This window comes from Triticum aestivum, chromosome 7D, assembly GCF_018294505.1.
Source record: "Triticum aestivum cultivar Chinese Spring chromosome 7D, IWGSC CS RefSeq v2.1, whole genome shotgun sequence".
Lineage (NCBI taxonomy): Eukaryota > Viridiplantae > Streptophyta > Magnoliopsida > Poales > Poaceae > Triticum > Triticum aestivum.
Window position 1 is genome coordinate 6,454,429 of NC_057814.1, and position 72,089 is coordinate 6,526,517.

The window sequence follows — 72,089 nt, forward strand, 5'->3', positions numbered from 1 at the left end:
TGGTCAGACCTGGACGAGATTAAGTAATGGACCCTAGCATTTTGAAACATTCCGGAGATGCTACCCCTCTGTCAAGCCTTGCGTTAATGTTGTCATATCCGAACTGCTTATTGTCGTATGTCCAATCTCTAGGACTGTGATTTGCAAATATGTTGGTTGTTATTATATTCCGAAGTCAACTATCTCTGTTTTCTAGCAGCTCAAAGATTTTGTAATAAGAACTTGAAAGGAAATCTGAGTTTAGCAGTTTTGGCTCCTAATCTTGGTCTGGTTTTTTTTTCCACTCATTGGTGGGTTGATCAGGGAGGTTCTCCACCTGAAGATGCTGCTCGGAAGATTGTGCTTGAGAACGCTGCCACGCTTGAGCGCCTGGAGAAGAGTTATGAAATGTTCAAGTAAGAATTATTCGTTTCATTTAAGTTTTCTTATTTCTGTTATAATAATGTCATACAGATCAACTAATATTGTTTTTTTTCCTTTTTTTTTCTTTTGAAGGGCACGTGTTCGATTACTAGAGAAGGGAAGCAATATTCTGAAGTGGTCGTTGGCTTGCATTATCCCTGTGCCTTTGGTTTACAGCATTGTGGAGTATCATTATGATAAGGAGGAACTGGCCATTGTGATTTGAACCTGGTTATTTAATTTCTATGGTCTTTATCATCAGTTGTATCACACTACTTAAATGTGTCATCGTTCTGCTAAGTGCATCATAGAAAATGCCACTCTAAATCGTTACTGTACCATGTTGACAGATTTGCCTGATACGTATGCCCGTGCACCTACCTGTTATCAACTGTTCTCTACTTCTATTCTTTATGACAGGGGGACCCACAACGTCAAATTATGTTCAACGCGCACTTATTCCCTTGACGCAGCACAAAATATATTACTTGCTTGCACTGGTAAGTGTGCAAATGATTCCTAAAGCTCGCAGTTTCAATCTGCATATATCTAAAAACATGCATGTGCAATGATTTTGGAGTACATCCATGCATCCTTCGAGTTTAAATCTTGATGGGATCTAATACTTCGCAAACTTGACTAAAGCATAAGATTTATCCTTTGGTCATGCAATAAAATATGTATTTAACTTGTGATGTTTATGTGCTCGTTTTTTCTACTTTTGTAACTTGAGATGCTTATGTGCTCGTTTTTTCTGTTTTTGACTCTCATGGTCTAGAATCAACAAAATTTACATTTGAAAAATTAAATAGCTTTTTTTGACAATTATCTATTGTTGATAGGTTTGGAATTGCTTATCACGCTTACCACCTGATAAAATTAAATAGCTTGTATCCATAGAACATCTGGTGTAACATAGATAAATGAAAAACACAAAATAAAATAAAAATAAAAAGGCAACAAGAAAGGGAAACAGAAAATCTGGAAAATAAATAATGTTGAAAAGAAGTAAAAACCTAAATAAAAATAAAATCAGACATAAAACTACGCCAAAAAAATGGGCACGAAAAAGGCCTGACGCACTAGCCGAACGAACAAACAGTTTATGATCTTCTTTTTAAGAGTCTAACCGTTTATGAACTGCTTCGCCCGTCCTGTGCTACTGGTCCAGCCCACTTCCCAAGCAATGAACGGGCGCCCCTATGTCGCACTTATAGCGAGACCTAGGAAACCTCCCATCAATGCAGGTCAAATGGACCAGCCCTGTCCTGGAGGCTTCTCATTTTGTTTCCTGTTTTTTCACGTTCTTTTAATTTCTTTTTAACTTATTTTACGCTCACAAAAACTATAAGCATATCCGTTACAAAAATATACTTCACTTAATGATTTAAAAAATATTAATAATGCATTCGAAGAATGTTAAATGTGTACAAAAAATGTTCCATCTATACAAAAATATAGAACATGTCAAAAAGTCGATCATGTATTTAAAATTTCCCATCAAGCATTTGGAAAGAATGTTAAACAAATATTTAAAAAATGTTAATCAAGCGTATGAAAATGTTAAATGTGTATAAAAAAATGTCGACCATGTATTAAAAAATGTTAAACCTGCACTTAAAAAATGGTAAATGTATATAATGTTTTCACCATGTATTAAAAAAATGTTAAACTTGTATTTGAAAAATGATAAATGTGTATAGCAAAAATGTTGACCAGCTATTAAAAAAATGTCGTGCTTGTATTTGAGAAATGTTAAATGTGTATAGAGAAAATTTTGATCATATATTACAAAAATGTTTAACTTGTAATGATAAACGTTAACAAAGCATTTTAGAAATTTTTAAATGTGTTTAGAAAAATCTTGACCAGGTATTAAAAAAACGTTAATCTGGTATTTAAAAAATCTTTATCAGGCATTCATAAAATATTATACATGCATTAAAGTGTATTGGATATATACAAAAAAAATTGTGTATATGAAACCCAAGAGTAAACAACGAAAACTGATGACAAACGAGAAAGAAAACAAAACAAACAAAGAAAAACATTGAAAATAGAAATCCCAATGAAAATCAAGAAAACTTAGAAAAACAACTGAAAATAAAGAAAATAAAAAACCGCAGTGGAAACAGAGAAAATAATGGAGTAAAACCCATGAAAATAAATAAAAGAAAAGTCAGAAAACCTATGGAAACTGGCTCGTTTCGCCTCAAGTAGGTCGGGCCCTGCTACTTACCACAACAGGACGAGGGCGTAGTTGCTAGCAGCGATGGTCGACATCCAGAAGACCAGGTATAGATCCCTGTGTGCTCTCCTTTTCTTCTCTATTTCTTTTAGGTGTGTGCGAATGGGCTGACCCGTTAGTGTAGACGCTTAAGGCGAGAGCTTATGCCCTCTTGCTACAAGCGTGATATAGTCACTGCGAGCACGAATCTATCTCGCGATAGGGTGTTTCCCATTGTGCGCGTGGGTCAGGGGATAGTGCTAAGCATATGTTCTTAGATGTGATGAGACATATATGGGCTGGCCCATTTTGGCATTTTACAATGTTTTGGTTCCACTGGTAAGGTTCTAGGAGCTTCCCTGACTAGTTTTTTTCCTTTTGGTTTTCTTGTGTTCTTTTTTATTTTATTTTATTTTCTCCATTTTAACATCGGAATCATTTATGAAATTCAAAAGAAATTAATTTGTGAACAATTGAAAAAATTGGATATATTTTTTAACTCTAAAAATATTTTAAAATTCATGATTTTTTTTCAAATTCCTATGTAAACTGTACCAAATTCAAGTTCGAGCCGCGTTTGGGGGAAAATGGGACTTATTTGGGTATTGTCTCCTACATGTACCACCCGGCCGACAAAAAGCCCATCGGCTAATATATCAGGGGACAGGGATGGCCACGGGTTAGTAGCTTTCAGAGACATCGCCGCATTTTAGAAATAGTCTACTCTATAAGTTGTTAGGAAACTAGATAAAGGGTTTTACTACACTAAGAACTAGAAGGTGAAATAGGAATAAAATATACTATATTAGTGGTGAAGGTGATTGAGTAGTACAGTGTTCTCTAGGATTCCGAAGTCGTTACCACAAATATAACCTGCGATCAAGTGCGGAGCAAATGCTCTCTATTGTACCCTATATCCACTGTCCATATGCATAAGTGGGTGGTTCCGGTACAGAACATGTTCTACTCTAACGTATACTTCATGCCACATACGCCATCAACCGTAGGTTCCCCACGCCAGTTATCACATATGGTCAATTGAGGGTTTCCCCTTGGATGCTGCCAGATATACTTGAACTCCCCTATTAACTTGCAAAGACTAGGGATTGAGGTTTTACTATCACCTCAAATTCCCTCAAGATCCTAATCCGTACAGTGACAGTAGCTCCTCCACGGCCAATCATGGCAATAGTGCAAGCGAGGCCTTGCTACTTCTTGAGCTTGCGTTGATTTTTCCCTTGAAGAGAAAAGGGTGATGCAGCAAAGTAGAGATAAGTATTTCCCTCAGTTAAGAACCAATGTATCAATCCAGTAGGAGGCACAAGCAAGTCCCCAATATACGCACCTGCACAAACTAACAAACACTTTCACTCAACGCGAAAAAGAAGTTGTCAATCCCTTCATGATCACTTGCAAGAGTGAGATCTAATAGAGATAGATATAAAAGATAAGTAAAAATGAAAAATAAAGTAAATATAAATAAATTGCAGCAAGGTATTTTTAGGTTTTTGGTTTTATAGATCTGAAAATATATGATGGAAAATAGACCCGGGGGCCATAGGTTTCACTAGAGGCTTCTCTCTTGAATAAATCATACGGTGGGTAAACAAATTACTGTTGAGCAATTGATAGAAAAGCGCAGAGTTATGACGATATCTAAGGCAATGATCATGAATATAGGCATCATATCTGTGACAAGTAGACCGACTCCTGCCTGCATCTACTACTATTACTCCACACATCGACCGACTCCTGCCTGCATCTAGAGTATTAAGTTGATAAGAACAGAGTAACACCTTAAGCAAGATGACATGATGCAGAGGCATAAACTCAAGCAATATGATATAAACCCCATCTTTTTTATCTTTAATGGCGACAATACAATACGTGTCAATGTCCCCTTCTGTCACTGGGATTGAGCACCGTAAGATTGAACCATCACAAAGCACCTCTCCCATTGCAAGAAAAACTAATCTAGTTGGCCAAACCAAATTGATAGATCAGAGAGAATTACTAAGCTATCTCAATCATGCATAAAAGAGTTCAGAAAAGACTCAAATAATTTTCACAGATAATCTGATCATAAATCGACAATTCATCGGATCTCAACAAATTCACTGCAAAAGAAGATTACATCGAATAGATCTCCAAGAACATCGAGGAGAACATTTTATTGAAGATCAAAGAGAGAGAGAAGAAGACATCTAGCTACTAGCTATGGACCCTTAGGTTCATGGTAAACTACTCACGCTTCATCGGAAGGGCAGCAAGGTTGGTGTAGAGGCCCTCCGTGATCGAATCCCCCTCCGACGGAGTGCCGGAAAAGGCCCCAAGATGGGATCTCATGGGAACAGAAGCTTGCGGCGGCAGAAAAGTATTTTTGGTGTGGCCCCTGATGTAAGGGGAATATTTGAGGATTTATAGTGCGAAGATTAGGGTTAGAAGGGCTAGGAGGGGCGCACAAGTCAGGGGGCGCGCGACTTGTGGTTTCTGGCCTCCTCTCTAAGTCTCGTGGGTTTCTTTTGGTCCAAGAAAAATCACCGTAAAGTTTTATTCCGTTCAGACTCCGTTTGATATTCTTTTTTTGTAAAAGTAAAAAACAAGGAAAAAAACAGAAACTGGCACTTGGCACTAGGTTAATAAGTTGGTCCCAAAAATAATATAAAATAGCATATTAATGCATGTAAAACATCCAAAACAGATAATATAATAGCATGGAACAATCAAAAATTATAGATACGTTGGAGACGTATCAAGCATCCCCAAGCTTAATTCATGCTCGTCCTCGAGTAGGTAAATGATAAAACAGATTTTTTGATGTGAAATGCTACCTAACATATTTATCAATGCAATTCTTCTTATTGTGTCATGAATATTCAGATCCATAAGATTCAAAACAAAAGTTTAATATTGACATAAAAACAATAATACTTCAAGCATACTAGTAAAGCAATCATGTCTTCTCAAAATACTATGGCTAAAAGAAAGTTATCCCTACAAAATCATATAGTCTGGCTATGCTTTATCTTCATCACAAAAAGTATTTCATCATGCACAACCCCGATGACAAACCAAGCAATTGTTTCATACTTTTAGTGCTCTCAAGACTTTTCAACTTTCACACAATACATGAGCGTGAGTCATGGATATAGCACTATAGGTGGAATAGAAGGTGGTTGTGAGGAGAAGACAAAAAGGAGAAAGTATCACATCAACTAGGCAAATTAGTGGGCTATGGAGATGCCCACCAATCGATATCGATGCAAGTGAGTAGGGATTGCCATGCGACGGATGTACTAGAGCTATAAGTGTATGTAAGCTCAAAAGAAAACTAATTGGGTGTGCATCCAGTTTGCTTGCTCATGAAGACCTAGGGCAATTTGAGGAAGCCCATCATTGGAATATACCAGCCAAGTTCTATAATGAAAAATTCCCACTAGTATATGAAAGTGATCAAATAGGAGACTCTCTATCATGAAGAACATGGTACTATTTTTGAAGCACAAGTGTGGAAAAGGATAATAACATTGTCCCTTCTCTCTTTTTCTCTCATTTTTTATTCCTCTTTTTTTCTTTTGGGCTCTTTGGCCTTTTTTTATTTGGGCTCTTTGGGCTCTTTTGTTTTTTCAAGTCCGGAGCCTCATCTCCACTTGTGGGAGAATCATAGCCTCCATCATCATTTTCCCACATGGGACAATGCTCTAATAATGATGATCATCACACTTTTATTTACTTACAACTCAAGAATTACAACTCGATACTAGAAAACGGAACGATGGAAGTTGCATGGTAATATATCTCGGAATGGCTATGGAAATGCCATAATAGGTATGTATGGTGGCTGTTTTTAGGAAGGGTATATGGTGGGTTTAATGCACCAGCGAAAGTTGCGCGGTACTAGAGAGACTAGCAATGGTGGAAGGGTGAGAGTGCGTATCATCCATGGACTCAACATTAGTCATAAAGAACTCACATACTTATTGCAAAAATTTATTAGCCATCGAAGCAAAGTACTAATACGCATGCTCCTAGGGGGATAGATTGGTGGGAAAAGACCATCGCTCGTCCCCGACCGCCACTCATAAGGAAGACAATCAAAAATAAATCATGCTCCGACTTCATCACATAACGGTTCACCATACGTGCATGCTTTGGGAATCACAAACTTTAACACAAGTATTTCTACCAATCCACAATTACTCTCTAGCATGAATCTTATATCACCATCTTTATATCTCAAAACAAATGTAAGGAATCAAACTTCTCATATATTCAATGCTCTTTATAAGAAAGTTTTTATTATATCCCTCTTGGATGCCCATCATATCATGACCAAATTCATAACCTAAGCAAATTACCATGTTGTTTTAAGACTCTCAAAAGAATATAAGTGAAGCATGAGAGTTCATTAATTTCTACAAAATAAAACCATCGTCGTGCTCTAAAAAGATATAAGTGAAGCACTAGAGCAACTACCTAGCTCAAAAGATATAAGTGAAGCACATAGAGTATTCTAATAAATTCATGATTAAAGCGTGTTCCTCTCAAAAGGTGTGTACAACAAGGATGATTGTGGAAAACTAAAAAGAAAAGACTCATATCATACAAGATGCTCCAAGAAAAACACATATCATGTGGTGAATAAAAATATAGCCTCAAGTAAATTTATCGATTGATTGAAGACGAAAGAGGGGATGCCATCCGGGGCATCCCCAAGCTAAGATGCTTGGTTGTCCTTGAATATTACCTTGGGGTGCCTTGGGCATCCCCAAGCTTAGGCTCTTGCCACTCCTTATTCCATAGTACATCAAATCTTTACCCAAAACTTGAAAACTTCACAACACAAAACTTAACAGAAAACTCGTGAGATCCGTTAGTATAATAAAATAAATCACCACTTTAGGTATTGTTGTGAACTCATTCTAAATTTATATTGATGTTATATCTACTATATTCCAACTTCTCCATGGTTCATACCCCTCGATACTACCCATAGATTCATCAAAATAAGCAAACAACACAAAGAAAATAGAATATGTCAAAAACAGGACAATCTATAGTAATCTGGAAATTACGTATACTTCTGTAACTCCAAAAATTCTGAAAAATTAGGCCAATCTAGGAAATTTGTATATCAATAAAGTGAAAAAATTCAGAATTTTTCGTCACTCCAGAGGACAGGTCAATTATGTTACTAGGCGCAAAAGTTTCTGTTTTTCAGCAGAATCAAATCAGCTATCACCATGACCATCCCAAAGGTCTTGCTTGGCACAAACACCATTGAAAACACTAAAACACAATTACTACAGAAGTAATAATGTGTATTTATTGGAAAACAGAAGCAAAAACAAAAAAACAAAAAATAAAAAATTGGGTTGCCTCCCAACAAGCGCTATTGTTTTACGCCCCTAGCTAGGCATATTGCATAGATCTAGGTATTTTCATCTTTGGTATTAAATCCATAAGTAGCCCTCATAATAGATTCATATGGTAACCTAATTTTCTTTCTTAGAAAGTGTTCCATGCCTTTCCTTAACGGAAATTGAAATCTAATGTTTCCTTCTTTCATATCAGTAATTGCACCAATCGTTCTTAGGAAAGGTCTACCAAGTATAATAGGGCATGCAGGATTGCAATCTATATCAAGCACAATAAAATCTACGGGCACATAATTCCTATTTGCAACAATAAGAACATCATTAATCCTTCCCATAGGTTTCTTAATAGTGGAATCCGCTAGATGCAAATTCAAAGAGCAATCATTAATTTTTTTGAAACCTAGCACATCGCATAAATTTTTGGGAATAGTGGAAACTCAGACTGGGCATTCGGTTAAACCGAACCGTTCGGGCCGGTTCTTTGGGTTTTGAAAAAAATCGGTTTTGGAGAAATAGTGACCGATCGGTCATGTGAAAAACAGCTAACCGAGCATTCGGTGGACTGAGATTTTGGGTCGGTCCTGGGTTAAGGCCGAACTGACCGATATATCAGAGAACGAGAACAAAGGCAGGCACACTTCTGAATTTAATCAACAAACAAACCTTGTGTACAAACAAGAAGTAGATCCTGTGAGTAGAAAAATCAGATCATACTAGCAAAACCATCACGTGAACTCATCAGCATCTCATGAGCTTATCAAGAAGATCCAAAATCAAAGAAAGAGGAGGCAGAAGATCAGAGGGAAAAGATATGCGTAGGCCAGAGGGCACCGCCGCCGCCCGCTGGGTACAGTCATGCAGATCGAGAAGAGGGAGAGGCGGGGCACTGGCGGCTAGGGTTAGGAGTTGTGTGGGAAACCGATTGGGAGTGGAGCCAGAAGCGTAGCGGTTAGTACAATGGACCACTGGAGGCTGCATAGTGCGTACAGGAGCAAGAATTGAGATGTTGGGCTGTGGGCTGGGCTGAGCTTTTACATAGACATCAGTGTTGGAGATCGTTGCAGAAATTAAAATTTTCTACGCATCACCAAGAGCAATCTATGGAGTCTTCTAGCAACGAGAGGGAAAAGAGTGCATCTACATACCCTTGTAGATCGCGAGCGGAAGCGTTCAAGTGAACGGGGTTGATGGAGTCGTACTCGTCGTGATCCAAATCACCGATGACCGAGCGCCGAACGGACGGCACCTCCACGTTCAACACACGTACGGTTGGGGAAGACGTCTCCTCCTTCTTGATCCAGCAAGGGGGAGGGAGAGGTTGATGGAGATCCAGCAGCACGACGGCGTGGTGGTGGAAGTAGCGGGGATCTCGGCAGGGCTTCGCTAAGCTCAGCGAGAGGGAGAGGTGTCACGGGAGGGAGAGGGAGGCACCAGGGGCTTGGGTGCTGCTGCCCTCCCTCCCCCTTCTTTATATAGGGGTCCAGGGGGGCGCCGGCCCCCAGAGATCCCATCTCAAGGGGGGGGGGGGCGCCGGCCAAGGGGGGGGGACTTGCCCCCCAAGTCAAGTGGGGCGCCCCCCACCCCTAGGGTTTCCAACCCTAGGCGCAGGGGAGGCCCAAGGGGGGCGCACCAGCCCACCAAGGGCTGGTTCCCTTCCCCACTTCAGCCCATGGGGCCCTCCAGGATAGGTGGCCCCACGCGATGGACCCCCGGGACCCTTCCGGTGGTCCCGATACAATACCGGTGACCCCCGAAACTTTCCCGGTGGCCGAAACTGGACTTCCTATATATAATTCTTCACCTCCGGGCCATTCCGGAACTCCTCGTGATGTCCGGGATCTCATCCGGGACTCCGAACAACTTTCGGGTTACCGCATACTAGTATCTCTACAACCCTAGCGTCACCGAACCTTAAGTGTGTAGACCCTACGGGTTCGGGAGACATGCAGACATGACCGAGACGACTCTCCGGTCAATAACCAACAGCGGGATCTGGATACCCATGTTGGCTCCCACATGTTCCACGATGATCTCATCGGATGAACCACGATGTCGAGGATTCAATCAATCCCGTATACAATTCCCTTTGTCAATCGGTACGTTACTTGCCCGAGATTCGATCGTCGGTATCCCAATACATTGTTCAATCTCGTTACCGGCAAGTCACTTTACTCGTACCGTAATGCATGATCCCTCGACCAAACACTTGGTCACATTGAGCTCATTATGATGATGCATTACCGAGTGGGCCCAGAGATACCTCTCCGTCATACGGAGTGACAAATCCCAGTCTCGATTTGTGCCAACCCAACAGACACTTTCGGAGATACCCGTAGTGCACCTTTATAGCCACCCAGTTACGTTGTGACGTTTGGCACACCCAAAGCACTCCTATGGTATCCGGGAGTTGCACAATCTCATGGTCTAAGGAAATGATACTTGACATTTGAAAAAGCTCTAGCAAACGAACTACACGATCTTGTGCTATGCTTAGGATTGGGTCTTGTCCATCACATCGTTCTCCTAATGATGTGATCCCGTTATCAATGACATCCAATGTCCATAGTCAGGAAACCATGACTATCTGTTGATCAACGAGCTAGTCAATTAGAGGCTCACTAGGGACATGTTGTGGTCTATGTATTCACACATGTATTACGATTTCCGGATAACACAATTATAGCATGAACAATAGACAATTATCATGAACAAGGAAATATAATAATAACCATTTTATTATTGCCTCTGGGGCATATTTCCAACAGTTAGTCCATGTGCTCATCTGATCGGTCTGACCGGTTATTTCGGTTAACCAAAGTAGAAGATCGAAATTCCCAAATTAATTTCGGTTTTTATGAAGTGTATACTGAATTAAAGATTGGAATTCTCGGTTTCGGTGTATCCGGCTTCGGCCCCGGTTGTTTCGGTTCGGTTGTTCGGTGCTTGGTTAATATGCACACCTCTAGTGGAAATGCTAGCACCCAAATCACACAAAGCATTACACTCATAATATTTTAATCTTAATCTCAATAGTAGGTTCCCATTCATCATAAAGCTTTTTAGGGATTGAAACTTCCAACTCAAGTTTTCTTCAAATGATTTCATCATAGCATCCACGATATGTTTAGTAAAAGCCTTATTTTGATTGTAAGCATGAGGTGAATTTAGCATGGATTGCCACAAGGAAATACAATCTATGAAAGAACAATTATCATAATTAAAGTCCTTGAAATCCAAAAGAGTGGGTTCATCGCTACCTAAAGTTTTGACCCCGCCAATCCCACTTTTATCAATTTTTTCATTGAGATCTTCACCCTCCAAATTATTTGGATGCCTTCTAGCTAAAGTTGACTCATCTCTAGTCCCATCTTTATCAAGTTTTATATTACCAAACAAAGATTCAATAGGAGTCACACCAATCACTTTAAGATCTTCATCATTATTAAAAGCTTTAGGTTTAGCAGCCATCTTATTTACTAAGGTGGTTTGCTTATCGGAAATTTGTCCTACTAGATTTTCAATATGAGCAAATTGAGATTTAAGACCAAATATTTCCTTAGTATCATCATCTAGTTCTTTATTGATATATTCCATCATAGTTTTTTGTTCCTTAAGTTCGTTCCTAAAGAAACTATTATGCTCAAATTGTAAATACATAAAGCTTTTTGTATTGTTTTCAACTTCTTCCAACTTCCTAAAGTAAAAAAATCAAGATTCTTGGGTTGAGACATAGTGACAAGCAACCAATCTAGCATACAAGCACACAAAAAAGCAAACGAAAAGACGAACGGAAAGAAGGCAAATATTTTTGTGTTTTCCTGAAAACGTTTTAGAAGTGGGGGAGAGGAAAACGAGAGGCAAATGGCAAATAATGTAAATGCAAGATATGAGAGTTTATGATAGGTACTTGGTAGGCTTGATGTAGAACCTCCCCGGCAACGGCGCCAGAAATTATTCCTGCTACTTCTTGAGCTTGCATTGATTTTTCCCTTGAAGAGGAAAGGGTGATGCAACAAAGTAGAGATAAGAATTTTCCTCAGTTAATAACCAAGGTATCAATCCAGTAGGAGGCACAAGCAAGTCCCCAATATACGCACCTGCACAAACTAACAAACACTTGCACTCAACGCAAAAAAAGGGGTTGTCAATCCCTTCACGGTCACTTGCAAAAGTGAGATCTAATAGAGATAGATATAAAATATAAGTAAAAAGGCAATATAAAGTAAATATAAATAAATTGCAGCAAGGTATTTTTGGTTTTTTATGTTACAGATCAGAAAATATATGATGGAAAATAGACCCGGGGCCATAGTTTTCACTAGAGGCTTCTCTCTTGAATAAAGCATACGGTGGGTAAACAAATTACTGTGGGGTAATTGATAGAAAAGCGCAAAGTTATGACGATATCTAAGGCAATGGTCGTGAATATAGGCATCATGTCCGTGACAAGTAGACCGACTCCTACCTGCATCTACTACTGTTACTCCACACATCGACCGACTCATGCCTGCATCTAGAGAATTAAGTTCATAAGAACATAGGAACACCTTAAGCAAGATGACATGATGTAGAGGGATAAACTCAAGCAATATGATATAAACCCCATCTTTTTTATCCTTAATGGCAATAATACAATACGTGTCATGTCCCCTTCTGTCACTTGGATTGAGCACCGCAAGATTGAACCCATCACAAAGCATCTCTCCCATTGCAAAAAAAACCCAATCTAGTTGGCCAAACCAAATAGATAGATGGGAGAGAATTACTAAGCTATCTCAGTCATGCATAAAAGAGTTCAGAAAAGACTCAAATAATATTCATAGATAATCTGATCATAAATCAACAATTCATCGGATCTCAGCAAATGCACCGCAAAAGAAGATTGCATCAAATAGATCTTCAAGAACATCGAGGAGAACATTTTATTGAAGATCAAAAGAGAGAGAAGAAGCCATCTAGATACTAGCTATGGACCCTTAGGTCCATGGTAACTACTCACGCTTCATCGGAAGGGCAGCAAGGTTGGTGTAGAGGCCCTCCGTGATCGAATCCCCCTCCGGCGGAGTGCCGGAAAAGGCCCCAAGATGGGATCTCACGGGAATAGAAGCTTGCAGCGGCGGAAAAATGTTTGGTGTGCCCCCTGATGTAAGGGAAATATTTGAGGATTTATAGTCCGAATATTAGGGTTGGAAGGGCTACGAGGTGTCCACAAGCCAGGGGGCGCGCCCCCACGGCTTGTGGCCACCTCCTAGGTCTTCTGGCCTCCTCACTGATACATCTCCGTCGTATCTATAATTTTTGATTGTTCCATGCCAATATTCTACAACTTTTACATACTTTTGGCAACTTTTTATACTATTTTTGGGACTAACATATTGATCCAGTGCCCAGTGCCAGTTCCTGTTTGTTGCATGTTTTTTGTTTTGCAAAAAATCCATATCAAACGGAGTCCAAACGGGATAAAAACTGACGGAATTTTTTTTGGAATATATGTGAATTTTGGGAAGTGGAATCAATGCGAGACGATGCCCGAGGGGGCCACGAGGCAAGGGGGCACGCCCCTGACCCTCGTGGACACCCCGTAAGGCGGTTGGAGCCCTTCTTTCGCCACAAGAAAGCTAATATCCGGATAAAAATCGTGTTCAAATTTCAATCCAATTGGAGTTACGAATCTCCGGGAATATAAGAAACCGTGAAAGGCCATAATCAGGGAACACAGTAATAGAGAGAGACAGAGAGACAAATACAATCTCGGAGGGGCTCTCGCCCCTCCCATGCCATGGAGACTAAGGACCAGAGGGGGAACCCTTCTCCCATCAAGGGAGAAGGTCAAGGAATAAGAAGAAGGGGGGCCCTCTCCCCCTCTCTCCCGGTGGCGCCGGAACGCCGCCGGGGCCATCATCATCACCGCAATTTACACCAACTCCACCGCCGTCATCACCAACTCTTCCCCCCTCTATGCAGCGGTGTAACTCCTCTTTTACCCGCTGTAATCTCTACTTAAACATGGTGCTCAACGCTATATATTATTTCCCAATGATGTATGGCTATCCTATGATGTTTGAGTAGATCTGTTTTGTCCTATGGGTTAATTGTTGATCGCGTTTGGTTTGAGTTGCATGTTTTATTATTGGTGCTGTCCTATGGTGCTCTCTGTGTCGTGCAAGCATGAGGGATTCCCGCTGTAGGGTGTTGCAATACGTTCATGATTCGCTTATAGTGGGTTGCTTGAGTGACAGAAGCATAAACCCGAGTAAGGGGGTTGTTGCGTATGGGATAAAGAGGACTTGATGCTTTAATGCTATGGTTGGATTTTACCTTAATGATCTTTAGTAGTTGCGGATTCTTGCTAGAGTTCCAATCATAAGTGCATATGATCCAAGAAGAGAAAGTATGTTAGCTTATGCCTCTCCCTCAAATAAAATTGCAATAATGATTACCGGTCTAGTTATCGATTGCCTAGGGACAAATAACTTTCTTGTGTGACAACAAGCTCTCTACTAAAACTAACTTAGTTGTGTCTTTATCTAAACAGCCCCTAGATTTTATTTACGCGCTCTTTATTATCTTGCAAACCTATCCAACGATACCTACAAAGTACTTCTAGTTTCATACTTGTTCTAGGTAAAGCGAACGTTAAGCGTGCGTAGAATTGTATCGGTGGTCGATAGAACTTGAGGGAATATTTGTTCTACCTTTAGCTCCTCGTTGGGTTCGACACTCTTACTTATCGAAAGAGGCTACAATTGATCCCCTATACTTGTGGGTTATCACTCACCAAGTCTCGTGGGTTTCTTCTGGTCCAAGAAAAATCACCGTAAAGTTTTATTCCGTTTGGACTCCATTTGATATTCCTTTTCTGTAAAAGTTAAAAACAAGGAAAAAACAGAAACTGACACTTGGCATTATGTTAATAAGTTAGTCTCAAAAATAATATAAAATAGCATATAAAACATCCAAAACAGATAATATAATAGCATGAAACAATCAAAAATTATAGATACGTTGGAGACGTATCAGGCCTCCTCCCAACACTCGTGAGAATACTAACTCGCACATGAATAGGAGCATATTGGATCACTTGGAAGTCATAATAATTCTAATCATAAAGTAGTTCATCTGTATCCTTGAGAACAAGTACAACTACTTAAACAAGTTAATGGTACACATAGAGGAGAGGGTCAAGTTACAAGCCAGCGTCAAGCCGATGAAGCGAGGAGGCAGTTGATGATGGTGGTGGCGCTGACGATGGTGGTGATGGAGATGGCACAGCCAGCGTGGTGGAGAGGGCACCGGCCCGAATGGCGGTGCTTGCATGGTGGAGCGCCCTTTTCTTCCTGATGACGGGAAAATGGCGGGCGTGAGGCACGCGTCCACGTCATTGATACAGAGTGAATAATTTAAATGCATGAAATAAAAACAGAACTTTATTTCCAGAACTCTGACATTTACATAACAGTTATGTTAATTACATCTCCAAAGAGAAAACCCCTGATTAAGAATTCCAACATTTCTATTACATAGGATTACATCACATTCCTATTACAATATACTACAAGAGAAATCCTCTTCGCGGTTGATGACGAACTCCTGCTCGGTGAGCTTGAAGTTTGGTTCCATGCAAATACTCCTCCATGATTTCATGTGTGATGTTTGGGAATATATTTTCCTGGCATGCAACAATTTGTTTGTGTTGAACCTCATTTATATGCAGAATGCAGGTTGATTTTGGCTAGGCATAGTTTTATCCTACGTTTGGCACATAGGATATGTGTATGTATTTTCCTCTAGGAATTTTGCACGGTATATTCGGTTGGTGACATGGATATATGTGGCATGCCAATTTTAATGAGTTTTGCATCACCACATTACTACTATCATTGCGTAGCACTGATGTGGTGCCCGCGTGTAGCATAACGGACTGAAGCTTTCTGACACAATTTTGATGCTTTTTATGGTGCATATGATATGTGCCATATTTTGTTGACTCTGAGTCCACGCAGTATCAAGCCTGGCCCGAGTGGAGTTTTCTTATGATATTTTTGTTTGTTCAAGGCCTATGTGGGCTACATGGAATATTCCTTATCATGTATTTTGCATGAATTTTGTATGCATGTGTGGATGTGGAGTAAACCTACTTTTATTAAGTTCTGCTTCACTCGTATTACTGCTAACACCGTGTGGCACTAAGATAATGCCCGCGTGCAGCGTAACCAAGCAAAGGTCTGTGGAGAAATTATGGTACTGCATGAATCATCTGACATCTATCATTTTTGTTTATGTTTGTACCTTACATGGTATTGGCACTAACTCCACATAGCGCCATTTCATTGACGCTCGTGTGTAGCATAACCCAAGTAAAGTGAGTTTGTGATATCCATTTATGACCATGCTAATAGTTTAGGCTCTTATAGCATTGGAGCATTTCATGCCATATTTTATTTGATTTGGACTAAATATGTGGCCTGAATATTTTGTTTAGTTTTCTCTCACTTGTATTTCTACTAACACCGTGTAACATTATGATAATGCCCACGTGTAGCGTAACCAAGTGAGATTGGCTTTTTTTTGTGCAGCATGTTTTATAATACATCTCGTATGATTTTGGTCTTTGCGTGTGTTGCATGAATGCATTTTTAATTAAGTCTTGCCTTGCTTGTATTACTACTAACACCAAGTAGCATTAAGATAATGCCCTCGTGTAGCGTAACCAAGTGAAGGAAAGTCTTGGTATATTCTTGTCCATATTACAACTAGCACGACACATAATGTCCGTAGCGTAACCGAACAACAATTATGAATTTTGTTTAGCATGTTCATAATTTGTCTCCAACTTAGTCATAAGCATTTCGTTTATGATGACCAAACCAAGACAATTTTTTATGAGGTTTTCGCACCTATGATACTCTCTTGATTTGTATCCACGTATAGGGACCAAACCAAGGAACGAGACGCTCATCCTGGCTTGTGTCGCTAAGGGGACCGAACCAAGAAGAAGATCATTAGGACGAAGCATATGCAACATGTAAAAGAAATATGCATGCTCCTTGATTCGTACAGCGATGGCCGAACCAAGCACGAAAATTTGAGGTAGATATAACATGCTTCTTGGTTTGTACCGTGGTGGCCGAACCAAAGATGAAATTTTAATGTAGATTAACATGCACCTCGGTTTGTACCGCAATGGCCGAACCGAGGGCAAGAGTTTGGGGAGATGAAACATGCTCCTTGATCTGTACCGCGATGGCCAAACCAAGAACAAGAATTTTGGGAAGATGAAATATGCCCCTTGATTTGTACCATGATGACCGAACAAAGGGCTAGAAATTTAGAAGAGGAAGGAGAAGAAAGCTCCCTGACCTGCAATGGCCAAACCAGGGGCTAGAGGAGAGCCATTGAATCTCACCTTTCAAACCTCCTGCACGTAGGATGCCTGCCTCCTTCTCTCCTCCTGTGCTACTGTATGTGTGTATGATTTTTAGCAGAGGAGAGGAACGAACTAAGGGCCGACCCTGTGTATGCTGAGCAAGGAGGTATTTATAGGGAGGGCTGGAGCTAGCGCTGATTTTTGGATCGCTGCCGCGCTCGCCTGCCCACGTTTCGAAATCACTAATTAAAGAGTATTCATTGCAAAGAACACTTCACCTTTCCTGGTCGCGACAAGTGGCGCACATGCAGCGCACCACTTGTCGCAACCTGGGAGTTTTCCATTTTTTTCGTAAATCCGTTTATTCAAAATGTTTTATCTCTTAAACCGTGCATCTAAATCTCGAACCATTTTCACCGTTGGATTCCTTGCGTCGAGATCTTCAAAACTAGATCCCGCGTTGATAGATCTTCAAAACCAGACGAAAAAACTGAACCGGGAGCACGGATTTTTTCCCTTTCCGAAAAAGGCACGCCCGTGCCTCTCGCAAAATCACAACCGTGCCTCTCGTGGAAGCAAAACCGTGACTCTCGTGGAAGGAAAAAAAACAAAAAACGTGCTTTTTCCCTGTCCGAGAGGTACTGCCGTGACTCTCGTGGAAGCAAAACCGTGCCTCTCGCGGAAGCAAAACCGTGACTCTCGCGAAAGAAAATAAATAGAAAATACGGTTTTTTTCCTTTCCGAGAGGCACGACCGTGACTCTCGCGAAAGCACAACCGTGCCTCTCGCGGAAGCAAAACCGTGACTCTCGCGAAAGAAAAAAACAGAAAACGCGTTTTGTTTTTCCCTTTCCGAGAGGCACGGCCGTGACTCTCGCGCAAGAAAAACCGTGACTCTCGCGAAAAAAAAACGCGTTTTTTCGCGCAAATTTTTTTTCGAAAGTTTTTTTTATCGAAAAGCTAAGAAAGACCGGGGAAAACCAAAACGTCGAAAAAACCCGTTTAAAAAGCCGAAAATGCGCGCGGAAAAATAAAAAAAACAAAATCCGGAGGGAGAGCGCGACACGTGGCGAATGGTTAAGAGCGCGCCAAATGACGCTGATCGTTGCGAGGCTCTGGTTGCTCCCCACATTTTGTGTACGTGGAATCGTGAGATCGTGGGAACGTGGGCTGCTCCTTTCTTTATCTTATTTCTTTATTGCTAATTAACCGGCAAGTATGGGCTTAATTAGGCCAAGTTTTTTATAACGTGTAGGTCTTGGGCCCATTAAGCCTAATTATTTGATTAAGCTTTAATGGGAGCGCCTATACGCCGCACTCTGCGGCAAAAGGGCGCCCCTTCGCACAGGGGAGGCACCGATTGGGCCGGCCCATGGAAGATACCGCTGGTCTGGAGCGCAACAGGTAAAAATAATTAAAAAAGAAGCTCTCCAAAGGAATCGAACTACAGACCTCTGGGTGATCGAATGCCATGCGAGCTGATGATTCCTAGTGACCAATTTGCAGCGCTAATGTCTAAGAACTAACAAAAGTGCCAGAACTCTAACACATTTTGATTTTATTCGAACAAATGTTGGAAACTATAAACAATTTTCTAAAAGTTAAGTAATGTTTCAAAGTTCTAACATTGGTCAAACAACACGAACAAAAATTTGAAACTCCAACAAATATTTTGAATATGTGAACAATTTTTAAAATAGGAACATATTTTGAAAATTTCGGAACAAAATTTGAAAACGTGAACATTTTATGAAAAATGCGAACAATTTTTTAAAAAACAAACAATTTTTGAAAAATGGGAACAAATGTGAAATTCCAAAACTTTTTTGAAAATTTAAACAAATTTGAAAACGCGAACATTTTTTGGAAATCAGGAACAAAATTTGAAAAATGGGAACAAATGTGAAATTCCAAATATTTTTTGAAAATGTGAACAAATTTGAAAAAACAAACTTTTTTGAAAAGCACGAACTAATTTTGAAACAGCGAACAAATTTTCAAAATACAAACAAATTTTGTACATTTTTTGAAAAGAACAACATGTCTTTTGAAAACCCGAACAAATAAATTTGAACATTTTTTGAAGCCGAACAAAGTATTGAATATATTGAACTTTTTCTGAAATTGCGATTTTTCTAAAGCAAAAATAAAAGAAAGAAAGAAAAAGAATAACGAAATGAAAAACGCGAAAGAAAGAAACAGATAATAGCCAACCTCTTCATGTATATGACAGTAGCGTTGTGTAGTTCTGGTGGCTAGCAACGCAGCTCTACGAGTGCGAGGTTTGCGGTTCGATTCCTCGCTTTGTGTCATATTATGGGGGGATTTTTTTCCTGTATGAAGCACCCGTCATGGGCCGGCCCATGAACGATCGACGGGTGTGCGGGAGGTCGACATTTTGCCGCAGAATGCGGCGAATAGGGTTTTCCAGCTTTAATTGCATGCAGGCATGGCTTGGACTAACACACGATATGGGCCTCTTGATTTAGTTGGAGAACCTAATACACATGCATGCATGTCTGTGCATTGATCATGGGGGGATTTTTTTCTGTATGAAGCACCCGTCATGGGCCGGCCCATGAACGATCGACGGGTGTGCGGGAGGTCGACATTTTGCCGCAGAATGCGGCGAATAGGGTTTTTCAGCTTTAATTGCATGCAGGCATGGCTTGGACTAACACACGATATGGGCCTCTTGATTTAGTTGGAGAACCTAATACACATGCATGCATGTCTGTGCATTGATCATGGGGGGATTTTTTTCTGTATGAAGCACCCGTCATGAGCCGGCCCATGAACGATCGACGGGTGTGCGGGAGGTCGACATTTTGCCGCGGAATGCGGCGAATAGGGTTTTCCAGCTTTAATTGCATGCAGGCATGGCTTGGACTAACACACGATATGGGCCTCTTGATTTAGTTGGAGAACCTAATACACATGCATGCATGTCTGTGCATTGATCAGGAAATCAATTACGTATTGGATTATATAGGCCATGTCATATACGTACAGCTTATACCTGTATGTACATACGCACGTGTTATCCAACGACTCAATGTTATTGTTGGCTTTAGGTTATATTTTCTATAAATTTAGTTAATTCACAATGACATTTTGGTGGGGCCGTGCTCATACGTGTTATATTTTGCCGATACCGGCGCCCATCTTAGATGCCGGGATTTTATGTTGACATTAGAATTCTACCGTCGGTGACGGTACATGTATGCAAGCTATCTGTCCTCTATAATTTCCTCAGGAAAACAACTTGATGATTATTATTTTTTCCTTCACATTTTATAATTACCGGCTCTTTTCGATGTCCGTAATATCAACATTCAGCAATATATCATACCATTATTTTCATTAGCCATTGCTTTGAACGATCGACTATTTTTAAATTGTTTCCTTTCATTATTAAATGGATTTTTGCCATTTGCATTTATCTAACTTTTGGTAAAGTATTTGCACTCTATTTTGTTTTGGTCAAAAACCATGTCAACACTTCCCTTGATCTTGTCCCTCTTCTATGGTGATGGATGCAGCAGCAATGGAGATGAGCTTGGATGTGATGGTGATGAATGCCATGTTGTAGGTGGCGTCTAGGGTTGAGGATGGTATATAGGGAGCCTCCCTAGCCTCCTTCCTTGATGGGTTGCCTCAAAGGGCTCTAGATGAGCCAAATCCTCTCCCAATTTCTTATTTACGAGGCAAGGATCTCGTGAGATCAAACAGGGACGAAATCGATGTAGAATCCCGTCTTTAAAGGAAACTTTTGGAGTTGTCTGGAAGTCAAACGACGAGCCATATGACCATGGATGGTCATATGGTACGCCGTCTTCTGTTCTGCCTTCTCTGGTAACACGATCGCCATTTCTTCATACAGACTCCGATTTTGACGTTCTTGGACTCGTTGGATTACCGAGAACAACACCGATCCATTTGTGGTTTTAGATCTTGATTTTGAGAACTTTGTAACAATGATTCCTAAAGCTCACAGTTCCATTCCGCATATATCTACAATCATGCATGTGCAATGATTTTGGAGTACATCCATGCACCCTTCGAGTTTAAATCTTGATGAGATCTAATGCTTCGCAAACTTGCCTAAAGCATAAGATTTATCCTTTGGTCATGCAATAAAATACGTATTTAAGTTGTGATGGTTATGCACTCGTTTTTTCTATTTTTGTAAATTGAGATGCTTATGTGCTCGTTTTTTCTATTTTTGATTCTTGTGGTCTAGAATCAACAAAATTTACGTTTGAAAAATTAAATAGCTTCCATCCATAGAACATCTGGCGTAACATAGGTAAATGAAAAAACACAAAAAAAACAAAAAATAAATAAAAAGGCAACAAGAAAGGGAAAACAGAAAAATCTGGAAAACAAAGAATGAAAATAAATAATGTCGAAAAGAAATAAAAACCTACAGAAAAATAAAATCAGACATAAAACTACGCTAAAAAATGGACAAAAAAAAGGCCTGACGCACTAGCCAAACGAACCAACCGTTTATGACCCTTTTTTGAAGTCTAACCGTTTATGACCCTTTTTTGAAGTCTAACCGTTTATGAACTGCTTCGCCCGTCCTGTGCTACTGCCTACTGGTCCAGGCCACTTCCCAAGCAACGATCGGGCGCCCCTATGTCGCACTTATAGCGAGACCTAGGATCACTCGCATCGAGGCAGCCCAAATGGGCCAGCCCAGGTGCGCTGGAGGCCTCTCATTTTTTTCCTGTTTTTTTAATTTCTTTTTTACTTATTTTACGCTCCCAAAAACTATAAGCATATATGTTACAAAAATATACTTTACATAATGTTTTAAAAAATGTTAATCATGCATTTGAAGAATGTTAAACGTGTATACAAAAAATGCTGAGCATCTATGCGAAAAATATAGAATGTGTGAAAAAAGTCAATCATGTATTTTAAATTTTCAATCAAGCTTTTGCAAATAATGTTAAACAAGTGTTGAAAATGTTAATCAGACATTTGAAAATGTTAAATGTGTATAAAAAATGTTGACCATGTATTAAAAAATTGTTAAACTTGCACTTAAAAAATGTTAAACGTATATAATTTTTTGACCATGTACTAAAAAATGCTAAACTTGTATTTGAAAAATGATAAATGTGTATAGCAAAAATGTTGACCATGAATTAAAAAATGTCGAACTTGTATTTGAGAAACGTTAAATGTGCATAGAGAAAATGTTGACCACATATTAAAAAAATATTAAACTTGTAATGAAATACATTAATAAAGCATTTTAGAAAAAAAATATGTGTCCAGAAAAAATCTTGGCCATGTATTAAAAATGTGTTAATCTGGTTTTTAAAGTCTTAATCAAGCATTCAAAAAATGTTAAAGGTGCATTCAAAATGTATTGGATGTATATAGAAAATGTGTATATGAACCCAAGAGAAAACAACGAAAACCGATGACAAAGGAGAAAGAAAACAAAGAAAAACAAAGAAAGGAGAAAAACCCAGTGAAAATCAAGAAAACGAAGAACAACAACTAAAAAGAAATAAAATAAAAAAAATACCCAGTGAAAACAGAGAAAATAACGGAGTAAAACCCATGAAAAAAATAAAAGAAAAGGCAGTAAACCTGTGGGAACCGGCTCGTTTTGCCTCAAGTAGGTCGGGCCCTACTACTTACCACAACAGAAAGAGGGCGTAGTTGATAGCAGCGATGGTCGACATCCAAAAGACCGGGGATAGATCCCTGTGTGCTCTCCTTTTCTTCTCTATTTCTTTTAGGTGTGTGTGAATGGGCCGACCCGTTACTGTGGACGCTTCAGGCGAGAGCGTCTTCGTTCTTGCTATAAGCGAGATATAGTTGCCGCGAGCACATATCTATCTCGCAATAGGGTGTTTCCCATTGTGCGCGTGGGTCTAGGGATAGTGCTAAGCATACACTCTTAGATGCTATGGGACATGTATGGGCTGGCCCATTTTACTATGTTTTGGTGTGCTAAAAAATGTTGTGTTTTGGTTCCACCGGTAAGGTTTTAGGAGCTTCCTTGATTAGTTTTTTTCCTTTTGGTTTTCTTCTGTTTTTTTATTTTATTTTCTCTATTTTAACATTGAAATCATTTATGAAATTCAAAAAAAAAATTGTGAACATTTGAAAAGAATTGGATATATTTTTTAAATCTAAAAATATTTTTAAAATTCGTGTTTTTTTTCAAATTCCTATGTAAACTATACCAATTCATGTTCGAGGGGTATTTTTACCTCGGGCCGCATTTGGGGACAAAAATGGGACTTCTGTCGGTATTGTCTCCTACATGTACCGCCCGGCCCGCAAAGAGCCCATCGGCTAATATATCAGGGGACAGGGATGGCCATGGGGTATTAGCTTTCAGAGACATCGCCAAATTTTAGAAATAGTCGTTGTTAGGAAACTAGATAAAGTGTTTTTTACTACACTAAGAACAAGAAGGTAAAAATAGGAATAAAAATATACTACGTTAGTGGTGAAGGTGCTTGAGTAGTAAAGTGTTCTCTAGGATTCCGAAGTCATTACCACAAATATGACCTGCGCATCAAGTGCGGAGCAAACTCTCTCTGTCGTATCCTATATCCACTCTTCATATGCATAAGTGGGTGGTTCCGGTACAGAACATGTTCTACTCTAACATATACTTCATGCCACATACGCCACCAACCGCAGGTTCCCCACGTCGGTTGTCACATATGGTCAATTAAGAGTTTCCCCGTGGATGCTGCTAGATATACCTGAACTCCCCTATGAACTTGCAAAGACTAGGAATTGAGGTTTTACTATCACCTCGAATTCCCTAAACATCCTAACCCGTACAGTGAGAGTAGGTCCTTCACGGCCAATCATGGCAATAGTGCAAGCGAGGCCTCCTCTCAACACTTGTTAGAGTACTAACTCGAACATGAATAAGAGCATATTGGATCAATCATAAAGTAGTTCATCAGTATCCTTGAGAACAAGTACAACTACTCAAATAAGTTAATGGTACACATAGAGGAGAGAGTAAAGTTACAAGACGACATCGAGCCAGTGAAGGTAGGAGGCATGGCGGTGATGACGACACCGGCGATGGTGGTGATGGAGACGGCACCGCTGACATGGTGGAGAGGGCATTGACCCGAATGCCGGTATTTGCATGGTGGAGCCCCCTCTTCTAACCTTGATCTTGTCCCTCTTCTATGGTGGTGGATGGAGCAGCAATGGATATGGACTTGGATGTGATGGTGATAAATTCCATGTTGTAGGCGGCGGCTAGGGTTGAGGATGATATATAGGGTGCCTCCCTAGCTTCCTCGATGGGTTGCATCCAAGGGCACTAGATGAGCCAAATCCTCTCACAATCTCTTCTCTACGAGCCAAGGATCTCTTGAGATCAAACAAGACGAAATCGATGAAGAATCCCGTCTGGAAGGGAAACTTTCGGAGTTGTGTGGAATTTACACGACGAGCCATATGACCATGGATGGTCATATGGCACGTCGTCTTCTGTCCTTCCTTCTTTGGTAAAACGGTCGCCATTTCTTCATATAGACTCCTATTTTGACATTCTTGGGCTCGTTGGATTTGTGAGAACAACGTTGATCCATTTCTGGTTTTAGATCTTGATTTTTGAGAATTTGTAAAATTGACTTTTTCTAACCTTCGAAATGACTAAGTCTCGCCCGTGGGTGTCTCCGTATTGAATTCATCTTTGATCCTTTCATAGTGCTTGGTCCTAGGTTGCTCCAAATCACAAGTAGACACAAAGAAACAAAGAAAACTAATAAAAAATAAATAAAATACTATGTGTACAATGCTCAGAAGAAAAATATTAATGCCGATAATGATGCATAATGGACAACTATTTGGTTCAATGGGACATGTATATGAAGAGAACATGCAACAAATAAGATCTAAAAATGCGTAAAATATAGAGCCATCACATGCATAACGTAGCTTTACTCTTGTCTTGCTTAGCTTTGCTTCTGTTTAGCTTCCGCATCTTTAAAGACATTGCCTATTTAGAAGACATACATAAAAATCTCCCATTCACCCCCTCTGGTCGATAACTGGCACTTTCACTTAGTGCCTGACATATCCGTGATAAGACGGTCAGCTTTACCGTTCAACCCTTATAAACATATTACTAAAGTTTTGGACAATACGGTCTGTTGGGTTTAGTCCCACATCAGTTGTGGGAGGAGGCAGAACACGACTTATAACAGTGGGGGCGTACCCTCCTATCAGACTAGTCTTTTGGGGGGAGAGGGCCCAAGGCCTCGCATAAGTCTGTGTTGGTCTCCAGTTGGGCCTTGTTGGTGGGCCAAGAATATTGTGGAGCGGGCCCATGATGCACATGGGTTGGAAAGGATGGTTAGTGGACCGGCCGGATTGCGTAACAATTGGTATTAGGGCTCAGGTGCTCGAAATAAATCCTAATGTACTCACAGGTGGCTAGTCGTGGTTGGTGGCCCATGGCGACCGATGTGTGAGGGGAGATTGTCGTATTTAGTCCCACATTGGTTGTGAGACGAGGCAGAACATGACTTGTAATGTTCGGGGTGTTCCCTCCAATCACACTAGTCTTTTGGGGGAGAGGGCTCAAGGCATATCATAAGTTTGTGTTGCTCTCCGGTTGGACCTAGTTGGTGGGTCGGGACGCTCATGGAGCGGGCCCATGACACATGTGGGTCGCTGGTTAGCGGACCCGGGATCACGCAACAGGGTCTATGCTTTGTCGACAAGTTGATTAGTCGACATCAAAATGATTTTATCAAAAAGAGGAATATCATGGATGTGGTTCTTTTGCACGAGATTCTTCACCATACCTAGGCTAAGAAAAAAACATGGATTGTGTTGAAACTAGATTTTGAGAAAGCATCCGATCAGGTCAACTAGGAATTCCTTTTAGAATGTCACGAGCTTCATGGGTTTGAACCTACACGGTGTAGTTGGATTGAAAATCCTCCATAATAGAACAGTTAGTGGCAAAATTCAACAAAAACACTGGGCATTACTTTCAAAGCCATAAGAGCGTATGACAAGATGACTCTCTATCTCCTTTTTTTATTCAACTTAGTTATTGAGTGCTTGACTAACATGGTGACTAATGACTAGAAAAACAATTTATTAACTGGGTTGGCCCCTCATATGATTAGCGATGGAGTGGCTATACTCCCATATGTGGATGATACTGTTTTATGCATTGAGCATGCTATTGACAAAGTTGTCAATTTAAAACTCCTCCCTTATATGTTTGAACTCATGTCAGGACTGAAAATTAGTTTCCAAAAAAGTGAAATATTGTGTGTGGGGGGAGATGACCTTATTTTGAACAAGTATGTAGAGATCTTTGGCTGTCAAATTGGCCACTTCCCAATGAAATGTTTCAGGTTCCCTGTTAGCTACACTACCCTTAAGAATGTTGACTTGGTATTTATTGTTACTAAGTACTTGAAAAGATGCGAGTCTTGGATAGGTAACTACGCCTCTTCAGGTGGCATACTGATTCTATTAAACTCCTCCTTATCTAGTATTACATACCACTTCATGTATATGTTCCTCTTATCCAAAACCTTTATTGAAAAACTTGATAAACACATAAGGAAGTTCTTTTGGAATGGGGGGAAAGGCAAGAAAACATGCCATGTAGTGAAATGCTCCAGAGTTTGCCAGTCTAAAAACAAAGGTGGCCTTGGTGTAAAATACCCTAGGAAACAAAATCTTAGTCTCCTAACTAAGTGGTGATGGAAGCTGGATAATGAAAAAGGATTGTGACAGGATATTATTCATGCCAAATACCTTAGCTAATGTACATGAGAACTTTAATGACTCCCCCCTGTGGAGGTCCATTCTCAAAGTGAAAGATCTTGCTGCTGTGTGCTGGGCCATCTATTCAAGGTGTTTTTACCTTTTTGCGTGGTGGCAAAAAAGTTTTATATAAGTGATCTTGCTGATGTGTGCTGGGCCATCTGGAATTGTGGAAACTGTGCTACCTTTGAGTTTAAACATCCAAAAACTCCCTTATGTGGTCTTTGCAACAAGTGTGAACTTAATCTCGTGGGCAGGGCGGCTAAAAACAGATGACCGGGCTGCTTTGGAGTGTGGAGAGTCGATGCTGAAGGACAACGCAAAAATTATGAGGATATGCGCGTCATATGTTTTGCCCCTGCATGGGCCTTGAGCTTTCTTAGGATAGCTTTGTTGTGGTGCCTCTATTGCGAGCATTTGCAGTTGGTTTTCCAGTGATGCTTTGAACTTGCTCATTTCCTTTCCTGTCTCCCGAACATCTCGGATTGGCTATGTATTTTCATGATGATATAATGGAAAAGAGATTAGTCCGGGTAAAAAAAAGCCTAGGCAGTGTCACAGCGAGCAGACATGGAAAATCTATCTGTTGGGGTTTGGCATGGCGACTACCAAATCAACCTCCAGCCCCAGCCAGCCAGCCGACATTATGTCATTTTTTTTCTCTTCTATTATATATATACTGGTATATTATATTGTGGATATCAACAGTGATTCAAGTCACAACAACCGCACCTGTTGTATCACGCGCGGAAAAGAGGTGAAGAACCGAGCGGGATTTGCTCCTTTTGTACATGCGGTAGGAGAGAAAGGCCTGCCAACCAAAGGCGTTGGAATAGGCCCAGCTGCGCGCAGTCAGGAAAGGGAAAATGGTTTTCAGACAGGTTTTTCCTATTTACCGCTCGCTGCGGCAAACTGCCGGACGACGCACATGGGAAATCAACGAGCGTTCGGGATGGGCCAGCCCGTTAAGGCTGCGTTTAGACTGGAGGGGAGCAAACCAATGGAATGGAAAAAGGTACAGGAAGTGACTTTAGGTGAATAGTGCAAGCCATAGGTCTCCAACAGGGTGTTTCCTCTGGTCTGAGTAGATGTTATTTTTCCCATGAAAAGTACAAGTCCAGGGAGTTTTCCTGTGGAATGGACACACCTTATTCCTCCAGAGCAAACAGGCTTACAGGAAAAAATTCCTGTGGAAATTGGGCGTGCAGAATTCCTATGCACGGAACGTAGCCTAAATGTTTCAGCGATTTTGGTTTTGGGAACTCTCTAGCTGGTTCACAGCCGGTTTTCTTCAGTTCTGGGAGCCTTCTCGGAGGATCCTGAACCCATTTTTTTTTTCATTTTCCTGTTTCCTTTTGTTCTTTTTTCTATTTTTTCTTTCTTTTCATTATTTCGTTTTCCCTTTTCTGTTTTCAAGTTTATTTCTTTTTTTCAAAAAATATTTGTGTTGCTCATCAATTGTTGAAAACTTCACAAAATATTCTCGTTTTCAACTTTTGTTTCCGAATTTAAAAAATGTTCACGCTTTCAAAAAATTGTTCAGAAGTTAAAAAAATGTTCCTTTTAAATTTTTTCTCACAAATTATTTTTTTCCACATATTTGAAAAAAAGTTTTTTGGTCAAATTTAGTCTGGGTGTTTCAAAAATTTGTTCGAAAGTTCAATAATTGTTCTTATCTTTACAATTTTGTTCATGGATTCAAAAAAATATCAAATTTGAATAAAAATACTCGTTTTTTCTAAATTTTGTTTGGGGTTTCAAAAAATGTGTAGAAGTTCAGAAATGTTCCTGGTTTTTTGAGTTTTGTTCACTTTTCAGATTTTTGTTCAGAGTTTCAATAAATGTTCCATTTTTTTAAAAAAGTTAACGTTTTCAAATTTGTTCAAGAATGTCCCCTTCATCTAAACTTTGTTCAAGATTGAGAAATGTTTGAATTTTCCATAAAATGTTCGTGTTTTCAAATAATTTCCCAATTTGTAGAGTTTGTTCACAAACTTGATTTTTTTCAATAATTATCCGCTTTCCTAAATAAAAATGGGTTCAAAATGCCAAATAATGTTTAGATCGGTCGCGGCTCACAATTCTTATAGGCCACGCTGCAATTATTAGACAGCAAAAAAAAAATACATTCCACTGGTTATGTACCACTGCGTACTTCCAGGAGGTGACGAGTTTGAATCCTCGTCAGTCCATCTTTTTTTTTGGAATTTTATGCGAGTCCAACTTAAAACATTGTGGTGCTTATTAATCAAAAAATGTGTTCAGCTCAAGCGGCTTGGTTTAGGAAATGAGAGACACATGTCGCGAGTTTGAACCCAGTCTGCATTATTTTTGCTGATTTTTTTCTACATTGCGGGGTTCGCTACCTGAGCCGGCCTATTAGTTCGGCGCCTGCACGAAGCCCCGCCAGTCTGCGAGATGTAGTCGGTTCCAGAGAGATCACCGCGAACGTTTTTGTGTGTTTTCTTCTTTTTCCCATTTTTAACTTTAGAAACATTTTTTGAAATTCTAAAACATTTAAAAAATTTATGAACATTTATGAAATATGAATTTTTTTAAATTCATGATGTCTTTTTCAAATTAATAAACATTATTTGAAATAACGAACATTTTTTATTTCCTAAATATCTTTTCAAATTCATGAATCCGCTTGGGGTGGGTTCATGATTGCTCGCCCAAGCGGATTAATTTGGAGGTCCCTTGGGGCCGCATTTGGGGACGGAAAATGAGATTGTTTGGTTCAGCCCACGAAGAGCCCACCGGCTAATATGCCAGGGGAACGGACGGGACGGAGTGGGCACGGGCACAGAAATCGCGGCGCCGCGCCGGAGAGAGAGAGAGAGAGAGAGAGAGAGAGAGAGAGAGAGACGCCGCCGTCCACCCCGATCCGCCACCCATGGCGCTCCGTACTCTGGCGGCGAGGGTGCGGACCTCCGCCGCTGCGGTCCGCGTCCAGACGACGGCCCCTCGCCTCTCCCCTCCGCCCGGCGGCCGCCCCGACTTCCACTCCGCCGCCGCCGCCCGCCGCCACCCGCCGGCCCCTCGCCTCTCCGCTCCGCCCGGCGGCCGTCCCTGCCTCATCTCCAACAGGTACCTGGTACGTACCTCCCGACCCCTCCTCTCTGATAGCTGCATCGACTTCATCCAGTATGTAGAATGGTGATTGCCTGAAATTGTGAATGGCAAACAGCAATGCCAGTGCAGCAACAGTCTTCTCCCCACCAGATAACTGTTTCATACCCCTAAAGCACTGATTTTTTGTGTGTGGGTGATATCCCTAAAGCGCTTTGTATGTGCCATAGCCCTGTACTTGACTGAGTCCATGTAGAAATGGATCATCTTCATTTTCTAGATTTAAACACGCTGTTCCTCTGAGTGGGTGTGTGTGACCTTTTTGTTGACTGCTTGTAGATTTTGTCTATGCCTTTAGATATTATGATCAAAGGCTTCCATGAACAGCTCATACCTTCTTGGCTTGACAGAGTTATACTTGTCAGCTACCTCATGAATTTATTAGTAGACCAGATTGAAGTGCTTCATATTGGTCCAGTGCTTTTAAGTTTGGGCTTGTGCGTTCAATCTCAGCCATGCATTAGTGTACCTATTTTCTGTTTGAACTCTGCCTCAAGTTTGTCACGATCAGACAGCCGCATAACTTGCAGGTAGATTTCAGTAAGCTGGCTGTAATCATGGTCAAGTTCTTGTGAGGATGATCCAGTGTCCACTCGATCATTAACTGTAGGAAGCTTTAACTGCTCCAGTTCGCACTTTTCATGAATCTCCCGCTGGCGTGATCTAAGTTGAACTAGTTATCACTCCTTTTAACTTCACGTGGCGATCCAGTTTTGCCAATGCAGCAGCAGCACTATCATTCTGTTTCTTTAGTTCACAAATTGTTGCCACGCATTCATCTGACTTCAACTTCCAGTCTTCAGCCTCAGCTTTCAGCTCTTCCGTCTGATTTGAAATACATCAGCATCAGCCTTACCATGACATTCTCTTTCTTGCATGCCCTTCAGCTTCTTCTCTAAGCTCTCATGTGTATTGTTTAACTTCGCAGTCGGATCATGCATATCTCTCTTCTGTTCATATTCCTGCTGGTATTTCAGTTTCGATAATTGATTGCTCAGGCTTAACTTCGTCCCCTGCAGTGCTTGAGCATCTTTCAGTTGCTTTTCTTCATATTCATGAATGTTCGTCACACCAACTGATGTGCTAAAATCCTTGTAAATCCTGTCCACTATCTCATTTGTTTTTTTTCCTCCCGCTTTCTTACTTCTGTTCGTTTTTTGTAAGACGGCTTTCCAACTCCTCCTTTCCTGGCTCCAGATGGTCAATTTCTTTCTCAATATTATGTTTCTCAGTTGCCAATTTACGTAGCTTGTCCATGAGATTATTCAGTTCGACTTCGAGTAATGTAACTTTTTCTCAAGTCCAGTTATTTTCTCAGATACAGCAAGCTCCTCTCTTTGCAACTCCCTGGGGGAACCAAGTTCGGACATTTCAGACTCTAGCTTATGTTTCTTCTTCAAAGATTCTATTCTGCTGTCATCCCATTTATTTGATCTAGCTTCCATTGCACCGCTTAGTCCACCAGTCATTGTGCCAGATTTAGTCAAAAGAATCCCATCAACAGCAACAAAATTATACCTTTCACCACTTCAACATTTCAAGCTTCATCAAGTTTGTCACACACAAGTGTATCCCCAACAGCATACAGAACTGCTTTCTCCAAAGCTCGATCAAATTGTATCACATCCAAGATCAACTGTGCAGATCCTCTAAGGGTATGCAACCTCTCGGTTATTGGCTTCACACGCACCGATTTTAAGGGAATAAATGTCTGGAGGAAGACGTTGTTCCTTCAAATACATAATGCATTCCTTTCCTGTGCTTTCATCTTCCACCACTACTGCATACATGAATTTGCCCATGGCAACAGTGACAGCAAGGTTGTATTTCTTTTGTTAGGGCCGCCAAAGTTCAGTCATGTGACGATGGACTCCACGGAATAGCTGCTCAAGACTTTTAATAGTTTATGAAAATCGAGCATACCACTCACTTTCATGCGTTGCAGCTTTGAGTTCACGTAATTGCGTATCTATCTATATTATGAATTTGCTTACTTTGAATCTACGATGCCCTGTTTATTTGTTATGTCTATGCGCTTTATTTATCTGTTATGCCTGTATAGATATAATAAATCACTTACAAAATCTTTATTTCTATTGTAGCGTACGGAAATTAACTTGAAATCAGCTAGTCTAGAAGAATTAGAGCGAGAGGCGGCGTCCTTAAGGGGACGAATTGATGAGGTTGTGGAGTCTATTAGGTATGTATACGTTGTCTCCTTTTTCAACGCTTGGTATTGGATTATCTTATTGATATGTTACCACATTTTGCATGGATTTTTGAAGCAAGGAGAAGGAGAGGTCCGATCTCATCATGAAGGACATCTGGGGTACCATGAAGCTGATGGCATGTTCAGCTATTGTGGTGGAAGTCATTGCATTTACCATTTCTCCAGTTGAGGAACCCAAGGCGATTGCATGATCATCAGTTCCCTCCCAGTCATATGAACTTTTTGTTTAAGTCATCGTGTCATCTGGTTGCCCGGATACCAGATGCTCCACTTCTGGATTTTGCATGTTTCTCGGTGATAATTTGATCTCATGGTCTTCTCGACGACAAACCACAGTTTCTTGTTCTAGTGCAGAGGCTGAATATCGCGCCGTGGCTGCTGTTGTGGCCGAGTCTTGTTGGGTTCGTCACTTACTTCAGGAGCTCCATCGACCTATCAGCACTGCTACAGTTGTTTTTTGTGACAATGTGAGCGCGGTATATCTTGCTCATAACCCGGTACAACATCGACGAACCAAACACATTGAGCTTGACATTCATTTTGTCCGCGAGAAAGTTGCTCTTGGTGCTGTTCGAGTTCTGCATGTTCCTTCTTCGTCACAGTACGCGGATATATTCACAAAAGGTCTTCCAGCTGTATTGTTTCATGAGTTCCGGTCCAGTCTTCACCTCGCTCCACTACGAGGCTCAGACTACGGGGGCGTGTTGGAGAGTCCTGCATCCCGACAATTAGCTGTGCCGTATCCTGCTGATAATGCCCATCATCCAAGTATGTTTAGACTACCAAATATGGCTTGAGTCGGTTGTAGTTTCCCTGGTTTAATTGACTTGCAAGGCAAGCTCACCCATGTATACGTGTATATATATATGATGCAATGAGATGAGGAGGCGTGCACTCTTGCAGCCCCGATTCCTATCTGTCTTACAACTGGAACTCTAGCTAGGGTTTGAAAACCGAAAGGGCAAGAGCGGCAGCCGCGGCTCTGTTCCTCGATGGCCTTGACGATTCTTCCAGAATTCTGCCGAGATAACCGTATGTGTATATCTGGAAAAGTAATTTTCCAATAAATAAACTATTTTTTTTGCAAAAATATCAGATTTGTTATAAAAATTCACCGGAAGTACAAAACACCTTAAACATAATAAAAATTATATCGAGGTCCATGAACCATCGAACGATCATTGTCGCCGCCAGAATGAGCCACCGACGCGCCGTTGTCGCCGCTCCCATACCGGAGCCGGCCTGACCATGTCGATGACCACCGGGGTATTCGTGCACATGCCCCTAAGGGACAGCGTCCCGGAGCCGTGGTCGTCGTCGTTGAATCCTTCAATCGATATGAAGTACACTAAATATCGTTGTTGCATACGCACGGCGAGAAATCCTAGCCTCGCTGCCCCGAGGAGCTGGCAGAAATCTACGCAGGAGTTCCGTCTAATTCGTCCTCATGGACGAACTTGAGGAGGATCGTAACCCGGAAGACTGGCTCGAAGAAGAAGCGTCGACATCCGTCCAAACGTCGCTCTTGCGGGGACTAAAACCCTACCTATGTACTAGCAGGAGCAGAGGCACCAGAAATCTCATCCCCGCCACCGACCTCCAGAGTGGCAGGCGGAGAGGGAGGCGAATTCACGGGCTCGTCGGTGGAGATCGAGGGGAGGAAGGTTTTCCCTAGTGAAAGAGCATGGTGCCCTCATGTTTGGTTTTGGTAATTGATAACAATTCCTATGGATTAGTGGTTGCCTTGAGCTATATTTAAAAGATTTTTTCATAGACATTTCTTGAAGTCCATTTGTTGGTTTCAAGGAGTTGGTGTGATGACCAAGGTGCTACTCAAGGTATTATCCAAAGATTGATCATAGGGAAGACATGTTACAAGGTTGATCAAGACTAAGTCAAAGAGTGAATCAAGTTGATCAACACACAAAGCGTACAAGATGTACCGAGAGGGATCAAGTGATCCCATGGTATGGTAAGCATTGTCATGGTTTATGTGAGATTTCTATGTGGGGTTAGTATGGAACCAACGGATTGACCACTTGGCCGGAGAAAACCACGACGCCGCTGAGCTCCTCCTTGATCAAGAACATGAACGGGTGGTCGGCCACGAAGTCCACGACCTGAACCGGCGTCCTCACCGCCGCGGCGCCAAAGGACGCAACAACGGCGGTCGCCGCGGCCGCCTCCGTCCCTTCCTCGTTCACCTCGACGAAGGACTGGTGGAAGACGGCCGACACGACGAGCGGCGCCGCCGAATCCAGCATCTCCAAGAAGTCCGCGGCGAGGGGCGCGAACGGCAGGCGCAGGCCGAGGTCCTGCAGCAGCTCGGTCGCGTTCGTCTTGCACGAGATGGTGAACTTGGGCACCTTGAAGGCCGCGGGGACCTGGGCCGTCAGCGTCGTGGAGCTCTCCAGCAGCGCCGGGTCGGACCCCAGCCTGTGCAGCAGGCTCTGCAGGCCGTCGCGCTCGTCCGGGAGGTAGATGTACATGGAAAAGTACCGGCCGCGCGCGTACGGCAGCTGCAGGACCTTGTAGCCGGAGCGGCAGGCGACGTGCTGCTGGCGGTCTCTGCTCGACATGAAGGGCGCGCGGACGCTGCCGCCGGCGGGGAGGTGGAAGGTGTCGTCGAGGGTGAGCCGGGGGTCGAACTTGCGGCACCAGGCGCCCTTGAAGTAGAGCGCGTTCCCGAGGACGGCCAGCGTCGCGCCGTTGATGGAGCCCTCGGGCAGGAGGCCCTTGATCCGGCCCGCCGTTGCGCTCTCGAACCACCGGTTGATCTGGGTTCTCGCCTCCTCTGGCTGTAACAATCATACACGGACGCAAATCGTGAGGTCGCTCGTCGCGATTCCGGCGCGAATTTCGTGGAAAAATGTTGCAGAGGGAGGGCGAGCAGCCTCACCATGTCCTTGAAGGACGCCGGGAGCGCCTGGGCGCGGTAGTGCTCGGAGACGAGGGCAGCGTAGTCGACCTTGAGGCGCATGGCGGCGTCGACCCACACGCCGTTGGCGAACCGCACGCTGGGCCCGCCGTCGTCGCCGGGGCTGTCGGAGAGGAGGCGCAGCGCGACGTGGGACGCGAGCGCGGCGTGCTTGTATTCCGTCTGTATACTTTATGCGTATTGGGTGAAATTTGATCCGGGCCAACGCATTTAATACATATGGGTAACGTTGCAGCCGTCCCAGTCCAGAACAACGCGAGACGGCCCCTCTTTGTTTCTGGGCCTTGTTGGACCGCCTCTCCAGTCTTCCCCATCTAGAGTTCCCTTCTTGGTTCGCCCCAGGTTCCTTCAAATCGACCCAAGTGTTGGCATTAGGAGCATCAGCTCATCTTCTCCGCCAGTCATTTAATATGTTAATCGTTTCCTTCGTTGGCATGTCACCCAGATCTTCTTGCCTCCTTCTCCCTTTCTCTAGGCCGGCCTGTGCAATTTCTTTGAGTTCCAGGACAAGTATCTTCTAACCTGCAGCGGCCACAAGCCTTTTTGCCTTCGATCTCAACATATCACTCTCCACTAGAAACGAGCCCTATAATTCTGTATTCTGTATAGTAAAATAATCTTGTTTGGACTCTAATGTTGATGATGATTTGACGCATATCAACAGGCCAAGGTTGCAGAATATTTGGAAAGAGACGGTTTCAGATCTGTCCAGGTCTCCAGGAAGCACTGCAGGCCAGCCCTTGAAGGCCTGAATCCCACTCCCACGGAGATCATCTCATCTCCTCGCGACGCTAGCAGATTTTCCCATGCAACGACAATGCTTTTGCCTTACTCGGATGCAAGTCGAAACTATTTCCAAGGCAAGGGATTAATCATACAACGCTCATGTGTATGCATGGAACCAAGAAATTTTTGTTAACCTATGTGTAAATTTCCAGGCTACCCTGTGAAACAAGGTGGAGAACGTCTCAAGCTGCATTCTTTCTGCCTCTTCTTTCTGTCTGTCTCCCTAGCAGTATGCACTTCCCAATTAAGTATTAGTATTAATCACCTACAATCTTTGTTTAAACTGGCATGTCCAATCTGCTGCCAGCACGTACGGGAGCATGCTCCGACCTCCAGGAACTCAAACCCGTTGTCCGCCATCGCATGCACGCCGGTGATTCTCCGTCGCTGCCGCGGACTACAACCACTTTCTCTGACGTTTTTTAAAGACCCCAGCGCAGGTCGTTTTTCTTTCTGTGCCACAGCTCGCTTTAATCCTAACAACCTGTACATATGAGCCACGGAGCAGATAGAGGTCTTGACGGAGTCATCCAGCAAATTTTAAACGTCCAGCGCGCATCGCTCTGGGGACCGCACCGTAGACCACTGTGCCATGCCGTATTTCTCGCTCGCTCACGAGCAATTTTCCAGCGCCCACATGACAACAATCAAATCACCTTTCACGGATCCACATAGCGGAGCCAACGCCGAGGATAACGGGAGCAGCTGGGCTCGGGCGCTGAAACCACATTTGTGCCCTATTTACATCAAGGTTAACCAGCGTCTTAATTTTCCCCGGGATGCTTTTTAAGAAATGAACTCAAGAATGAAGATAAGCTGTTTGGGTTCATAAGATCCACATCTTTTCTCTGGTCAACAAAGTATACTAGTTAGATATATACCACAAAAATCATATCAGTGTATATTCACATAAAAAGAATATAACAAAATATATTTTTGGCACACAACTCATTACTTTCATCTAATTCAAGGCCAAACTTCTTCTTACAATACGATTGCCAGGTCTCAGAGATGCGTCATATGTGGCCGATTGCCATAATTAGCGATAGTACGACCATCATAATATAAAAATACACATAGTACGACGATCATCATATAAAAATGCACTCTAACAGAGTTGCCATATGCATCGCAGTCGTCATAATTTAACGAAAAAGGATTCCCCGCTTTATATTATAAAGTAACTGCACTAACAATAGACAACTTCCAAAGTTCAAGATCCAAACTCACAATCCAAGTGCGACAAGAAAAATAAATAGGTCTTGCCAGGGGGACAACATAACAAACCCCTACATAAAACTAATAATTAACCAGGATCCGGGGAGGCGGAGGAGGAAGCCCATTTTATGGAGCTCGCTCCAAAAACGACCTCGTAGCCTTCAAAATGGATGCCGTGGAGGTCCGGTTTGCAGCGTACTCCATCACAAACTGCTTGTGCGAGAGGGAAGTTTCATCTTCTTCCTCCATGCAGCACAGTTGGGTTTGAAGCTTCGTGCCGCCTGGCCACAAACCATTGCGCACAAAGTATCATCAGTGAGGCGGCGACGAACCACCCGTCCCACTAATGGCGCGCCCGATCCTCGGATACCCGAGGCGGCCGTCGGATAGCCACCACGCAACATCATTTGTCGCCGATCCCTGGCCATAAAAGCCCGATGGCGAGGTGTCCCCATGACCTAAACCTAGCCGCCTCATTGTCTCCTAGTAGCCGCCACCTTCTGCTCTAGCCAACCTCACCGTCTTCTTCCCCATTCTGCTCCGCCGCGACATAGCCGCCTCACCGGGATGCCGAGTGCTGGTTGAACATCTTGGTGGACGCCAATCTGTCAGTGCAGACCCGCACACGACGTTGCGGCCTTTCCCCGTGTCAGCCACCGCGTCCTCCTCCCGCCGCAGTTTGCGCCTCACTGGCGATGGGTGCGAGAGATATGACGGCCCCCGTCGCGGTAGATCTCCGTCGAGGGCGTCATCATGGGATTTACGGTAGTAGTAGGTAGCAATGTCGAATGGCAACATTTCAAATCACAAAATGTGTATGGTGCCACGAATTTTGGTCATTAATATAGTTGTTAATTGAAGTTATGGTGTTAATACATAGGAGTACGTGTGTTTGGTCAGACTAGCAAACATTTCCGTGCGTTGCAACGGGAGAAAAGATTCGCATGCCGGTGCGTTGTACTCTTATTTTTTTTTCACTTTCTAGAAAGCCTGTGGGGCTGTGTGGCCTGGTACAGGCTGGTTATGTGCCCAACAAAACAACAAAAAAATTTAGTACCACCTCAGATAGTAAAAATTATAATATGGGTGAACGGATAAAAAAACTGAAGAAACGCATCTTACTTTGTTATTAGTATATAGGTATAGGTATAGGTTAAATGTCACTTAAATTGCCCCTACAAGTTTTAACTCAATTTTTTTTACACAAACTAAAGAGAAAACAACATAAAAGAAGTTATATGACGATTATAATGTTTAGGCACAGGTCCGGCAGCCTCCAAAAAAAATAGGGAGCACGCCCAGCTCCTTATAAAAAACGAACGGATGGAGTGGCTAACAGGTACAGAAGAGCACAGCGGCCATTGCGCATGTTCAGAGCATAAGGGAAATCACACCATTAGTATAATTCAAAGACTAATCAGGAGAAACATGGCTCTCTTGGACAAAGGGGGCAAGACTAAACGTGCTCAATACAAACCAGCAATCTCTGCTTCACCTTCAGGGGCAGGTAAAGAGTACAGTACAATAATGTCAAATGCAGATTATACAGGTTTTCTGGGAAACCAAACACACTGCAAGCCTTCTTCTACACTAGTTAACCTGTTACAGCTACAGCACCAAATCTTAGCATCGTTGGGTTACAACTAGGCGATGTCTCCCACAGCTCCCAGCACCACATGACGAATCAGCGTCCGACATCAACTTAAAATGCACCGTGTCTGTCTTGGCTCAAGGAGAAGCCAGTTTACGGAGACGATTTGAACGCCTCGGTGGAGTCGGTGTAGCACCCACCTTCTCTTCTTCTGCTCTTGCAGTCTCCTGTTGAACAGAATAACAACACATAAGAGTTAATAACAAGCTTGAAGCACCACCAGGCGTATAATCCTGCAGTGGGAAATAAAAGCATGAAAACAGACTAATGTCTAGGGTATAATCATAAGATAAATCTGAAGCACTAAGCACTGTGTGTAGATGTAATTAATTAATTTCAAATGTGTAATGTAAGGTCTTGTGGATCAGAGTATAAGAAGAGCAATGATGATGTCACATATCATAATAGTGGCCACTAATCTGAATGCACTAAGCTAACTACTTCTGCGTACCTGTCTAATTTGCAGAAAATAACACACACCCTAGGGCCAGAAAAAACTATTTTCTAAGGAACTTACTTTCTAAGGAACTTAAATGCAATGCCAACAGATTTCTCAAAAGACAGGATATCTAACATGATAACACAACCACAGGGGCGTGATTCTACACAGGACAATCTCATATGATGCACTCACACTTGGCACATGAAAATGCAATGCCAAAAGATGTCTTGAAAAGAAACTAGAATTTACCTTCTTTCTTGCTCTGCTTGAAGACCAGGGGTTTGCATTTTGTCAGAATCCTTTTGCGTCTTGACCACACGCTTCCTCGAAGACATGGATTCCTGAACCGTGACGTCTCCACCATGCTGAATTGAGTCTTTGACAGACCTCCGTCTTGAGCTATCTGCATCGACAAATGAGAAGTCTCCGAGCAACTGAACCACCGGTGGCTTTGATCTGTCAGTATCTTTATGATCCACAGTACTGCCATCTGAAGCCCTTTCAACGCCACCATCCTCTTGCTGAACTTTCTGATCACGATCCCTATGACCAATTGATGGAACATTGAGGCACAAACATCCTCTTGCTGACCTTTCTGATCACGATCCCTATGACCAATTGATGGAACATTGAGGCACACAGATTGATCTGACTCTGACAACAAGGATTGCACAGGAAGCTCCAAGCAGGCATATGACTCTTGTTTGGGCACAATCCGTTGCACAGGTTGCTCTGAATGGAACACCGGCAGTGGCACAGTATTATGTGGAGCTAATACTGGCACTCGCCTGGGTGGAACTGAAGGCATACGTTGTGACACGGGCACCTTGACCTTACGAGACCTTTGGGAATACTTGATCATAACAGTCACAAGGGCTGCAACAGATAAGCATGCTAGCATCTTCAGCAAATGGGGTTCCACTGTAGACCACAGGATTTTCACCGTATCAACAAGTTTCTTGGCAGCTTCTGCTGTGTTTTCATACTCCAACGAGTCGAATTCTTCATCTAACTTACTTTCCAAACCCTTATCATCACTCACCACCTTCACGCTTTCATACTCCTCCTCGTCGTCGTCGGCCTCCATGGCCCTGGGGCTTCGTCGCGGGGAACCTGGCCGCGTGAACAAATAGGAGTAAGAACGGACGGATCAATTAAGGAAGCAGCAGACAAAGGTTGGGGGAAATCAAGGAGAGTATCGCTATTTACCTTGGGGGACAGCTCGCTTGGTCGAATTCATGGCTGCGGCGGCGTGGAAATACTCTCCATCTCTCACCTCCGTCGGGAAAGGGAGGGGAATGGATTTGGGGGAGGCGGAGGAAGGAAGGAAGCAAGGCAAGGCTACGCTACGCGGGTACGCGCTCTCCACACGTGCACGCCAGCGCGTTTTTTCTTTTTATTTTCTTTTTACGGAGACGTGGATCCTGCCAAGTGTCTAGTAGCACCAGCTCTCACCTCGCTGTAAATAAGCTTCGATCAAACGTATTCATCACATTCGTCTTTATGAAACTCTGTTTTTCAATCAAAGTATTGCCATGAGTACATTATATTTCAACATACGTCCCTTCGATTATGTCTCAGCGACGGTACCTCCTTTAGGAAGGCTACATGACTTATTTGCTTACCAGCTAATTTTGTTTGAAATATCATACTAGTTGGATAAAAAGAGTTTTAGACAAAAATATTGTTATATTTTCGACATAACTTTCTTCAAGGTGAGGGTCCTTGACCAACTCGTGTTCTTCATATGTTCCAAGAGTAGGGCTAAGAGGGAATGAGACAGACAGGTCATGTATGCCAAGAAATATTCATGTGTCGTCTATGAGTGTGGATATGACTATTCAAATAGTTTTACATTCTGTAAAGATTGTACGCTTTACCACACAATACAATCTCAACCTGTTACCTCCAGTGATCGCTGGTATAGTACCCAACATTCGGAGTATCGGTAGGGATATTATGACGAGTTCTTTCATTATAACACACTTACTGCTACATGCCCACTAAGTGTCAATATGAAAGTAACCGCAACTCACAGTCTGATGACCCAAGAAAGTATAGGGGATCAATCGTAGTCCTTTCGATAAGTAAAAATGTCGAACCCAATAAGGAGCAGAAGAAAATGACAAGCGGTTTTGAGCAAGGTATTCTCTGCAAACACCGAAATTATCGGTAACAAATAGTTTGATAGTAAGGTAATTCATAACAAGCAACAAGTAGTAATAGTAACAAGAGTGCAGTAAGATAGCTCAATCCTTTTTATAGCAAAGGACAGACCGAAATGTTTTCTTATAGTAAGCAAAGTGTTCTTGAGGACACATGAGAATTATCATCTAGTCAATTTCATCATGTTTATTTGATTCACGTTCACTACTTTGATAATTTGATATGTGGGTTGACCGGTGTTTGGGTGCTGTTCTTAATTGAATAAACCTCCCACCTATGATTACCCCATCTCGCAAGCATCCACAACTACGAAAGAAGAATTAAGATAAATCTAACCATAGAATGAAACATATGGATCCAAATTAGCCCCGTTACGGAACAACGCATAAACTAGGGTTTAAGTTTCTGTCGCTCTAGCAACCCATCATCTAATTACTACTTCACAATGCCTTCCCTTAGGCCTAAGTATGGTGAAGTGTCATGTTGTCGACGTTCACATGACACCACTAAAAGAAGCAACAACATACATATCATCAAAATATCGAACAAATACCAAATTCACATGATTACTTATAACAAGACTTTGCCCATGTCCTCAAGAACAAAAGTAACTACTCCCAAATCATATTCATGTGCAAAATCAGAGGGCTATTGAATATCATTAAGGATCTGAACATATAATCTTCCATCAAATAAACCAACTAGCATCAACTACAAGATGTAATCAACACTACTAGCAACCCACATGTTGGGGAACGTAGCATGCAATTTCAAAAAAATTCCTACGATCATGCAAGATCTATCTAGGAGATGCATAGCAGCGAGAGGGGGAGAGTGTGTCCACGTACTCTCATAGACCGAAAGCGGAAGCGTTAGGTAAACGCGGATGATGTATTCGAACGTCTTCACGATCCAACCGATCTTAGTACCGAACGTACGACACCTTCGTGTTCAGCACACGTTCAGCTTGATGACGTCCCTCGAACTCTTGATCCATTAGAGGGTCGAGGGAGAGTTCCGTCAGCACGACGGCGTGGTGACGGTGATGGTGATTTGATCCGCGCAGGGCTTCGCCTAAGCACTACGGCGCTATAACCGGAGGAGTAAACTGTGGAGGGGGCACCGCACACGGCTAAGAGAACAATTGATGTGCCTTTGGGGTGCCCCCGCCCACGTATATAAAGGAGGGGAGGAGGAGGAGGCCGGCCAGGGGGCGCGCGCCATGGGGGGGGGAGTCCTACTAGGAGTAGGATTCGACCCCCCTTTTTCCTTTCTCCCACCGGAGGGAAAAGGAAGGAGAGGGAGAGGGAAAGGGAAAGGGGGGCCACGCCCCCTCCTCCTTGTCCTATTCGGACTCCCTAGGAGGTAGGCGCACGCCACCCCCCCCCCCCCCCGCGGGCTTCCCTCTCTCCCCCTTAGGCCCATGTAGGCCCAACACTTCCCCGGGGGGTTCCGGTAACCCCTCGGTACTCCGGTGAAATACCCGAACCACTCAAAACCATTCCGATGTCCGAATACTACCTTCTAATATATGAATCTTTACCTCTCGACTATTTCGAGACTCCTCATCATGTCCGTGGTCTCATCCGGGACTCGAACAAACTTCGGTCACCAAAACACATAACTCATAATACAAATCGTCATCGAACGTTAAGCGTGCGGACCCTACGAGTTCGAGAACTATGTAGACATGACCGAGACACATCTCCGGTCAATAACCAATAGCGGAATCTGGATGCTCATATTGGTTCCTACATATTCTACGAATAAAAACATACGTCATTCCCTTTGTCATCGGTATGTTACTTGCCCGAGATTTGATCGTCGGTATCATCGTACCTAGTTCAATCTCGTTACCAGCAAGTCTCTTTACTTGTTCCGTAATGCATCATCCCGCAACTAACTCATTAGTCACATTGCTTTCAAGGCTTATAGTGATGTGAATTACCGAGAGGGCCCAGAGATACCTCTCCGATACTCGAAGTGACAAATCCTAATCTTGATCTATGCCAACCCAACAAACACCTTTGGGGACACCTGTAGAGCATCTTTATAATCACCCAGTTACGTTGTGACGTTTGATAGCACACAAGGTGTTCCTCCGGTATTCGTGAGTTGCATAATCTCATAGTCAAAGGAATATGTATAAGTCATGAAGAAAGCAATAGCAATAAAACTTAAAGATCAATATGCTAAGCTAACGGATGGGTCTTGTCCATCACATAATTCTCTAATGATGTGATCCCCTTCATCAAATGATAACACATGTGTATCGTTAGGAAACTTAACCATCTTTGATTAACGAGCTAGTCAAGTAGAGGCATACTAGGGATACTCTATTTTGTCTATCTATTCACACATGTACTAAGTTCCCGGTTAATACAATTCTAGCATGAATAATAAACATTTATCATGATATAAGGAAATATAAATAACAACTTTATTATTGCCTCTAGGGCATATTTCCTTCAGTCACCCACTTGCACTAGAGTCAATAATCTAGTTCACATCGCCATGTGATTTAACACCAATAGTTCACATCACCATGTGATTAATAACCATAGTTCACATCGCCATGTGACCAACACCCAAAGGGTTTACTAGAGTCAGTAATCTAGTTCACATCGCCATGTGATTAACACCCAAAGAGTACTAAGGTGTGATCATGTTTTGCTTGTGAGAGAGGTTTAGTCAACGGGTCTGCCATATTCAGATCCGTATGTATTTTGCAAATTTCTATGTCTACAATGCTCTGCATGGAGCTACTCTAGCTAAATGGTCCTACTTTCAATATGTATCCAGATCGAGACTCAGAGTCATCCAGATTGGTGTCAAAGCTTGCATCGACGTAACTCTTTACGACAAACTCTTTTATCACCTCCATAACCGAGAAATATTTCCTTAGTCCTCTAAGGATAATTTTGACCGTTGCCCAGTGATCTACTCCTAGATAACTATTGTACTCCTTTGCCAAACTCATGCTAAGGTATACAATAGGTCTGGTACACAGTATGGCATACTTTATAGAACCTATGGCTGAGGCATAGGGAATGACTTTCATTCTCTCTCTATCTTTTGCCGGGGTCGGGCTTTTGAGTCTTACTCAACTTCACACCTTGCAACACAGGCAAGAACTCCTTCTTTGACTGTTCCATTTTGAACTACTTCAAAATCTTATCAAGGTATATACTCATTGAAAAATCTTATCGAGCGTCTTGATCTAGATCTCGATGCTCAATATGTAAGTAGCTTCACCGAGGTCTTTCTTTGAAAAACTCCTTTCAAACACTCCTTTATGCTTTCCAGAAAATTCTACATCATTTCCTGTCAACAATATGTCATTCACATATACTTATCAGAAAGGTTGTAGTGCTCCCATTCACTTTCTTGTAAATACAGGCTTCACCGCAAGTCTGTATAAAACTATATGCTTTGTTCAATTCATCAAAGCGTATATTCCAACTCTGAGATGCTTGTACCAGTCCATAGATGGATCGCTGGAGCTTGCACACTTTTTAGCACCTTTAGGATTGAGAAAACCTTCTAGTTGTATCATATACAACAAATCCATTAAGGAATGCAGTTTTGACATCCATTTGCCAGATTTCAGAAAATGTGGCAATTGCTAACATGATTTGGACAGACTTTAAGCATCGCTACGAGTGTGAAAATCTCATCGTAGTCAACACCTTGAACTTGTTGAAAACCTTTTGCCACAAGTCGAGCTTTGTAGATAGTAACACTACCATCAGCGTCAGTCTTCCTCTTGAAGGTCCATTTATTATCAATGGCTTGCCGATCATCGGGCAAGTCCACCAAAGTCCACACTTTGTTCTCATACATGGATCCTATCTCAGATTTCATGGCCTCAAGCCATTTTGTGGAATTTGGGCTCATCATCGCTTCCTCATAGTTCGTAGGTTCGTCATGGTCTAGTAACTTGATTTCCAGAATAGGATTACCGTACCACTCTGGTGCGGAACGTGCTCTGGTTGACCTACGAGGTTTGGTAGTAACTTGATCTGAAGTTTCATGATCATTATCATTAGCTTCCTCACTAATTGGTGTAGGCATCACTTGAACTGATTTCTGTGATGAACCACTTTCCAATTCGGGAGAAGGTACAATTACCTCATCAAGTTCTACTTTCCTCCCACTCACTTCTTTCAAGAGAAACTCCTTCTCTAGAAAGGATCCATTCTTAGCAACGAATATCTTGCCTTTGGATCTGTGATAGAAGGTGTACCCAACAGTTTCCTTTGGGCATCCTATGAAGACACATTTCTCTGATTTGGGTTCGAGCTTATCAGGTTGAAGCTTTTTCACATAAGCATCGCAGTCCCAAACTTTAAGAAACGATAGCTTAGGTTTCTTGCCAAACCACAGTTCATACGGTGTCGTCTCAACGGATTTAGATGGTGCCCTATTTAACGTGAATGCAGTTGTCTCTAATGCATAACCCCAAAATGACAGTGGTAAATCGGTAAGAAACATCATAGATCGCACCATATCTAATAAAGTACGGTTACGATGTTCGGACACACCATTACGCTATGGTGTTCAAGGTGGCGTGAGTTGTGAAACTATTCCACATTGTTTTAAATGAAGGCCAAACCCGTAACTCAAATATTCGCCTCCGCGATCATATCGTAGAAACTTTATTTTCTTGTTACGATGATTCTCAACTTCACTCTGAAATTCTTTGAACTTTTGAAATGTTTCAGACTTGTGTTTCATTAAGTAGATATACCCATATCTTCTCAAATCATCTGTGAAGGTCAGAAAATAACGATACCCGCCGCGAGCCTCAACACTCATCGGACCGCATACATCGGTATGTATTATTTCCAATAAGTCAGTGGTTCGCTCTATTGTTCCGGAGAATGGAGTCTTAGTCATCTTGCCCATGAGGCATGGTTCGGAAGCATCAAATGATTCATAATCAAGTGATTCCAAAAGTCCATCCGCATGGAGTTTCTTCATGCGCTTTACCAATATGACCTAAACGGCAGTGCCACTAGTATGTTGCACTATCATTATGAACTTTGCATCTTTTGGCATCAATATTATGAATATGTGTATCACTACGATCAAGATTCAATAAACCATTCAGTTTGGGTGTATGACCACAGAAGGTTTTATTCATGTAAACAGAACAACAATTATTCTTTGACTTAAATGAATAACTATATTGCAATAAGCATGATCCAATCATATTATGCTCAACGCAAACATCAAATAACATTTATTTTAGGTTCAACACTAATCCTGAAGGTAAAGGGAGTGTGCAATGGTGATCTTATCAACCTTGGAATCACTTCCAACATACATCGTCACCTCGCCCTCAACTAGTATATGTTCTTTTTGCAACTCCTCTTTCGAGTTAGAAATCTTTGCAACTTGAACCGGTATCAAATACCGAGGGGCTACTATGAAAACTAGTAAAGTACACATCAATAACATGTATATCAAATATACCTTTGTTCACTTTGCCATCCTTCTTGTCCGCCAAGTATTTGGGTAGTTCCGCTTCCAGTGACCATTTCCTTTGCAGTAGAATCACTCAGTTTTAGGCTTGGTTCTAGCTTTATGTGAGTGACAACTTTCTTGCCATTTTTGAAGTTCCCTTTCTTTCCCTTGCCCTTTTTCTTGAAACTAGTGGTCTTGTTAACCATCAATACTTGATGTTATTTCTTGATTTCTACCTTCGCTGATTTCAGCATTGCGAAGAGCTTGGGAATCATTTTCATCATCCCTTGCATATTATAGTTCATCACGAAGTTCTAGTAACTTGGTGATAGTGACTAGAGAACTCTTTCAATCACTATCTTATCTGGAAGATTAACTCCCACTTGATTCAAGCGATTGTAGTACCCAGACATGTTGAGCACATGCTCACTAGCTGAGCTATTCTCCTCCATCTTGTAGGCAAAGTACTTGTCAGAGGTCTCATACCTCTTAACACGGGCATGAGTCTGAAATATCATTTTTAGCTCTAGGAACATCTCATATGCTCCATGACGTTCAAAACATTTTTGAAGTCCCGGTTCTAAGCCGTAAAGCATGGTGCACTAAAGTATCAAGTAGTCATCATACCGAGCTTGTCAAACGTTCATAACGTCTGCATCTGCTCCTGCAATAGGTCTGTCACCTAGGGGTGCATCAAGGACATAATTCTTTTGTGCAGCAATGAGGATAATCCTCAGATCACGGACCCAGTCCGCATCATTGCTACTATCATCTTTCAACTTAGTTTTCTCTAGGAACATCTCAAAGATAAAACAGGGGAGCTATATGCAAGCTATTGATCTACAACATAGATATGCAAATACTATCAGGACTAAGATCATGATAAATTTAAGTTCAATTAATCATATTACTTAAGAACTCCCACTTAGATAGACATCCCTCTAGTCATCTAAATGATCACGTGATCCATATCAACTAAACCATGTCCGATCATCACGTGAGATGGAGTAGTTTTCAATGGTGAACATCTCTATGTCGATCATATCTACTATATGATTCACGTTCGACCTTTCGGTCTCAGTGTTCCGAGGCCATATCTGCATATGCTAGGCTCGTCAAGTTTAACCCGAGTATTCTGCACGTGCAAAACTGTCTTACACCCGTTGTATGTGAACGTAGAGCTTATAACACCCGATCATCACGTGGTGTCTCGGCACGACGAACTGTAGCAACGGTGCATACTCAGGGAGAACACTTATACCTTGAAATTTAGTGAGGGATCATCTTATAATGCTACCACCGTACTAAGCAAAATAAGATGCATAAAAGATAAACATCACATGCAATCAAAATATGTGACATGATGTGGCCATCATCATCTTGTGCCTTTGATCTCCATCTCCAAAGCACCGTCATGATCTCCATCATCACCGGCTTGACACCTTGATCTTCATCATAGCGTCGTTGTCATCTCGCCAACTATTGCTTCTACGACTATCGCTACCGCTAGTGATAAAGTAAAGCAATTACATGGCGATTGCATTTCATACAATAGAGCGACAACCAAAAGGCTCCTGCCAGTTGCCGATAACTTTTACAAAACATGGTCATCTCAAACAACAATTTATATCTCATCACGTCTTAACCATATCACATCACAACATGCCCTGCAAAAACAAGTTAGACGTCCTCTACTTTGTTGTTGCAAGTTTTACGTGGCTGCTACGGGCTTCTTGTTGGGAAATGTAGCAATTCAAAAAATTTCCTACGATCACGCAAGATCTATCTAGGAGATGCATAGCAACGAGACGGGGTGAGTGTGTCCACGTACCCTCGTAGACTGAAAGCGGAAGCGTTATGTTAACGCGGTTGATGTAGTTGAACGTCTTCACGATCCAACCGATCCAAGTACCGAACGCATGGCACCTCTGTGTTCAGTACACGTTCAGCTCGATGACGTCCCTCGAACTCTTGATTCAGTAGAGGGTTGCGGGAGAGTTCCGTCAGCACGACGACATGATGACGGTGATGGTGATGTGATCCGCGCAGGGCTTTGCCTAAGTACTACGACGCTATGACTGGAGGAGTAAACTGTGGAAGGGGGCACCGCACACGGCTAAGAAAAAACTGTTGTTCCTTTGGGGTGCCCCCTGCCCACGTATATAAAGGAGGGGAGGAGTAGGTGGCCGGCCCAAGGGGGGCGCGCCAAGTGGGGAGTCGGCCCCCTTCCTTCCAACGGAGAGGGAAAGGGGAAAGGGGGGAGAAGGAGAAGGAAAGGGGGCCCACGCCCCCTACCCCTTGTCCAATTCGGATTGGGCTTGGGGGGGGGGGGCGCCACCTCCTGTGGCAGCCTCCCTCTCTCCACTATGGCCCTATACGCCCATTAACTTTCCCGGGGGGTTCCGGTAGCCTCCCGGTACTCCGAAAAATCCCCGAACCTTATCGGAACCATTCCGGTGTCCGTATATAACCTTCCAATATATCAATCTTTACCTCTCGACCATTTCGAGAGTCCTCTTCATGTCCGTGATCTCATCCGGAACTCCGAACAAACTTCAGTCACTAAAACACATAACTCATAATACAAATCGTCATTGAACGTTAATAGTGCTGACCCTACGGGTTTGAGAACTATGTAGACATGACCGAGACACATCTCTGGTCAATAACCAATAGCGGAACCTAGATGCTCATATTGGCTCCTACATATTCTACGAAGATCTTTATCGGTCAAACCGCATAACAACATACGTTATTCCCTTTGTCATCGGTATGTTACTTGCCTGAGATTCGATCGTCTGTATCATCATACCTAGTTCAATCTCGTTACCGGCAAGTCTCTTTATTCATTCCGTAATACATCATCCCATAACTAACTCATTAGTCACATTGTTTGCAAGGCTTATAGTGATGTGCATTACCGAGAGGGCCCAGAGATATCTCTCCGACAATCGAAGTGACAAATCCTAATATCAATCTATGCCAACTCAACAAACACCTTCGAAGACACCTGTAGAGCATCGTTATAATCACCCAGTTATGTTGTGACATTTGATAGCACACAAAGTGTTCCTCCGGTATTCGGGAGTTGCATAATATCATAGTCAGAGGAATATGTATAAGTCATGAAGAAAGCAATAGCAATAAAACTAAACGATCATAATGCTAAGCTAACGGATGGGTCTTGTCCATCACATCATTCTCTAATGATGTGATCCAGTTCATCAAATGACAACACATGTCTATGGTTAGGAAACTTAACCATCTTTGATTAACGAGCTAGTCAAGTAGAGGCATACTAGGGACACTCTGTTTGTCTATGTACTCACACATGTACTAAGTTTCCGGTTAATACAATTCTAGCATGAATAATAAACATTTATCATGATATAAGGAAATATAAATAACAAATTTATTATTGCCTCTAGGGCATATTTCCTTCAGTCTCCCACTTGCACTAGAGTCAATAATCTAGATCACATAGTAATGATTCTAACACCCATGGAGTCTTGGTGCTGATCATGTTTTGCTCGTGGAAGAGGCTTACTCAACGGGTCTGCAACATTTAGATCTGTATGTATTTTCCAAATCTCTATGTCTCCCTCCTTGACTTGATCGCGGATGGAATTGAAGCGTCTCTTGATGTGTTTGGTTCTCTTGTGAAATCTGGATTCCTTCGCCAAGGCAATTGCTCCAGTATTGTCACAAAAGATTTTCATTGGAACCGATGCACTAGGTATTACACCTAGATCGGATATGAACTCCTTCATTTGCTGCTTCCGAAGCAGCTATGTACTCCGCTTCACACGTAGATCCCGCCACGACGCTCTGCTTGGAACTGCACCAACTTACAGCTCCACCATTCAATATAAATACGTATTCAGTTTGCGACTTAGAGTCATCCGGATCAGTGTCAAAGCTTGCATCGACGTAACCATTTACGACAAGCTCTTTGTCACCTCCACAAACGAGAAACATATCCTTAGTCCTTTTTAGGTATTTCAGGATGTTCTTAACCGCTGTCCAGTGATCCACTACTGGATTACTTTAGTACCTCCCTGCTAAACTTATAGAAAGGCACACATCAGCTTGGTACACAACATTGCATACATGATAGAACCTATGGCTGAGGCATAGGGAATGACTTTCATTTTCTCTCTATCTTCTGCAGTGGTCGGGCATTGAGTCTGACTCAATTTCACACCTTGTAACACAGGCAAGAACCCTTTCTTTGACTGGTCCATTTTGAACTTCTTCAAAACTTTATCATGGTATGTGCTTTGTGAAAGTCCAATTAAGCGTCTTGATCTATCTCTATAGATCTTGATGCCCAGTATATAAGCAACTTCACCGAGGTCTTTCATTGAAAAATTCTTATTCAAGTATCCTTTTATGCTATCCAGAAATTTTGTATTATTTCCAATCAACAATATGTCATCCACATATAATATTAGAAATGCTACAGAGCTCCCACTCACTTTCTTGTAAATACATGCTTCTCCAAAAGTCTGTATAAAGCCATATGCTTTGATCACACTATCAAAGCGTATATTCTAACTCCGAGAGGCTTGCACCAGTCCATAAATGGATCACTGGAGCTTGCACACTTTGTTAGCACCTTTAGGATCGACAAAACCTTCTGGTTGCATCATATACAACTCTTCTTTAAGATATCCATTAAGGAATGCAGTTTTGACATCCATTTGCCAAATTTCATAATCATAAAATTTGGCAATTGCTAACATGATTTGGACAGATTTAAGCATCGGTACGGGTGAGGAGGTCTCATCGTAGTCAACTCCTTGAACTTGTCAAAAACCTTTCGCAACAAGTCGAGCTTTGTAGACAGTAACATTACCGTCAGTGTCAGTCTTCTTCTTGAAGATCCACTTATTCTCTATGGCTTGCCGATCATCGGGCAGGTCAACCAAGTCCACACTTTGTTCTCATACATGGATCCCATCTCAGATTTCATGGCCTCAAGCCATTTCACGGAATCTGGGCTCATCATCGCTTCCTCATAATTCGTAGGTTCGTCATGGTCTAGTAACATGACTTCCAAAACAGGATTACCGTACCACTCTGGTGCGGACCGTACTCTGGTTGACCTACGAGGTTCGGTAGTAACTTGATATGAAGTTTCATGATCATCATCATTAACTTCCTCACTAATGCTTTCGGTGCCCCCTGCCCACGTATATAAAGGAGGGAGGAGGAGGTGGCCGGCCTAAGGGGGGCGCGCCAAGGGGGGAGTCCTACTTGGACTCCCATAGGCCCATTAACTTTCCCGGGGGGTTCCGATAGCCTCCCGGTACTCCAAAAAAATCCCCGAACCTTATTAGAACCATTCCGGTGTCCGTATATAACCTTCCAATATGTCAATCTTCACCTCTCGACCATTTCAAGACTCCTCGTCATATCCGTGATCTCATTTGGAACTCCGAATAAACTCCGGTGACCAAAACATATAACTCATAATACAAATCGTCATTGAACGTTAAGCGTGCGGACCCTACGGGTTCGAGAACTATGTAGACATGACCAAGACACATCTCTGGTCAATAACCAATAGCGGAACCTGGATGCTCATATTGGCTCCTAAATATTCTACGAATATCTTTATTGGTCAAATCGCATAAGAACATACGTTATTCCCTTTGTCATCGGTGTGTTACTTGCCCGAGATTCGATCGTCGGTATCATCATACCTAGTTCAACCTCGTTACTGGCAAGTCTCTTTATTCGTTCTGTAATGCATCATGCCGTAACTAACTCATTGGTCACATTGCTTGCAAGGCTTATCGTGATGTGCATTACCGAGAGGTCCCAGAGATACCTCTCCGATACACGGAGTGACAAATCCTAATCTTGATCTATGCCAACTCAACAAACACCTTTGGAGACACCTGTAGAGCATCTTTACAATCACCTAGTTATGATGGACGTTTGATAGCACACAAAGTGTTCCTCCGGTATTCGGGAGTTGCATAATCTCATAGTCAGAGGAATATGTATAAGTCATGAAGAAAGCAATAGCAATAAAACTAAACGATCATAATGCTAAGCTAATGGATGGGTCTTGTCCATCACATCATTCTCTAATGATGTGATCCCGTTCATCAAATGAGAAAACATGTCTATGGTCAGGAAACTTAACCATCTTTGATTAACGAGCTAGTCAAGTAGAGGCATACTAGGGACACTCTGTTTGTCCATGTATTCACACATATACTAAGTTTCTGGTTAATACAATTCTAGCATGAATAATAAACATTTATCATGATATAAGGAAATACAAATAACAACTTTATTATTGCCTCTACGGCATATTTCCTTCAGTCTCCCACTTGCACTAGAATCAATAATCTAGATTACATAGTAATGATTCTAACACCCATGGAGTCTTGGTGCTGATCATGTTTTGCTCGTGGAAGAGGCTTAGTTAATGCTACCTCTTGAGCATGCGTTGGTTTTCCCTTGAAGAGGAAAGGGTGATGCAGCAAAGTAGCATAAGTATTTCCCTTAGTTTTTGAGAACCAAGGTATCAATCCAGTAGGAGACTACACGCAAGTCCCTCGTACCTGCACAAACAAATAAGAACCTTGCAACCAACGCGATAAAGGGGTTGTCAATCCCTTCACGGCCAATTGCAAAAGTGAGATCTGATAGAGATAATAAGATAAATATTTTTGGTATTTTTATGATATAGATTGGAAAATAAAGATTGCAAAATAAACGGCGACAGAAATAACTAATTAACGGGAGATTAATATGATGGAAGATAGACCCGGGGGCCATAGCTTTCACTAGTGGCTTCTCTCAAGATAGCAAATTCTACAGTGGGTGAACAAATTACTGTCGAGCAATTGATAGAAAAGCGCATAGTTGTGAGAATATCTAGGCATGATCATGTATATAGGCATCACGTCTGCGACAAGTAGACCGAAACGATTCTGCATCTACTACTATTACTCCACACATCGACCGCTATCCAGCATGCATCTAGAGTATGAAGTTCATAAGAACAGTGTAACGCATTAGGCAAGATGACATGAATGTAGAGGGATAAACTCAAGCAATATGATATAAACCCCATCTTTTTATCCTCGATGGCAACAATACAATACGTGCCTTGCTGCCCCTGCTGTCACTGGGAAAGGACACCGCAAGATTGAACCCAAAGCTAAGCACTTCTCCCATTGCAAGAAAGATCAATCTAGTAGGCCAAACCAAACTGATAATTCGAAGAGACTTGCAAAGATATTAAATCGTACATATAAGAATTCAAAGAAGAACCAAATATTGTTCATAGATAATCTTGATCATAAACCCACAATTCATCGGATCTCGACAAACACACCGCAAAAAGAATTACATCGAATAGATCTCCAAGGGAATCAAGGAGAACTTTGTATTGAGATCCAAAGAGAGAGAAGAAGCCATCTAGCTAATAACTATGGACCCGAAGGTCTGTGGTAAACTACTCACACATCATCGGAGAGGCTATGGTGTTGATGTAGAAGCCCTCCGTGATCGATTCCTCCTCCGGCGGAGCGCCGGAAAAGGCCCCAAGATGGGATCTCACGGGTACAGAAGGTTGCGGCGGTGGAAATAGGGTTTCGTGGTGCTCCTGGATGTTTTCGGGGTATATGAGTATATATAGGCGAAAGAAGTAGGTCGGTGGAGCCACGAGGGGCCCATGAGGGTGGGGGGTGCGCCTACACCCCTGGGCGCGCCTCCCTACCTCGTGGCCGCCTCGTTGCTTCCTTGACGTCCACTCCAAGTCTCCTGGATTGCGTTTGTTCCAAAAATAACTCTCCCGAAGGTTTCATTCAGTTGGACTCCGTTTGATATTCCTTTTCTGCGAAACACTGAAATAGGCAAAAAAACAACAATTTGAACTGGGCCTTCGGTTAATAGGTTAGTCCCAAAAATAATATAAAAGTGCATAATAAGCCCATTAAACATCCAAAACAGATAATATAATAGCATGGAACAATAAAAAATTATAGATACGTTGGAGACGTATCAGTTAACGGGTCTGCAACATTCAGATCCATATGTATTTTGCAAATCTCTATGTCTCCCTCCTTGACTTGATCGTGGATGGAATTGAAGCGTCTCTTGATGTGTTTGGTTCTCTTGCGAAATCTGGATTCCTTCGCCAAGGCAATTGCTCCTATATTGTCACAAAAGATTTTCATTGGACCCGATGCACTAGGTATTACACCTAGATCTGATATGAACTCCTTCATCCAGACTCCTTCATTTGCTGCTTCCGAAGCAGCTATGTACTTTGCTTCACACGTAGATCCTGCCACGGCGCTCTGCTTGGAACTGCACAAACTTACAGCTCCACCATTCAATATAAATACGTATCCGGTTTGCGACTTAGAGTCATCCGATCTGTGTCAAAAAGCTTGCATTGACGTAACCATTTACGACAAGCTCTTTGTCACCTCCCTAAACGAGAAACATATCCTTAGTTTTTTAGGTATCTCAGGATGTTCTTGACCGCTGTCCAGTGATCCACTCCTAGATTACTTTGGTACCTCCCCGCTAAACTTATAGCAAGGCACAGATCAGGTCTGGTACACAACATTGCATACATGATAGAACCTATGGCTGAGGCATAGGGAATGACTTTCATTTTCTCTTTATCTTCTGCAGTGGTCGGGCATCGAGTCTGACTGAATTTCACACCTTGTAACTGATACGTCTCCAACGTATCTATAATTTTTGATTGTTCCATGCTATTATATTACCCATCTAGGATGTTTTATATGCATTTATATGCTATTTTATATGATTTTTGGGACTAACCTATTAACCTAGAGCCCAGTGCCAGTTTTTGTTTTTTTCCTTGTTTTTGAGTTTTACAGAAAAGGAATACCAAACGGAGTCCAATTGACGTGCCAATTTTTGATGATTTTTTATGGACCAAAAGAAGCCCCCGGAGTAAAATAGTTGGGCCAGAAGAGTCCCGAGTCGTCCACGAGGGTGGAGGGCGCGCCCCTGCCTCGTGGACAACTGGAAGACCCCCCTGACGTGAGACCGATGCCAAAAATTCCTATAAATACAGAAACCCCCAGAAAGAAACCTAGATCGGGAGTTCCGCCGCCGCAAGCCTCTGTAGCCACCAAAAACCAATCGGGACCCTGTTCCGGCACCCTGCCGGAGGGGGGATCCCTCACCGTTGGCCATCTTCATCATCCCGGCGCTCTCCATGATGAGGAGGGAGTAGTTCACCCTCGGGGCTGAGGGTATGTACCAGTAGCTATGTGTTTGATCTCTCTCTCCCTCTCTCGTGTTCTTGATATGGCACGATCTTGATGTATCGCGAGCTTTGCTATTATAGTTGGATCTTATGATGTTTCTCCCCCTCCACTATCTTGTAATGGATTGAGTTTTCCCTTTGAAGTTATCTTATCGGATTGAGTCTTTAAGGATTTGAGAACACTTGATGTATGTCTTGCATGTGCTTATCTGTGGTGACAATGGGATATTCACGTGATCTACTTGATGTATGTTTTGGTGATAAACTTGCGGGTTCAGTGACCTTGTGAACTTATGCATAGGGGTTGGCACACGTTTTCGTCTTGACTCTCCGGTAGAAACTTTGGGGCACTCTTTGAAGTACTTTGTTTTGGTTTGAATAGATGAATCTGAGATTGTGTGACGCATATCATATAATCATACCCACGGATACTTGTGGTGACATTGGAGTATCTAGGTGACATTAGGGTTTTGGTTGATGTGTGTCTTAAGGTGTTATTCTAGTACGAACTCTAGGATAGACCGAACGGAAAGAATAGCTTCGTGTTATTTTACTACGGACTCTTGAATAGATTGATCAGAAAGGATAACTTTGAGGTGGTTTCGTACCGTACAATAATCTCTTCGTTTGTTCTCCGCTATTAGTTACTTTGGAGTGACTCTTTGTTGCATGGTGAGGGATTGTTATATGATCTAATTATGTTATCATTGTTGAGAGAACTTGCACTAGTGAAAGTATGAACCCTAGGCCTTGTTTCCTAGCATTGCAATACCGTTTACGCTCACTTTTACCACTTGCTACCTTGCTGTTTTTATATTTACAGATTACAAAAACCTATATCTACCATCCATATTGCACTTGTATCACCATCTCTTCTCCGAACTAGTGCACCTATACAATTTACCATTGTATTGGGTGTGTCGGGGACACAAGAGACTCTTTGTTATTTGGTTGCAGGGTTGCTTGAGAGAGACCATCTTCATCCTACGCCTCCCATGGATTGATAAACCTTAGGTCATACACTTGAAGGAAATTTTCTACTGTCCTACAAACCTCTGCACTTGGAGGCCCAACAACTTCTACAAGAAGAAGGTTGTGTAGTAGACATCAAGATCTTTTCTGGTGCCGTTGCCGGGGAGGCTAGGTAAGCGGCACTAACACCCCGTCAAGTAAGCTCTTTTCTGGCGGCGTTGCCGGGGAGGTTAGTGCTTGAAGGTATATCTTTAGATCTTGCAATCGAATCTTTTAGTTTCTTATTTTATCACTAGTTTAGTTTATAAAAGAAAACTACAAAAAAATGGAATTGAGGGTGCCTCATATGCTTCATCTTTTTAATGTCTTTCGTGAAAATGATGGAAAGGAAAATTGTGCTCAAGTGTTAGAAGAAGAATGCATTAAAATGTTTGGCACTAAATATTTGAATGATGAACATGATTGCAATGTTGTTAGTATGAATTCTATGAATATCCATGATGCTAATAATATGCAAAGCCACAAGCTTGGGGATGCTATGTTTGATGAAGATGATATTTTTTGCCCCCCAAGTTTAGATGAGCAAATTTACTATGATGAAAGCATGCCTCCTATCTATGATGATTATTGTGATGACATGTATGCTATAAAGAATAATTATAACCATGAAACTTGTCATCTTGATTTTAATTTTCAATCACATGATGGCTATTTTGTTGAGTTTGCTCCCACCACTATTCATGAGAATAAATTTGCTTATGTGGAGAGTAATAAAATTTGTATGCTTGTGCATAATGAGAATAATGCTTTATGTGATGGTTATATTGTTGAATTCATTCATGATGCTACTGAAAATTATTATGAGGGAGGAATATATGCTTGTAGGAATTGCAATAATATCAAGTTTCCTCTCTATGTGTTAAATGTTTTGAAGTTATGCTTGTTTTGTCTTCCTATGCTAGTTGATTCTTGTTCCCATAAATTGTTTGCTCACAAAATCCCTATGCATAGGAAGTGGGTTAGACTAATGTGCTAGTCATATTCTTCATGATGCTTTCTTTATGTTTCAGTTCTTACATTTTATGTGAGCATCATTGAAATCATCATGCCTAACTAGGGGCGTTAAACAATAGCGCTTGTTGGGAGGCAACCCAATGAATAAAATTTATTTTTGCTTTTTGCTTTCTGTTCTTGTGTGTTTACACAATTATGCTACTGGTATGATTGTTCTTTTTGTGTTTTAATTAGTGTTTGTGCCAAGTAGAACCAATAGGATCTTCTTGGGTGATAGTTGTTTGATCTTGCTGAAAAAGACAGAAACTTTGTGCTCACACAAATAATTGTTAAAATTGACCAGAACGTGATAAAATGCTAATTCTTTTTGCATAATATCAATATACAAATTATCCAGGTTGTCCTAGTTTTCAGAATTTTTGGAGTTCGATAAGTATTCGAACAAATCAGATTGCTACAGACTGTTCTGTTTTTGACAGATTCTGTTTTTCATGTGTTGTTTGCTTATTTTGATGAATCTATGAGTAGTATCGGAGGGTATGAACCATAGAGAAGTTGGAATAAAGTATATATTACACCAATATGAATTTAGAATGAGTTCACAACAGTACCTAAGTGGTGATTTATTTTCTTATACTAACACAGCTTACGAGTTTTCTGGTAAGTTTTGTGTTGTGAAGTTTTCAAGTTTTGGGTAAAGATTCGATGGACTATGGAATAAGGAGTGGCAAGAGCCTAAGCTTGGGGATGCCCAAGGCACCCCAAGGTAATATTCAAGGACAACCAAGATCCTAAGCTTGGGGATGCCCCGGATGGCATCCCCTCTTTCGTCTTTGTTCATCAGTAACCTTACTTGGAGCTATATTTTTATTCACCACATGATACGTGTTGTGCTTGGAGCGTCATTTTATTTTCTTTTGTTTAGCTTGCTGTTTGAATAAAATACCAAGATCTGAAATTCTTAAATGCTAGAGAGTCTTCACATAGTTGCATAATTATTCGACTACTCATTGATCTTCACTTATATCTTTCGTAGTAGTTTGTCATTTGCTCTAGTGCTTCACTTATATCTTTAGAGCACGGCGGTGGTTTTATTTTGAAGAAATAGATGAACTCTCATGCTTCACTTATATTATTTTGAGAGTCTTTAGAACAGCATGGTAATTTGCTTTGGCTATAAAACTAGTCCTAATATGATGGGCATCCAAGATGGGTATAATAAAAACTTTCATATAAAGTGCATTGAATACTATGAGAAGTTTGATTCTTTATGGTTGTTTTGAGATATGAAGATGGTGATATTAGAGTCATGCTACTGGAGTAGTTGTGAATTTGAGAAATACTTGTGTTGAGGTTTGCAAGTCCCGTAGCATGCACGTATGGTAACTGTTGTGTAACAAATTTGAAGCATGAGGTGTTTCTTTGACTGTCTTCCTTATGAGTGGTGGTCGGGGACGAGCGATGGTCTTTTCCTACCAATCTATCCCCCTAGGAGCATGCGCGTGCTTGGTTTTGATGACTTTTAGATTTTTGCAATAAGTATGTGAGTTCTTTATAACTAATGTTGAGTCCATGGATTATACGCACTCTCACCCTTCCACCATTGCTAGCCTCTCTAGTACTGTGCAACTTTCGCCGGTACCATAAACCCACCATTTACCTTCCTCAAAACAGCCACCATACGTACCTATTATGGCATTTCCATAGCCATTCCGAGATATATTGCCAAGCAACTTTCCACCATTCCGTTTATTATGACACGCTCCATCATTGTCATATTGCTTTGCATGATCATGTAGTTGACATCGTATTTGTGGAAAAGCCACCGTTCATAATTTTCCATACATGTCACTCTTGATTCATTTCACATCCCGGTACACCTCCGGAGGCACTCATATAGAGTCATATTTTGTTCTAAGTATCGAGTTGTAATCCTTGAGTTGTAAATAAATAGAAGTGTGATGATCATGATTATTAGAGCATTGTCCCGTGTGAGGAAAAAAAAAGAGGCCAAAGAAGCCAATAAAAAAAGAGAGGCCAAAGAAGCCAAACAAAAAAAGAGAGAAAAAGAGAGAAGGGACAATGCTACTATCCTTTTTTCACACTTGTGCTTTAACGTAGCACCATGATCTTCATTATAGAGAGTCTCTTATTTTGTCACTTTCATATACTAGTGGGGATTTTTGTTATAGAACTTGGCTTATATATTCCAATAATGGGCTTTCTCAAAATGCCCTATGTCTTTGTGAGCAAGCAAGCTGGATGCACACTGTCAGGACCCCGATCCTAAGCCACATCGATCTAGCATGTAACACATCATATCACTTTGCGGCCTCACGCACGGTATTCCCACGGGTGCCACCTTACTTGGCCCGGGACCGTTTGCGCCTTTTGGCTCATGTATATGATAGTGTCGCTAGCATCCATATGACAAAGAACCCGGGCCGACATGACTAGTCATGAACCCAAAGTGGCACCAACTTATAGGGACAGGCATACATGACCCAGCAACGAACGTGTCGGTCATCAGCGAGTGAATTCGGGCTGTAGCAACTGGGCTAGCAGGACTCCGGGAATCCAGGCTGTAGCAGGCTAACATGACTCCGAAATACACCGCCTGACATTTCCCCGAAGGGACAGACACAGGATCGAAGAAGGACACATGCCGGCCAGTCTAAGTGTTCCGGAGCAGTAGCAACTGGGCTAACAGGACTCCGGTAAACCGGGCTGTAGCGGACTACCATGGCTCAGTGGAAGCACTAGACTACATTTCCCCATAAGAGAGGCTACCAAGGATAGACAACTAGGTTGTCGGATCCCACACATACCAAACATTTCAATCATACACACAATATGCTCGATATGTGTAAATACAACATGGCATCACAACAAAACTCTATGACTCAAAGTATTTATTCATAAGGCTCCGAAGAGTCAGATATTACAAACATGGGTCTCATGACCCAGCATTCAAGTCATACAAGCAATAGCACATGCGGAAGCTTATCTTGTCTGAGTACAGACAACTACAAATGAAAAAGGTTGAGAAGCCTGACTATCTACAAGACCCTCCCAAAGTACAAGATCGTAGCTGAGGTAACAAGCTAAACATCGAAGTCCATGCGGAACTACTAGCAAGACTGAGGTCTCTCTGCAAAACATAAATTAAGCAAACGTGAGTACAAATGTACCCAGCAAGACTTACATCAGAACTATCTACATATGCATCAGTATCAACAAAGGGGGTGGTGGAGTTTAACTGCAGCAAGCCAGCTTTGACTCAGTGGCTATCGTGAACTACGTCTGCAAGTAACTCTTTTGAGGTGGCGCACACGAGTCCACATATTCACCATATCAATACAACACTATGGATCCGCTCCCGTCTCCCTACGAGAAGGCCATCCATAGCACTCACGCTTATCTTGCGAGTTTTAGAGTATCCACTTCAAGTTATCTATGAACTGTATAGGCAACCCAGAGGTCCTTTACCGCGGATGCGGCTATTCGAATAGATGATGTTAACCCTGCAGGGGTGTACTTCTTCACACACGCTCTCACCACTTATCGCTGTTTACACGACATGTACTCGACAACCTTCAAGCGGAAGCCCAGCGAGGGTGTCGGCCATGACCTGACTAACCACACAAGTCCCTAGTCCAGGTTTATCGCCTATTCAGGTTCCACCCATAGGGAGTCCGGCCGAGGTTTCCACATACGGCCCCGAACAATGTGTGCAGGGTTCTCGAGACACCAAACGGGCGCCCTGTACACCGTGCCACGTGCCTACCGCATCACAGCCCACCCCTCGGGTCAGCGCTGCGCACGGCCTCCAGCATACTACAAACACCAGAAACTACTTGAAACTCCCGGACAGAGGACAGGGGCGGTTAATAAGTCGAGAGGGTCCATTGGTTTCGGGCCCAACTCGTGGTAGTAGCTCTTCATGGATCACAAACACAGAACTCAGTTCCTGAGGACGGCTTCAATGAGACAACCCACCATGTACTCCTACATGGCCTCTTACCGCTACCTTTACCAAATTGTGTTCACACACTTAGCTCACACACAGTAGGACATGTTCATCACCATTCCAATTCATCCCCGTTGAATCAGACCTGACTCAACTCTAAGCAGTAGCAGGCATGACAAACAAGCATGAATGAGTAGGCACATCAGGGCTCAAACAACTCCTACTCATGCTAGTGGGTTTCATCTATTTACTGTGGCAATGACAGGTCATGCAGAGGAAAGGGGTTCAACTACCGCAACAAGTAACACATGAATCGTTGTCGTCCTAATGCAGTAAAAGAGAGCAGAAGCGAGAGAGTGGGATTGTATCGGAATGAACAAGGGGGTTTTGCTTGCCTGGAACTTTTGAAGAAAGTATAGCTCTTCATCTGTGTCATCGAACTCATCGTCGGTACGTCGTCTACTGAGAGGGGATAAACACCGGAAAACAAGGAAGAACACAATCAATGCAATGCATAATATGATGCATGATCATGACATGGCAATATGAGTGTGTTGGCCTAATGCAACTACAACCAAATGGGTTTGGGTCATTTTGAACCAAAGGTTCAATCCCAAACTCAATTTATGAATTTAAATAGTGCCTTATCATGTTTTGCACTAGACAGCAAGGTTAAGTTCCTTTATCATGCATGAAACCAGTACAGATGGATAGATTGGATTTTTCTTACCATTTTTCATATATAACACTTTGCATTTGGAGTTACAGATTAATTTCTATGAATTTTTGAAGTTTAAACCATTTTCTGGAATTTCCTGGATTAATTAAACACCAGAAAAGCTTTATTACGTCAGCACTAGGTCATGATGATGTCAGCTGGTCAACAGAGTCGGCCAGGTCAAACCTGATGTGTGGTGGCCACACGACAGTGACACAAGGCTGTTTAGCTCGTTGACAAGTGGGCTAGGTCAATGGCCACGTCAGCAGGGTCAACTCTGACGCGTGGGTCCCGCTGGGTTAATCTAAACTAAACAGGAGATAAAACCCGGGGTTAATTAGGGCGTGGGGCCCATCCGTCAGTGGCACCAGCTTCAGTTAACTACAGTTAGCTCCTAAACTAATGACGCCACGTTGGCCACCGGCGTTTAACCGCCGGCGACCTCAGATTGCGGCGGCATCCGCGTCGAGATTGCGCTACAGGGCACGGTTTGAGGCGTGGTTGGGTTCTATGGAGAGCTGGGGCTGAGCCGCGTCTGTGGGTGGTGGAGCTGGACCAGATGGTCGCCGGAATCAACGCCGACGACGAGGTTTGCGGCGGCCGTGGTTCGGCCGTGCTCGAGTTCCTCGCTAGGGTGTTCGGGAGGAGGAGCTGGTGGTGGCTACGGGTGCGCGGAGAGGTTCTGAGCACACTGGTGTGCTCGGGCACGGGTTGCAGTGACGGTGGCCGCGGCGGCGACATGACCGGCGGGCGGAAGCTCACGGCTCCGGCGGATTCGATAGCTACGCGATGCAAACTAGGCAGGGGAGAGAGGGGTTCGGGTGAGGGGCTCACGGCGGTTGCAGCGGTGGCCTCTTCGAGCTCGGGGAAGGGCTGAAGACGACGGAAGGACGCCGGCGATCTCGGCGGCCGTGGTTCAAGAAGACGATGGGGAGAGCGCTCGGGGGCGCCCGGCGATGCGTAGCTTGTCGAGGACGAAGAAGAGGTCGTAGAGGAGCTCTAGGGCACGGAGATAGGTCGGGGGAGGGGAGGCTCTGGGTGCGGTGGTGCTCGTCGGCGCTCTCAGACACGCTCGAACCCGGGTGAGAGAGAGAGCAGAGGAGGGGGAAGAGGTCTAGGGAGAGAGGGGAAAGTGAGAGGGGATCGAGGCCGGGGGAGGGGGGTCGCGTGGCGTCTCCAGCCAGCCTCCAGCGTCGGCAGAAGCAGGAGGTGGCTCGGGCGCGTGGACGCGCGTGTCGAGCACGCGACTCTCGTCCTTCTGGCGAGAGGAGGGAGATGACTGGCATCGGCCAGCTGGGCTGGGCCGTGTTGGGCCAGGCTAGGTGAGCGCCAGGTAAAAACCCTCTCTCTCTCTTTCTTGCTATTTTAGTTTCTAGTTTTCTTTTCTATTTATCTTCCTTTGTTTTGATTTAGTAAAAAGACTAAACCTTTTCTAAAAATCCTGAAATAAATTGTGGGCACTGTTGAAATATTTTCCAACAGCCCTCAACCATTTTCAAAATTATTTGGGCAATTAAAATATTTATAGGAATTAAATGCCCAAATGCAAATATTTTATGGATTAAATCAAAAATCCAGATTGACCTAGGAAAATGTGCACCATTTTCGGCAGAGGTTCTGGACCAATACAAAAATGATGAACTTTTCTGAAGGGCACTTTGGGTTCATTGAAATGATTTATACTTGAACCTAGTTGAAATTATTATCTGCTAGGGTTTGAACAATCCCCAATTCAAATTTCAAACAAATATAGACATGATACATGGATGCTTATGCAACTAGTTGCAATCAAGTTCTAGGGCTGTGACAACTCACCCCCACTAAACAAGAATCTCGTGCCGAGATTCAATCGTGGGGTGAGACAAAGGGGGAACGCAACTAACACAATCTTCATGATCCAGGTGGCACTTCATAAGAATGTTGATTCGATCACCATCTTTGTCTCGTCGTCTTGCTCTGAGAACTCAGCCTACATGACAACAAGAGGAAAAGGAAAGTCTATAAAGATCGATCTTCTCGAAGATCGAACAACTCAGGATCAACTCACAGAACAAGACATAGCAACATCTCTCGAGCTGAGACACGAAGCACAAATCTAGAGGGATGGAGTGGAACAGATGACGAGGGTTCACTAGGTAGACAACAATTCCACACTTAGGAGGGTGGTGAACGGTTGTCAACGTAGCGAGGAGTTGAGTTGCCATGATACCATAACGAGACATCTTAAGGAAGGTGACTCACAGAAATAATCCCTTAAGTGGCAAAAGGAATTATTATTGATATAGAGATCATTGAGACTCTCTATACCAGCCTAAGGCAAATCTTGAGCGATCGTTTGGAGGAGTTCGGTAGAATGGCATACTCGGACTAATATGGATGATGTGGATTACCTTGTTGAAGACAAAGCAACAGATGATTTTGCTTATCATCGGAGATGGATGGGACCCTTGGTAGGACCACTTTTGAAGACAATCCTGATCAGTAATTACTGAGAAGGGTAGTCCATGGTAGGATGGCATAATGGTGGTGCAAACTGGGAACAAAATGCAAATGCTGGGAATGATTCTAGTAACTGGGGAGAAACCCAACAGTAGAGAGTGATTCCACTGTTGGAATGGTTATAGCATAACCAAAGGAAATTGGGAGCGATCCCAGTTAGTGCCGGTGATAACACCTAGTGCTTGTGCGTGCTCTCAAGAACTTGAGCATTTCCATATTCATCAAGGTTGTACCAATATCCGTGGCAAGGATCCTGGCAACACAACATACTACCATGATGAATAGTGATGGATGATGCGGATACAAAGGAAGATAACACCTTCTCAGATTTCACCTTAGCGAGGCCAAGGAAACAGAATCTGGATGATCGACCGAGAGACATTTAGCACTCCGCTTCTAATGTTCTCCTTGATGTGCTAGCATAGTCCATTCATAGATATGGTTTGATATCTAGAACATCACAAAAATCCATAAGGAACAACTACTGGAATAAATTCTACGAGATCCTTATGGGGAGGTGGCCAACTTCTTCAAGCAATATACTACAATAATAGGTCTTCCGGTTGGGTGTGTTGGCCACGACATCCACTTTACCGGTTACGGAGAGACCAATATTATAGTTCTTGGGAAATGTTCCAACCATCATATCTGCCTGAGATTCAGATCTGGTTGGTGTCAGAATAATCCAGACTCATCGGGTGTGGAAAGAAAAATGAAAGTTTGCAACACAAATCGACGAGATGACGTTGCGAGATTCTCAGGGGAATGAACTACGGTAGTAAGCTCCAAAACATGAGCTGGTTCTGCTACAAGCATGTGAACACGCTGTCCCAGACAAGCATGGTCACCTGGTAGTCTTACAACGAAACAGTATCGAGTTCAGGGGGGAACCATCAATGAGGATATCGAAGTCCTTGCGTTAGTCTAGCTCTTAAGAAGAAACTTCTTCTCCTTGAACAAATCAATCAGTGGCTTGGTGTGCTAGGGACACATATAGAATGAAGGTTGCAAGTCTCCAAACCACAGAATACTTCGCATGTATGCATGACCGATTTGGGATGATTCCAGAGGAAGCAACATCGACTTTCTCGAATCCACGGCGGCAACTTGCATCAAATGCACATGAATTAGAGGGAGTCACTTCTTTCATCCGGGCATATGCTTCATGAACGGAACATGAAGATAATGCTTATAAAAGTTTCCAACACTAGCTGGATGTTCAACACGAATCATGGTGGAGAAGATAAAAATGTTGTCAATGGGCTCAACAACAATTCATCCAGGTTTCCATATAAGTGGAATTCCACAATTATGTGAACAAGGTGATAGCATTGGTCAGACCCGAAAGATATAATGGTGTATGCTCGAGGAAACATCCACGAGTAAGACATTACGAATCATGGTGATAGTTGCATAAGCATTATGAATATCGTTGGTTCTGATTTGATTTGATGATAGCCAACACTCAAATCAAAGTTTGACATGACAATAGACACAACAATTGATCATGAGGATCAATCAATGAATATATCATCTTTCTTCAACACACACACACACACACACAAAGATATCCCCTTGGAATGAACTGAGTCGGACAAGCTTTCATCTTCCAACTCTCCAAGTTGTTCTTTTAGCTTAACCAACTAGCTCTTGGGTATTTGTTACCTCTTGAGCACTGCGTTGGTTTTCCCTTGAAGAGGAAAGGGTGATACAGTAAAGTAGCGTAAGTATTTCCCTCAGTTTTTGAGAACCAAGGTATCAATCCAGTAGGAGACCACGCTCGAGTCCCACGCACCTACACAAACAAATAAGAACCTCGCAACCAACGTGATAAAGGGGTTGTCAATCCCTTCACGATCACTTACGAGAGTGATATCTGATAGAGATGATAAGATAATCTTTTTGGTATTTTTATGGTAAAGAGTAAAAGTAAAGATTGCAAGGTAAACGGTAATAGAAATAGTTTGTTGACGGGAGATTAATATGATGGAAAATAGACCCGGGGGCCATAGGTTTCACTAGTTGCTTCTCTCAAGATAGCATAAGTATTACGGTGGGTGAACAAATTACTATCGAGAAATTGATAGAATTGAGCATAGTTATGAGAATATCTAGGTATGATCATGTGTATAGGCATCACGTTCGTGACAAGTAAACCGACTCCTGCCTGCATCTACTACTATTACTCCACACATCGACCGCTATCCAGCATGCATCTAGAGTATTAAGTTCATAAGAACAGAGTAACGCTTTAAGCAAGATGACATGATGTAGAGGGATAAACTCATGCAATATGATATAAACCCATCTTTTTATCCTCGATGGAAGCAATACAATACGTGTCGTTTCCCCTACTGTCACTGGGATCGAGCACCGCAAGATTGAACCCAAAGCTAAGCACTTCTCCCATTGCAAGGAAGATCAATCTAGTAGGCCAAACCAAACTGATAATTCGAAGAGACTTGCAAAGATAACCAATCATACATAAAAAAATTCAGAGGAGATTCAAATATTGTTCATAGATAATCTTGATCATAAACCCACAATTCATCGGATCTCGACAAACCCGCCGCAAAAGAAGAGTTACATCAAATAGATGTCCAAGAGAATCGAGGAGAACTTTGTATTGAGATCCAAAGAGAGAGAAGAAGCTATCTAGCTAATAACTATGGACCCGAAGGTCTGAGGTAAAGTATTCACACATCATCGGAGAGGCTATGGTGTTGATGTAGAAGCCCTCCGTGATCAATGCCCCCTCCGGTGGAGCGCCGGAAAAGGCCCCAAGATGGGATCTCACGGGTACAGAAGGTTGCGGCGGTGGAAATAGGGTTTTGGCTCCTTATCTGATGTTTCTAGGGTATATGAGTATATATAGGCAAGGAGGTCGGTCAGGAGATCTACGAGGGGCCCACGAGGGTGGAGGGCGCGCCCCCTGCCTCGTGGCCTCCTCGTTCATTTCTTGACGTCCACTCCAAGTCCTCTGGATCACGTTTGTTCCAAAAATCACGTTCCCGAAGGTTTTATTCCGTTTGGACTCCGTTTGATATTCCTTTCCTTCAAAACATTGAAATAGGAAAAAAACAGCAATTCGGACTGGGCCTTCGGTTAATAGGATAGTCCCAAAAATAATATAAAAGTGTATAATAAAGCCCATTAAACATCCAAAACAGAATATATAATAGCATGGAACAATCAAAAATTATAGATACGTTGGAGACGTATCAAGCATCCCCAAGCTTAATTCCTGCTCGTCCTCGAGTAGGTAAATGATAAAAACAGAATTTTTGATGTGGAATGCTACTTAGCATAATTTTAATGTAATTCTCTTATTTGTGGTATGAATATTCAGATCCGAAACATTCAAGATAAAAGTTTAATATTGACATAAAAGTAATAATACTTCAAGCATACTAATAAAGCAATCATGTCTTCTCAAAATAACATGGCCAAAGAAAGTTATCCCTACAAAATCATATAGTCTGGCTATGCTCTATCTTCACCACACAAAATATTTAAATCATGCACAACCCCGATGACAAGCCAAGCAATTGTTTCATACTTTTGGTGTTCTCAAACTTTTTCAATCTTCACGCAATACATGAGCGTGAGCCATGGATATAGCACTATAGGTGGAATAGAATGGTGGTTGTGGAGAAGACAAAAAGGAGAAGATAGTCTCACATCAACTAGGCGTATCAACGGGCTATGGAGATGCCCATTAATAGATATTAATGTGAGTGAGTAGGGATTGCCATGCAACGGATGCACTAGAGCTATAAGTGTATGAAAGCTCAATAATGAAAACTAAGTGGGTGTGCATCCAACTTGCTTGCTCACGAAGACCTAGGGAAATTTGAGGAAGGCCATCATTGGAATATACAAGCCAAGTTCTATAATGAAAAATTCCCACTAGTATATGAAAGTGACAAAACAAGAGACTCTCTATCATAAAGATCATGGTGCTACTTTGAAGCACAAGTGTGGAAAAAGGATAGTAGCATTGTCCCTTCTCTCTTTTCTCTCACTTTTTTGTTGGGCCTTTTCTCTTTTTTACGGCCTCTTTTTTTATTTAGTCTGGAGTCTCATCCCGACTTGTGGGGGAATCATAGTCTCCATCATCCTTTCCTCACTTGGGACAATGCTCTAATAATGACGATCATCACACTTTTATTTACTTAAAACTCAAGTATTACAACTCAATACTTAGAACAAAATATGACTCTATATGAATGCCTCCGGCGGTGTACCGGGATATGCAATGAATCAAGAGTGACATGTATGAAGATAATGAACGGTAGCTTTGCCACAAATACGATGTCAACTACATGATCATGCAAAGCAATATGACAATGATAGAGCGTGTCATAGTAAACGGAACGGTGGTAAGTTGCATGGCAATATATCTCGGAATGGATATGGAAATGCCATGATAGGTAGGTATGGTGGCTGTTTTGAGGAAGGTATATGGTGGGTGTATGATACCGGCGAAAAGTGCGCGGTAGTAGAGAGGCTAGCAATGGTGGAAGGATAAGAGTGCATATAATCCATGGACTCAACATTAGTCATAAAGAACTCATATACTTGTGGCAAAAATCTATTAGTTATCAAAACAAAGTATTACACGCATGCTCCTAGGGGGATAGATTGGTAGGAAAAGACCATCGCTCGTCCCCGACCGCCACTCATAAGGAAGACAATCAATAAATAAATCATGCTCCGACTTCATCACATAACGGTTCACCATACGTGCATGCTACGGGAATCACAAACTTTAACACAAGTATTTCTCAAATTCATAACCACTCAACTAGTATGACTCTAATATCACCATATTCATATCTCAAAACAATTATCAAGCATCAAACTTCTCTTAGTATTCAACGCACTTATAAGAAAGTTTTTACTAATCTTGGATGCCTATCATATTAGGACTAATTTCACCATTAAAGCAAATTACCATGCTGTTTTGTAGGACTCTCAAAATAATATAAGTGAAGCATGAGAGAACAATAGTTTCTATAAAACAAACCACCGCCGTGCTCTAAAAGATATAAGTGAAGCACTAGAGCAAAAACTATATAGCTCAAAAGATATAAGTGAAGCACATAGAGTATTCTAATAAATTCCGAATCATGTGTGTCTCTCTCAAAAGTGTATTCAGCGAGGATGATTGTGGTAAACTAAAAGCAAAGACTCAAATCATACAAGACGCTCCAAGCAAAACACATATCATGTGGTGAATAAAAATATAGCTCCAAGTAAAGTTACCGATGGACGAAGACGAAAGAGGGGATGCCTTCTGGGGCATCCCCAAGCTTTGGCTTTTTGGTGTCCTTGGATTTACCTTGGGGTGCCTTGGGCATCCCCAAGCTTAGGCTCTTGCCACTCCTTGTTCCATAATCCATCAAATCCTTACCCAAAACTTGAAAACTTCACAACACAAAACTTAACAGAAAATCTCGTGAGCTCCGTTAGCGAAAGAAAACAAAACACCACTTCAAGGTACTGTATTGAACTCATTCTTTATTTATATTGGTGTTAAACCTACTGTATTCTAACTTCTCTATGGCTTATAAACTATTTTACTAGCCATAGATTCATCAAAATAAGCAAACAACACACGAAAAACAGAATCTGTCAAAAACAGAACAGTCTGTAGTAATCTGTAACTAACGCAAACTTCTGGAACTCTAAAAATTCTACCAAAATAGGAAGACCTAAATAATTTGTTTATTGATCTGCTTCAATTGGAATCAGAATTTTATCACGATCTGGTGATTTTTAATAATTGTTTTCGTGAACAGAAAGTTTCTGGAATTTTCAGCATGATCAAATAACTATCATCCAAGAAGATCCTATAGGTTTCACTTGGCACAAACACTAATTAAAACACAAAAACAAATCTAAGCAGAGGCTAGATCAAAGATTTATTAAATAACAACAAGTAAAAATATTGGGTTGTCTCCCAACAAGCGCTTTTCTTTAAAGCCTTTTAGCTAGGCATCGATAATTCCGATGATGCTCACATGAAAGACAATAATTGAAGCACAAAGAGAGCATCATATAGCATGTGAAAAACCTATATAAGTCTAACATACTTCCTATGCATAGGCATCTTATAGGCAACCAAATTATCAAGACAAGCAAATACTAGCATATGCAAGGAAGAAGTGAGAAACAATAGCAATCTCAACATAACAAGAGGTAATTTAGTAACATGAAAATTTCTCCAACCATATTTTCCTCTGTCATAATAATTACATGTGGGATAATATTCAAATTCAACAATATAGCTATCACATAAAATTTTCTCTACATGATCCGCATGCATGCAAAGTTGACACTCTTCCGAAATAGTGGGATTATCATAAAATAAAGTCATGACCTCTCCAAACCCACTTTTATCAAAAATACCATAAGATTGAACATTCTC

At 42.1% G+C, this 72,089-nt stretch overlaps 3 protein-coding genes and 1 pseudogene across 3 annotated transcripts in view; 1 reads left to right on the plus strand and 3 right to left on the minus strand.

Moving 5' to 3' along the window:
- The window catches only part of LOC123169270 (uncharacterized), a 3,947-nt gene extending 3,158 nt beyond the window's left edge, over positions 1-789 (plus strand). The window contains exons 2-3 of the mRNA XM_044587106.1: positions 304-395; positions 496-789. Coding sequence (XP_044443041.1) covers positions 304-395; positions 496-628 — 225 coding nt within the window. The 3' untranslated portion in view covers positions 629-789. The remainder of the gene's footprint in view (positions 1-303; positions 396-495) is intronic.
- A 30,329-nt stretch (positions 790-31,118) lies between these two features.
- Positions 31,119-31,676, minus strand: LOC123170568 (structural maintenance of chromosomes protein 1-like; annotated as a pseudogene).
- A 2,872-nt stretch (positions 31,677-34,548) lies between these two features.
- LOC123170569 (serpin-Z1-like) lies at positions 34,549-38,276 on the minus strand. Its single transcript, XM_044588427.1, has 6 exons — positions 37,993-38,276; positions 36,917-37,042; positions 36,591-36,744; positions 36,418-36,483; positions 35,436-35,636; positions 34,549-35,334 (listed from the first exon to the last, which is right to left on the minus strand). The coding sequence occupies exons 1-6, from the start codon at positions 38,274-38,276 to the stop codon at positions 34,549-34,551; spliced, it is 1,617 nt and encodes a 538-aa protein (XP_044444362.1).
- A 659-nt stretch (positions 38,277-38,935) lies between these two features.
- Positions 38,936-40,996, minus strand: LOC123166446 (uncharacterized). The gene is made up of 3 exons (XM_044584249.1): positions 40,781-40,996; positions 39,821-40,684; positions 38,936-39,296 (listed from the first exon to the last, which is right to left on the minus strand). The coding sequence occupies exons 1-3, from the start codon at positions 40,809-40,811 to the stop codon at positions 39,223-39,225; spliced, it is 969 nt and encodes a 322-aa protein (XP_044440184.1). The 5' UTR covers positions 40,812-40,996; the 3' UTR covers positions 38,936-39,222.
- Between the last annotated feature and the right edge of the window lie 31,093 nt (positions 40,997-72,089).

What these genes read in the sequence shown, in the direction of transcription:
- LOC123170569 (XM_044588427.1), bottom strand. Translation starts at nt 38,276, where the DNA reads ATGTTGCCATTCGACATTGCTACCTACTACTACCGTAAATCCCATGAT. An exon ending in ATGGGGAAGAAGACGGTGAG is followed by an intron (nt 37,043 to 37,992) that starts GTTGGCTAGAGC and finishes TTTCTTAAAAAG; the next exon opens with CATCCCGGGGAAAATTAAGA. An exon ending in GCTATGTGGATCCGTGAAAG is followed by an intron (nt 36,745 to 36,916) that starts GTGATTTGATTG and finishes TCATATGTACAG; the next exon opens with GTTGTTAGGATTAAAGCGAG.
- LOC123166446 (XM_044584249.1), bottom strand. Translation starts at nt 40,811, where the DNA reads ATGAATTCGACCAAGCGAGCTGTCCCCCAAG. An exon ending in CAAGCGAGCTGTCCCCCAAG is followed by an intron (nt 40,685 to 40,780) that starts GTAAATAGCGAT and finishes TCACGCGGCCAG; the next exon opens with GTTCCCCGCGACGAAGCCCC. An exon ending in CAAGCAGAGCAAGAAAGAAG is followed by an intron (nt 39,297 to 39,820) that starts GTAAATTCTAGT and finishes TCTGTTCAACAG; the next exon opens with GAGACTGCAAGAGCAGAAGA.